The sequence below is a fragment of the Lathyrus oleraceus genome, chromosome 1 (genome assembly GCF_024323335.1).
Source record: "Lathyrus oleraceus cultivar Zhongwan6 chromosome 1, CAAS_Psat_ZW6_1.0, whole genome shotgun sequence".
NCBI classification, from domain to species: Eukaryota; Viridiplantae; Streptophyta; class Magnoliopsida; order Fabales; family Fabaceae; genus Lathyrus; species Lathyrus oleraceus.
The window spans coordinates 435,790,857-435,862,945 of NC_066579.1; the positions used below are offsets into that span (position 1 = coordinate 435,790,857).

At 38.5% G+C, this 72,089-nt stretch overlaps 2 long non-coding RNA genes and 1 other non-coding gene across 4 annotated transcripts; 2 read left to right on the top strand and 1 right to left on the bottom strand.

Moving 5' to 3' along the window:
* The first annotated feature begins 4,181 nt into the window (after positions 1-4,181).
* On the top strand, positions 4,182-16,732 carry LOC127080634 (uncharacterized). The gene is made up of 2 exons (XR_007788033.1): positions 4,182-4,330; positions 16,414-16,732. It is a non-coding gene; the product is annotated as an uncharacterized LOC127080634 (long non-coding RNA).
* On the top strand, positions 4,465-6,618 carry LOC127080641 (uncharacterized). Of its 2 annotated transcripts, none has more exons than XR_007788035.1 (2): positions 4,465-6,019; positions 6,080-6,618. It is a non-coding gene; the product is annotated as an uncharacterized LOC127080641 (long non-coding RNA). The 2 variants fall into 2 exon arrangements; XR_007788034.1 differs by having other exon boundaries at positions 6,092-6,552.
* A 38,515-nt stretch (positions 16,733-55,247) lies between the features above and the next one.
* On the bottom strand, positions 55,248-55,354 carry LOC127116231 (small nucleolar RNA R71). The gene has a single exon (XR_007801201.1). It is a non-coding gene; the product is annotated as a small nucleolar RNA R71 (small nucleolar RNA).
* Between the last annotated feature and the right edge of the window lie 16,735 nt (positions 55,355-72,089).

The following is a 72,089-nucleotide window of genomic DNA, read 5'->3' on the forward strand; positions in this document are numbered from 1 at the left end:
AGATTTTAGGATTGAAGACCTTGTTTGTAGCAGAAAGTTTCTGCTGACTTTGTAACAGCAAAGAACAAGTTGCTGCGATTTTCTGAAGGCCCAAATCCAGTTGGGTGATTAGGTTATAAATAGCACTTTGTAACCTAGTATTTGTAAGCCTCTTAGAATGAATTTTTAGGGGTGTGTGTAAGGTAAACCTCCCAATCTGTGGGAAGGTTACCATATGTTTCTCAGTGTTCAAAGCTGAGAGTATTTGTAACTCAAAGCCTGTAGGCAAGAGTGATTATGGTCTTGAATGAAGATGTGAAGCAAGTTCAAGTCGTTTACCATTACATTGTGATTGTAGTGATAGGAATGGAAACTGGAGGTTTCTATCTAGGAGTTCCTAGGTATAGATTGCATTGGGTAGGGATTAAGTGAAGAGTTGTAAACGGGTGAGTTTAGCTTTGAATTAATACTACTGATAGTGGATCTTCTTCCTGGCTTGGTAGCCCCCAGACGTAGGTGATGTTGCACCGAACTGGGTTAACAATTACTTGTGTTTTTACCTTCTGCACGTTATAACTCTGTCGGTTATAAAATAAGGTCAAACTGTAATGCTGTAACAGCTGATGTTCAAATCAATATTGAGACATCATGCTGATAACTATGCAGGCTCAACAGAAGTAAGTGCTATGTTTGATCTCTGCTGTGCCTTTGTACCAGATGGACAGAACTGGGTGTTCTTCCACTCTATGGTGATATAGTAGCAGATGTCGGGACATCTGTGAATGTGTGCATATCAGTACTAGATTTTAATTTGTATAACCGTCTTGCTATATTAGTAACAATGTTAGATCAGATGTCATTACTTGGAGTAGAACATCTAAACTCTGACTACACCAGAATTTCAAATGGTTCGTTGAGACTTGGAGTTGGAAATAATAAATGAGGAAATATCAAGTTTATATGATAGGTTATTTGGTAATCGGATAGCAGAAGTGGGAGAATCTTGGATGATAGAGTCCTTTGGTCCTAAAACACCATATAAATGATTGACTCTATCAGATATGGGTTACTTGATAGTGAATCAATATAATGTCGTACTTGTATGTTTAGGAAATTTGTGCATGACTTTATTTTCCTATGACAAGTTCACATTCACCAAATGTCTCCACTTATTACATTTGTTTTGTAAACCAAAATAATTGAGTTCATGTACTTAGTTTACTTTATTTAATATACGACTTGCTTTACTTTTTTAAATATATAATTTAATATTTGAATTATTTTTCTAATCAAATAAACATGAAAGAGGGGTTTCGTTGCCACCAGTCACCTTAGATTGGAAGAAGTTTCGTTCTCCAGCAGCAACATCTTGGATGTTAGGAATTGCATGACGTCTACAATATTGACAACTACTTACGTCTATATTACCATCTTAGTGTACTATGTCATTGTGTATTTAAATATGTAATCAGAACACGAATATTAATTTATGTCATTGAGTTTTAATTTCATATGTCTCAAAATCACATAACTGATGACAAATTAAACATGAGTCTAAAAGTTAATACATGTGAAAAGTATAAATATAAATCAATGTGAACGAGAAATACGCAAAGCTTCAAATAAATCAACAAACTATGGGTCATCCTCGTCAACATCAATTTGTCGGAGATAACAATTAATCAAAGTAGAAACACGAGCCCAACTAGGATCATATGGTCCTACTTTGTAAACAAGAACTAACACCTCTCTTGGCGCATCACAAAGAGGCGGTACCAAACGAGGATGTGAAACATGATAATACCACTCCATGTATCCAACATTTGCATCAGATGGAATGGTGACCAATATTGTCGGGAGAATCATATTAACGACACTCCGATGGTAACCAATCCATTTAACATCAATATCATCTTCCATCATATAATCAAGAGGTGGAGGTGGAATATACTGCCTGTATCCAAATTGACATATACATCTGTCAAGCAATTATTGAACAACTATGTCACTCAACTTTAGACACCCATATACAAACATAACTAATCAAATTTGCACCATACTATATGATCCTCGAATGTGCGTCATATGACGTCGGTAGGTGTCAGCTCGTCCAAAATATGTCACAACTCATCCACCTTCAGGACTCTTTGCTTGTAGGACCATCTCATTGCTCAAGGAAGACCATAATTATCAACTGGTTTCCAATTCTCTCCTCTTTTTCCAAGTGTTAGAAAATACTCACGAATCCAGCATTGTTACAAAATTAATACTATTAATAAACTAAATAAAGTAAATTAATAAACTAAATAAAATTAATTAAAACATAATAAACTAAATTAAATAAATACTTGTAGGAGAGTAGGATATCCACTGAGCTGCTTGCAACTGAACATGAAAGCATCTCTGAAATATCTATAAAGGGTAACTAACGCAGTTGCTCCCCAACTATATCTCAAACATCTCTCCAAGTCTGTAAATAGTAAGAGATATCATGTCTCGACAAACGTAGAGGTCATGTTGGCAAAAACTGTGGAACCCACCAACATCAGCATATACGTTCTAGTCGCACAATCCCATATAGAAGTAACTATATGATCTTTGAATAAATCGTATAACCACTTTAACTTATAAAAAGAACCCATGCAGCTACTGAGATATCCTAGTGCCTCACTCTGTGACACTCCTAAGTAATCAACAACAATTTCAACAACAACCTCTTCAGTGACATCTTGAGACTCCAAAACACTCTTCTTACGGGTAAGTGAAACAAACAAGAGACGTCGCCCAAAGCAATACTCATCTCACCAAACGACATGTGAAATGTGAATACCATGTTCGTGTCTATCTTCGTCAAACTGGTTCTCTGAAGTGAAAATATACCATACATATAAATTTAACTCTCCATTTGTGGTGGAAGAGCTTGTGGAATCCTCGCTGTAAGCTTCAGCCCATGTCCAGCAACCTTCAACTCTTTCTTTGGACCTCTCTCCTGAAAATAATTTAAAATACACATATTATAAAACAAAACATTAAAAATTCAAATATTATTCAATATAAAATAAATGTTATTTACTTACGTCACCGGACCATAAATCTCGAACAACATGATGCTCGTACTTTACCAAAAGATATGTATCGTACGAACCTCTTGGAAAGCCAACCGATTGTGATGCGGATGCAGATGCACCAATATGCTCTTCCTCACATGTCAACATCGATGGAGTGCCTCGTCCTAAATCGCAGTATGAAGTCTTACCGTCATTGCCTCGTGTTCGTGCCACGGTCAAAATAACAAAAAAAAATACAATTCGGAACACCTTTTAAAAGAATTTCGGTTAAAAACTATCCAAAAAAAGAACACATTTTGAAAGACTTTCAATGAAAATTCGGTCAAATCGAAAGACAACTCAAATGAATTTCGATGTATAGCCTAAAAACCTGATGACTTTTGCATAGAGTTCTGGTGAACATGTAAAATCAAAATACTTACTAGATTTACTAGATTTGTGCCAGTTTGTAAAATGTGAATCAAAATAGTTTAAAAATATGTTTAAGCTTGTATAGCGTTATTTCCGATTATTGAAGACTTGGGACAAGACTAAAGTGAAAGTGAAATTTTTTAAAATATAATTTATGATGATATTTTGGTTCAAAAATTATAACGTAGAAATAGATGGATAATTGATGAGATATGGAATAAAATTTTTAAAAATGTTCCATGAATCTAAATGTCTTGGGCCGACCTGATGAAGAGAAATAAAATTGAATGAATCATTTAACAAACTCAAATAAATATGATGGACCTGGATGCTCTTAACGTGGCACAACTACCAATCATACTAGTTAAATTAAAATTAACTTCCAATAATATCATGCCATGCCATCTTCATCACATGAGTGTCTATTTCTCTTTATATTGAAATGAAAGTGATATAGGAGTAAAAGTAATCCGCAAAACGATGAATATATAAATAAATAAAGTTATGGAAGAGGATAAGATCGGGAACCACAATAACTAAAGAGCACAGCACACCGAAAACCTAATACCGGAAACCGGTTCCTCACTTTCCAATATCGGTGGCGCCGCTGTTGAAATATTCGAAACTAAACCGCCAAATATTACCAGCTACACAGGTCACCCACTACCATTCCCCTTAACTTATTAGTACTCTTCATAAATAAATATTCAAAACCCAAACGTAGTATTAATAACCCATCCGAATTCATATTCAACCCGACCCGACTCAATTTCAGTGTGAGCGAAGAGAAATCGAGAAAGATGATACTGGTGGCGATCGTGGCGGAGGTGCTGGAGGAGTACACGGCGTTATTAGCAAGGGCGGTGGAGCAGGTGTTCCGTACTGCCCCTGTTCCTCGACGGGTTCGTTTTCTGATCCTCCATAATCTTCCATTTGTTTCATCTCATCAACACAGGAGGATTCAAATTCAATCACATTAGCTTCCATTTTTCTTCATTTTCTTCAAAGAATTGTGTTTTTGTTTTGTGTGACATTCTGGCCTACCCTACCTGTAAATTTTGAGGGCTCTTTTTCTATAATAGCAGTTTTGACTTAGCATCTGACGAATTTTACATTTTTTTTTTCATTTTTAGTGGGAATTTGAGGTTTCTTCTGCAATGTAAATAATTATCTTAGTACTTCACGGTGATTGTTCGTGAATTTCCGTTTGCGTGTAAAGAACGATGAGTTGTGTCCTGAAACTTCTTGATAATGATTTTCACTCTAGTCTGTAGCTGCACGAACAATTGTGTAGAAACTTCTAAATCGGATTCCCTTTATTAAATTCTCCCGTTATTTAATTTTCTACCATCAAACATAAAAGGTGAATTTTTTTTTTAAAATTTAAAAACAAGAGAGTGGTTTTGATGATTGAGATGCCTTTATTCGTATGATTTTTTAATTATTATTAGTTTCATGTAATCCAACAACAATGAGCACGATGAGTGATGATAATAACCTTTTCGCGAGGTTCAATACATTATTTCTTAAAGTAATTTAGTTTTCAATAAAAAATAGTTTTAATTGTTGGATCCTATTCATATCTATTTTTTTACAAAGTGAAAAAACCCCTTAAATCTACACCGTTAAAAAATTTACAAGAGGAAGTTTACTACAACCACTTGGACTTATGCATCAAGACCAAACTCTAACGTGCAAGTTGAATAAAGCACTTTATAGACTCGGATAAGCCTTATGCGTATAGTATGAGAAATTTTGAACCAATAGTATGAGAAAGTTGTATATTTCACATGAGACTTTGGATGTGTAATTCGAATCACAGATATCCATGAGTCAAATCAACCAAGGTAGAGAGGAATATAAATTTGTTGGAGGTTGTGAGTCGAATTATAATCTGTTCTTGAGTTGAATCACAAATCTTTCTCTAGTCATTTTTTCAACCATGGTCAAGTTTGACTCGAATCATGAGCATGCCCTAACTTGAATCATGGTCTGTTTGAGTTGAATCATGAATTAGTCTTGAGTCGAATCATAGAAAAATGAGTCTCTCTTTGAGTGTTGATTTTTTTCCACATTATTTTGTCATCCAACTCAAATCACCAATTGCTCTTGATTCAAATCAAACATGATTTATTCAATTCTTTTTGTGCTTCATCTCTAGCATATATAAATCATTTTTATCTCTCAATATTTCATAATGTTATAAACCACTTGTTGATTCATTTTCACCAATTTCATTATTGATGATTTGAAAATTCACAAACCACTTGTTTTTACATTTTCAAAAGGATTTTGAATCTTTTTTAACACTTGCAAATGATTTCTTTCATCTTCTATCTCATTCTTTTTTCATTGTTGCTTGCATGAATTCGAATCTTATCTTGATAGGTTTGTGATAGATTTAGGATATTTGTTTTTGGATTTAACGTTTCTTTGAAGATTTGCTTAAAATTTTAGAGGTTTGCAAGATCGTGTGGTGTTGTGACAATTTCAGTGGAAAAGATAAAGATTCTTCTATCAAGATTGATCTTGGTAGTGTTGCGTGGAAGCATATGAACATGGTAAGAGATCTTTTGATCTTCGGGCATACCAACACTCAAGATACTGACAAAATTGTGTAGAAACTGTTGCAGACGAAGACTTAAGAGCAAGTTGTTGGGACTGAAAGATTCAAGAAGCGATCTCGAGTAAAGGTTTCACATAGAGTTCAGTTTGTGGAGTTGTGTACAAGTCAAGATCCAAAATAAAAGAAATTTTATTTTCAACATTTTATTTGTGGACTAGTGATTGCACAAACTATAGTAATTTGTTGCAAATCATAGTGGAAGACCACCGATTTTTTTATGGACAACCATTGGATAGTGGATTAAGCATAAATCAAAGACGAACATCTCAAACCATTATAAATTTTGGTGTTCATCTCTATCTCTCTCTCATTTAATTTTTTAGTTGATCACATGATTAGGTTCTTATTGCTTTCTAGAATCGCATGTTGATAGATTTATCCGCTAGTAGAATTTGAAACTCAACCTTGTCTGATTGTGGATTAAGTCAGAAAACATTGATAATGAAATCTTATTTGTATTGAAAGTTATCCAATACCACATCTTGTGAAATTGAGTGACTGTGTAATACAACTAGTTTGCAAATTTTGGTATAACTTAATAGTTCAACTTGATTATTGTGGATTAAGTCTCTAATTGATAAGCATATTCACTTTTTGCGCAAACTTTGCTTCCGTAACGCAAAACATATTAGTTTCAACACTGATAAAAATATTTTTCAAACGAAAGATTTATTTTGGATGGTCTATTTACCCTCTAAACTGTTATTAGTCTTATTCTCACCCAAAAATTGGTCTCAGAGCTGGTCTTTTGATCACGTCTAAGTCATTCAAAAGTTTCAGAATATGGGTGACGACGATCAGAATGGAGCGTACACTAGAGCACCACTTTCAAAGGAGAAATGATGCTTATTGGAAGGATAACATGTATGTATACTTAATGTCAGTTGACAAGAATCTATGGGTAGCAATCATCAGCGAGCCTTTTATCCCTAAAAATGAAGTCGATGATTCTAATAAAACCCTAAAAGATTGGATTGATGATGAAACCAAAAAGGTTTCATATGATTTGAAGGCGAGGAATATATTTTTATCCATATTAAACGCTAAAGTATATTACTCTATCTCATATCATAAAAGTGCACAAACTATGTGAAACGCTCTTCAAACCCTTTACAAAGGTACTGAAGACGTCAAAAATTCTAAAATTAATATGGGATAGAGGAGTATAAACTTTTTCGTAAGGAACTCGGAGAGTCTGTGGAATCCATGCAATTTCATTTTGTTCATTTAATCAACAAACTAGACAATCCGGGAAATAAGATTTCTAACAAAGGTTATGCTAATAAGATTATGAGATCTATGTGTATGGAATGACAATCAAAAGTAACCGCCATCAAAAAGTCAAATGATCATAGTTCTTTGGATATCACAAAAGTGTATGGAAAGCTCATCGAACATGAGAATGAACTGAAATGACTTATAGAAAACGAAGTAAACTCGAAGAAGAAAGAGAAGGTAAAAGAAAAAGAGATGAGTTTATTTGTCAAACACTACAATCAATATATAAGGAAGCATAAGCTCAAGCATTCTAACAAAAAATTAATTAACTTCAAAAAGTCTCATCCGCACAAGAAGGAACATAAGAGAAAATAAAAAGATGTCACATGCTTCGAATGTGGAAAATTGGGTCACTATACAACCACGTGTCCAAGTCTCACAAACATCATAAGAAAAATGATAAGGAATTCGACAAGATGAAGGGCAATCATGCTAAAGGTTATAGAGCCTACATTGCTTTGAAAGAAGAGGATGAGAGTTTATCTTCATATTCCTATTCAAGTTCTTATGAGGAATGTGTTAACCTATACATGATGCAACAAAAAAAGAGAAGACTCTGAGGTATACACTTTTAATCCTGAATTTTTTTTGTGAAATACATGCAGATACTCTAGATGCTTTTAAGAAAATTTATCTCCAACGAAAACTTATTTTAAAACTTGAAAAGAAGATAAATAATCTTAATATTGCTTTGGATTCCTTGAAAGAAGAGTATACATATCTCGTAGATGAGTGTTTTAATACTTATAATACTTTAGTTGAAAAGAGAGTAAAGATAAATTGCGTTACTTGTCCAATTTTAAAACTTGAAAATGAAAATCTCAAAGAACAGTTGGCACAATCTATTTCTCTATCTACTACTAGTTCTATATCTTCAAGTGAAAGAGAGACAAATTTTGAGAAAACCCTCAATTTGCTAGAAGAAATAGAAAGAGTATTTCATCTACATCTATATGTCATTATTGTGGTAATAATGGTCACATTAGGGCTCTTTGCCATGTTAGGAATGTTAAAGTTCCTAAAGGTACCATGGCTTGGATACCTTAGTTTTCTTTAACTAACCCTAAAGGATCCAACTAAAATTGGGTACTTAGTTCTATCTATTGATATTTTTGGAGAAGTGTCTAGGAATCTTAATGGATTCTCAAGACAAGTGAAGGAAGATATATTGAATCATATTTTTTATCATATTATGAACTTGTTGTATTAATTTTGTTATTTTCTAACTTTTCTTATGTAGCAACTTAAGTCCTAGATCATTGTAAATGGCATGATTGTTCTTTTCTTCTCTATCTCTTGTAGTTGCACTTAATTTATCTTATTTGTTTTATTTGCATCGTGGTCATTCATCTATTTTTCATTTGCATTAAAATTATTTTTCACATGCATCAAACTAATGTTTTAGTTGCATTAAAATATTTTTTTGCATTACACAATTTTTTCGCACTAATTTGTTTTTTGCATAAGAAGTTGTGTATTCATATTTGTTCAGATTTACATTAATGATATCACATTTGCAACCACTGATGAATCTCTTTGCAAGATTTTTGCTAGTATATTGCATGGGTGAATTTGAGATGTCTCTAATGGGAGAGCTTACATATTTTCTTGGATTGCAAATTAAGCAAGCAAAAGTTGGAACTTTCATAAGCCAAAACAAAGTACTCCATTGTTTGGAGCTTCTCAAAAAGTTTGATATGCAAAATTCGAAGAGAATTTCAACCCTCATGGCATCAAATATGCTGATAGACAAATATGAAAGTGGAATAGAGATTGATATTACCAAATATCAAGGTATAATATGATCCTTACTCTATTTAACGGCGAGCAGACCATATATTATGTTTAGTGTATGTATGTGTACTAGATCTCAGGCGTGTCCTAGGGAATCTCAACGTAAGACCGTAAAAATAATTTTGAGGTATCTGGAACCTCGCATCATGGTCTTTGGTTTTCCAAAGGAAGCAAATGTATATTAGTAGGTTTTCCTGACTCTGATTTTTTCAATTGTAAATCGGACAGGAAAAGCACTAGTGTGACTTATAATTATTTGGAAATTATTTAGTTTCTTGGAACAGTAAGAAGTAACATAGGGTTGCTCTGTTTGACACAAATGCTGAATAGGTAGCCGCTGGTAATTTTTATGCACAAGTATCATGGCTAAAGCAATAATTATTGTATTATGATTTAAAACTAGGTTACATTTAAATAAAATGCTATAACACTAGTTTAATAAGCCTAACTAAGAATCATGTACTTTATTCACGTACTAAACATATAAATCAAGAACCATTTTATTAGGTATCATGTTGAAAAGGGATATGTTATTTTTAAATGTGTGGGTACAAAAAATTGACTTGTTGTTATCTTTACAAAACCGTTATCCTCCTAAACTTTTCACAAGATACATAAGGAATTAGGAATCCTAGATTCATCGTGCTTTAAATAGAATTGGTTTCCTATTTCATTTCATTTACTATATATTTATATTGTACAATAACATTTCCTTATTGTAATTTATTCTAACTAAAGCTATTGATATATTTCTTTAACTCTTACATTCTTTATATCATTGTTTGCATTTTGTTCTCATATGTTCATTTACTTACTTCTTACTTTTATTATTTCATTGATTCATTCATAATTTTTTGTTTTGATTGTTCACATGTTGCATTTTAATATCTTTTTAAATGTGTGTTGTTAATTATGTACATTTGAGTATTATTATGTTTTTTCGTGCATTATTTAAATCTTCCACTCACTTAAGTTTTGATATGTTATTGTGTTGTTGTATAGTTGCATGTCTATTTGCTTATTTGTTTCATTTAGTATGTCAATCTTCATATTCTATATTTGATCTTTGTTATATATTCTTCTTCTTAACTATGTTTAGCTCATTTGTTTTTTCTGGAATATCGTATGCGTTGTTGGTTTTGTTTATGTTTAGACTTATTAAACATCTATCTCTTTTTGATCTTGTCAAAGGGGAAAAAGTTGTAATGTGAGTCTAGATTTGTTTTATGTGTTTTATGTTGTTGTGTAATGTGCAATGTTTCATAGGGGGAACACAAACAGTTGAAGGAAATCATATATCACACTTTTCTTTTGCTTAAAGTCGACTCAATTCCAATTGAAAACTTGTTAAGCGTCAAAAAGGGGAAGACTTGAGTTATGTATCTCATACATTAAGGGGGAGAAACCCATGTGGTTTTGTTGCTTGTTTTTTAAGCTTTACTTTGAATTTAGTTTATATTTGAGTTTCCTCTTTAATTGCATATATTTTAGGATCGAGTTTTGGATTTGTTTTTTAGCATGCATCATTCAAAGTGTTTGTGTTCGAGTTTGAACATTATGCTTTAAGTCAATTAGTCGAGTTTTTGGAACAAGAAGCATAATTGAGATTGATTAAAGACATGTCAAAGGTAGAATCTCAAAACATAGTTGAAAACTTGGATTTTTGAGATTTTGGATGTGTGATTTGAATCACACACATCCATGAGTCGAATCAAACAAGGAAGAGAGGAATACGATTTTGTTGGAGCTTGTGAGTCTAACCACAACTAGCTCTTGATTCGAATTATGCAGTTGTGAGTTGAATCATTATGTGTGCTTTAGTCAAATCGTAGATCCTTCTCCAGCCACTGTCAAGTTTGAGCCAAATTATGACCATGCCCTAACTTGAATCATGACTTGTGTGAGTCAAATCATGCCTTAGTATTGAGTCGAATCACAAAAAATGGGTCTCTCTTTAAGTGTTGATCTTGTTCCACATTACTTTACTACTTAACTCAAATCACCAAATGCTCTTGACTTAAATCAAACATGATTTTTTCACTTCTTTTTGTGCTTCTTCTCCAACACCTATAAATCATTTTCATCTTTCAACCTTTCGTAATGTTAGAAAACACATTCTTTCATTGTTGATTTGAAAAATCACAAACCACTTGTTCTTGTATTTTCAAAAGGATTTTGAATCTTTCTTGAACACATGCAAACAATTTCTTTCATATTCTATCTCATTATTTTTCCATTGCAGCATGGATCCAAATCTTATCTTGATAGATTTGTGATTTTTTTAGCATATTTATTTTTGGATTTAACGTTTCTTTGAAGATTTGTTTAAAATTTCTTAGGCTTGCAAGATTGTGTGGTGTTGTGACTGGTTGTGACAATTCTATTGGAAAGGAATAAAATTCTTCTCTCCAGCTTGACCTTGTTAGTGTTGTGTGAAACCCTACTGATAGAGTATGATTTCTTTTGATCTTCGGACAAACCAACACTCAAGTTACTGACGGAATTGTATGGAAATTTATGTAGACATAGAATTAGGAGTAGCTTGTTGGGATTGGAAGATTCAATAAGCGATCTCGGTGGAACTATGTACAAGGTAAGATCCAGAATAGAGGAAACTTTATTTTTCATCATTTTATTTTTGGATTAGAGATTGTACGAACTCTTGTAATCTGTTGCAAATCATAGTGAAAGACAAATGAATTTTCAATAGGCAGCCATTGGAGAATGGATTAAGCACAATGCGAGGACAAACATGTCAAACCACTATAAATCGTGGTGTACATTTCTCTCTCTCTCTCTCTCTCTCTCTCTCTCACACACACACACTCACTCACACACACACACACACACACACACACACACACACACACACCATACACACACACACACACACTTAATTTCATAGTTGATCGCATGATCAGGTTGGTGTTATTGCCTTATAGAATCACATGTTGATAGGCTTATCCGTTGGTAGTGATTTGTTGTACAAGTTGTAGGTTTTGGTAGGATTGGAAAGTCAACCTTGTCTGATTGTGGAAAAAGTCTGAAAACATTGATAATGGAATCTTACTTGTATTGAAAGGTATTCAGTATCACATTTTGTGAAATTGAGTGATTATGTAATACAATTAGTTTGCAGTTTTTGGTGTAATTCAATAGTTCATTCTACGCAAACTTTGCTTCATCCATGCAAAACAATTGTTTTTGAAAACATTGATAAAAATCTTTTTCAAACGAAAGTTTTAGTTTGGGAGGTCTATTCAACCCATCTAAATCGTTATTATTCCATACTCTTACCCAATAAAGCATACATGATTCCAACTCTTTCTTTGATCCTCAATTGTATATGTCCATGGTTGGTGTTAGGGATTACAATAGGTAGAGTTTGGATATGGTACTATAATACTCGTCCTCGTACTCGCAGTTTGAAAAATACCCATGTAACTAAGCTCATATCCACGTGGTCACCAACTTTTATACTCGTACTTGTACCATATAAATACCCAAGTATCCATATTTGTGCCTGTTGTCCGCAGTTCTAGTAAAAATAAATCGATAAATTAAAAAATATCATATTATTTTATATTTTTAACAATCGAACATTTGTATCAAAATATGTAATAGTATAATAGTGATGTATTTTTTAAAAGTGATATATATATATATATATATATATATATATATATATATATATATATATATATATATATATATATATATATATATATATATATATATATATATATATATATATATATATATATATATATTATGCGGGTATGGTGGGTACTAAGGTATCTGTACCCGCATCCATATCTGCTTATTTTAGTGGGTAATTACATGTCCTCATGTCCGTATCCATTTTGTAGGGACACATGTGAAACACGATGTTCTAACATGTATGTTGCAACATCTGATCTCTGACAATAGACAAATGAAATTGCAGTTTTTGTTTGGAATTATTCTATCCAAGATGTACTCTACAAAAAAAGATATACAAGTTATAAAGAAGAGTTAATTTTGATGTACAGGTGTAACATATGAAACACAATATTTAAAAAAAAAATAATATTCTTTTTGAAAGATAATTTTTAATTATAAATAAAGTTAAATATTCCAAAATTTTATCTTCAAATAATAAATCTCATATCAATGTTAATAAAGTATCAAATAATTCTTTCAAATTTAACATATAATTTTCAAATAGATATCTCAAATTGTTTCTAAAATATTATTTTGAATTACAAACCGCAGATACATATTATAAAGTTAAATGGTAAATTTTTAACATTCATTTATAATTCATTACATGAAAATGTCCAATAATGTATTGTTAAATTGTAAATAGTTAAAATTAATGTGCTAATTCAATTGAATTAGATCTATGATAATTATTGCAAATGAATCATATTCAACATTCATCCTCACTTCTTTTCTAGACTACAAATTCAATATAAAATAGAGTTTTATCTAGGATTTTAATGTTACCTTCATGAATGTTTACATAGAGTGTAAGTAATTTAAAATTAAATTGTGATGTCTTATTTGCATATCTCTGATTCAAATATATTTTTTTCACTTAAACTTTTACTCCACCATTTTATCACATTTATCTCGTCTCGATTACAATTTTTTCCATTATTCTTATAATCAAAATCTATATTTTATAATATTATTTAAAAAATTCATCTCATCCTCGCGCATCGCGGCTGTCTCTATCTAATAATATATTAAATCTAAACCACAATTTATTTTATTAACAAATCATCATTTAACTTCCCAAATCAATTTAAGTCTGATGTGACTTTCTTTATAATATGATCATCTAAATTTTTTAATATTCATTTCACTATAATATGTATGTTTCATTCATAAAATTTTAAAAAAATAACATTTTTATATTTCACTAAAATTTTAAATAAAATATTTTTATTGAAAGAATAATAAAATAGAATTTTATCTAGGATTTTAATGTTGGCCTTCATGAATGTTTACATAGAGTGTAAGTAGTTTGAATGTGGAATATTTTTCATCTACAAAATAATAAAAATATATATTCTTAGAGATATTGAAAAAAAGGAAATGAAATACTAAAAGAATTATTGAAACCCTTTACACTTATTATACGTTTTAAAATTAAATTATGATGTTTTATTTGCATATCTATGATTCAAACATATTTCTTTTTACTTAAACTTTTACTCTATCATTTTATCACATTTATCTTATCGTCTCAATTACAATTTTTTCATTATACTTAAAATCAAAATTTATATTTTATAATACAACTTGAAAAATTCATCTCAATTTTAAGCATCGCCCGAATCTCTATTTAGTTATATATAAATACTAGAACAATCATGTCACATAAATAGACTGACATGATAAATTTAATAGATTTTTTTATAAGCCTTAACTCAATCGATTTAAATTAACAGACTTTCTAAAATAATTGAGTTTTTGGCCTTTTTTTTTATCAAACGAGTTAGACCGAACGAGGTTTAAGTAGGCCAGGGCAGAGGCCATGACGAGCGCTTTGTCCTATTCTCACTCTAAATATAGAACAAGACAAAATTTTAAACCAACATCATTTAATATATTTCTCTTTCACTCACGGGCCACCTCTGCCTCGCCCTCATTATTTTGTAAAATGGTTTTAAAAATCTGTGTCATTCACAATATTTGTCTCATTCTATTTTTTACGAGTTTTTGCAGGTTCAGTTTGTCATTCTTAATTATATGTTATTTTTAAAAAAATTGTACTAAACTATAACTCTTTTTAGAAAACTAATAAATTATTATTTTCCAATTCTTTTAATTTATTTTTCTTATATTATTAATGAAGGATAGTCTTTTTCATTTTTATACAGTAAATTTTTTTCTCTAAAAATAAAATGGTAATAAGTTAATAACCACTAAAAATTAAAGTTTTAATAATTGGGTTCAACTATCACTACCAAATTTACTAATTGCGCTAAGATTTGTGGACAAAAACTGAATTACAAATTATTATCAAAAGAAATTGTAACAAATTATGGTTGATCTTATAATTCTATAGTGATATTACACGTCTTTCTTCTAATTTTCTTTTCTTTTCTTCTATGTTATTAATAAAAGCCGGTATTACAGGATCATCAAAACTTCTATTTCTCATATAAAATCAATTATTTTATTAATTTTAAAATTATCAAAGCCACTAAGAAATACTTATTATTTGAATTAAAAATTAAAAATTAAGGATGTTTAATCCTAATCAAACTGAAATTCATATCAAACTATAATTATAATGTTTGGGTTGAATATTTTTTTAAAGAACGAAATTAATAAAATTTAAAATTTAATTGATTAAAATAATAGATTTTTAAAATTTTATCTACTATCCGAACTAATTTATTAATTTATATAATTTATATCATCATCATTACGAAAATTAATATAAAACATTTAATTTCAAAAAATAAAAAAAATAAAACTGAATTTGTTACATTCACAATCTTTATGAAAAAAAGTAAAAAAACAAAAAAAATATTATTATGGAAAATTAATTGGTGGTGTAACTTAGATCCTTTTAAAAATATTTTGCATAATTATTTATTCGATCAATCCAACTAAAATTAACATGATTTTTTATTCTTTTATTTGATTCGATTTATGATTTATAAAAAAAATCTAAAATCTAATCCTATATCAATTCAAATAATTTATAGTCAAATCATATTCTTTTAAAATCGAACTGCAAACACCTCTGTTAAGAATAATTTTTAATCAAATCAGATTCTTTCAAAATAGAACAAACAGCTCTATTAAGAGTAATTATCTAAAAGATATGAAAATTGCATTAAAGAAAACAAATAATGAAAAAATAAAGTTTTGGATGAGGATAAGATGGGGGAACCAGAATAGTAAAATAAAACAAGTACACAGAATGAAAGCCTAATACTGGAAACCGGTTCGTTACTTTCCAATAACGGTGGCGCCGCTGTTAAAATATTCAAACTAAATTGCTAAATACTACCGGCTACACAGGTCACTCACTCCCACTCTCCTTATAAATCAATATTCAACACCCAAACATAGTCATAATAACCCATTCGTTCCATTAACTCTTAACTAAACCGTTTTAATTTCCAATCGGATTCAAATTCAACCCGACCCGATTCAATTTCAGTGTGACCGAAGAGAAAGATGATACTGGTGGCGATCGTGGCGGAGGTGCTGGAGGAGTACACGGCGTTGTTAGCAAGGGTGGTGGAGCAGGTGTTCCGTACTGCCCCTGTCCCTCGACGGTTTCGTTTTCTGATCCTCCATAATCTTCCATTTGTTTCATCTCATCAACACAGGAGGATTCAAATTCAATCACATTAGCTTCCATTTTTCTTCATTTTCTTCAAAGAATTATGTTTTTGTTTTGTGTGCCATTCTGCCCTACCCTACCTGTAATAGCAGATTTGACTTAGCCTCTGACGAATTTTACAATTTTTTTTCTTCATGTTAATGTGAATTTGAAGTTTCTGCAAATTAAATAATTAGTGAAGTAATTCACGGTGATTGTTCGTGATTTACTGGTTGCGTGTAACGAACGACGAGTTGTGTCCAGAATCTTCTTGACGGTGTAGTCTTAGCTGCGCGAACAAGTGTCTAGAAACTTCATAAATGGATTCCGTTTATTGAAATTCTCTGGATATTTCTCTCAAATTTCCACAATAAATTAGGTAGAAAACACATTATCGAACTAACTTTTAAAATAATTTTATATTGTAAATCAATAATAAATGTGTATTTTGTTAAATCACATTTTTATATACAAAACACTGACAGATAAATGTAAGAATTTTATTTGATTATTGATAGTGCTCAGTTTTTAAGGACCGAGCAAACCTCCTCAAGCAGGTATAAAGAGAGAGAAGAGACGTAACAGAATTTCATTCATGATCTGTTCCAAGAGTAATTACAGCATATAAGGAAATGCAATAGAGAATCTAGTGAGAGATCTTACAGCTAAGCAAATCCTAACAAACTTGGCTGAGTCACAGCCTTCTAGAAGCATACTAGGAATAAGGGAATAAAATGCAACTAGAAAAATATAGTATTCATTAATAAAGCAAGTGGTCATTGTACTTAGAAGGAATCCTCTTAGTACGAGTGAGCCTAACTTGTTGCAGTGTTGGGCTGCTCATTACTAATTCCACCACTAGGAGTTGTATCTGTATCAATACCCATCCCTTCAAATTCAACCTTGTCCTCAAGGTTGTAAACTTCTTGCATCGTCTGCCAAGCTTCCCATGATGCCTCCTCTGGTGCTAAACCAGTCCATTGCACCAGAACTTGTTGTTGAGGGCTGCCATCAACTATAACGATCCGCTTATCCAATATAACCAGAGGAGTGAGTATAGGATTATTCCCCAAAGAATCAGCAGGAAGTTGTCCACTCTCAGCAGGTGGTGGACCAACATGAGGTTTCAAAAGCGAACAATGGAAAACATCGTGAATCTTTGAATATGAAGGGAGCTCTAATTTATAAGCTACGGGTCCAATGCGAGCGAACACACGAAAGGGACCATAATACCTCTTATGCAGCTTATTGTATTTGATACCTGAAAGAGAGACATGTCGATATGGCTGCAGTTTGACATGTACCCAGGAATCAACCTCATAAGCAACATCTCTACGTTTACCATCAGCAATGGACTTCATGGTAGACTGAGCTTTAGTCAAATTCTTCTTAAGAAGGTCTAGGATAGCGTCACGTGAGCTCAACAACTCGTCAGAAGCAGCCAAATCAGACGTGCCAGCCACGTAAGAGGGAATAGAGGGGGGTGGCTTACCATAAACCACCTCATATGGTGTCAGACCAGCAGCGGAATGGAAGGAGGTGTTATAGTGCAGTTCTGCCCAAGGAAGGAATCTATGCCAAAGAGGGGGTTTGTGGTGAACAAATGCCCTCAAATATTGCTCAATTGTGTGATTAGTAACCTCCGTTTGTGGATGGTAAGACAAACTCATGCGAAGGAGAGTGCCACTGAACTTAAACACCTCAGTCCAAAATTTGCTAATAAACACCGGATATCTATCCGAAACAATGCTCCTAGGCAACCCATGTAATTTGCAAACAATATTGACAAATAAATCAGCCACCTTATATGCAGTGAAATTAGAAGGCAATGCTCCTAAGTGCACATACTTGGAGAAACGATCCACCATAACAAGCAGAACTGTAAACCCATTAGAAGCAGGTAACCCGGTGACAAAGTCAAGGGAAATGTCTTCCCAAATACGTATCGGAATGGGCAGTGGCTGGAGTAGCCCCCCTAGTTTACTTGTCACATATTTAGTCTGTTGACAAGTGGCACATTCACGCACAAACTGTTTGATGTCTTGGCACATTGCAGGCCAACAAAAATTAGCGGAAAGGCGCTTGAGAGTCTTGACAACCCCTGCATGGCCTCCAATAGGAGTTTCATGGAATTCCTTAAGCAGCGGGGCCTTGAAACGAGATGTAGAAGGGATCCAAATGCGCCCTTTGTGCAACAATAACCCATTAGAAACAGTGTAATCTGGAGCAAGAGAGGGATCAACAACAACTTGCTGACACTTAGTCTGATAGTCAACATCCGAACTTAATTCTTTTCGCAAATCATCGATGAATAAGAACTGAGGGGTGGAGAGCACATTCAACTCAGCAACATGGGGTTCTTGACAGCGAGACAGGGCATCCGCAACAGTATTCGTCTTCCCGGGCTTGTACTGAATGTCATAATGGTACCCCAACAATTTAGATAAATAAAACTGTTGTTCTAGGGTTTGTATCACTTGAGTAAGCAACTCCTTCAAGCTACGGTGATCAGTTTGGATTATAAAGTAATGACCAAGCAAGTATTGACGCCATCTTTTCACGGCACAAGTAATGGCATGAAGCTCTCGGATATAAGTTGAAGCTTTAGAGAGACGAGGACAAAACAACTTACTAAAATAGGCGATAGGGTGTTCATTTTGTAACAAAACAGCCCCCATAGCATACCCAGAAGCATCAGTTTGCACTGTAAAAGGCAATGAGAAATCCGGCAACACAAGAACCGGTGTTGTGGCCAAAGCAACCTTCAACTTATCAAAAGCCTGCTGAGCAAGATCAGACCACTCAAAGGAATTCTTCTTAAGTAATGAAGTTAGAGGGTGAGCCAAAGTAGCATACCCCTGCACAAACTTCCGATAGAAACCAGACAAGCCAAGAAATCCACGCAAACTCTTCACTGATTTAGGAGTTGGCCAATTTACCACTCCGTGTATCTTAAGTGGGTCAGGTGCCACCGTGCCCTCAGAAACAATATGGCCCAAGTAAGCAATATGACTTTGACAAAATGAACATTTTGTGGGTTTCAGGTGAAATTTGTGATTAGCCAAGATAGTAAAGACCTGCGTCAAATGATCCAAATGTGTATCAAGTGAAGAGCTGAAGACCAGGATGTCATCAAAGAAGACGATGACAAATTTACGCAGCAACTCACGAAATATGTCGTTCATCGTAGCCTGGAAGGTTACCGGAGCGTTACACAAGCCAAACGGCATAACACGATACTCATAATGGCCGTCGTGAGTGCGGAAGGCGGTCTTAGGAACGTCACCCGGAGCCAAGCGTATTTGATGGAAACCAGAAGTAAGATCTAACTTGGAAAATATCGTGGCCCCACCCAATTCATCCAATAACTCGTCGATGGTTGGCAAGGGAAAGCGATCCGGGACTGTAATTGCATTCAGGGCACGGTAATCGACGCACATACGCCAAGAACCATCTTTCTTTTTAAGCAGAAGCACTGGAGATGAGAAGGGGCTTGTGCTAGGTTGTATCCACCCTGTCTTCAAAAACTTGGCCACTTGGGATTCAATTTCTAGTTTTTGGGAATGGGGGTAACGGTAGGGTCAGACGTTTACTGGTGTGGATTGAGGTAAGAGGGGGATAGTGTGGTCAGTGGGACGATATGGGGGGAGGGTGGAGGGTTCAGTGAATAGTTGGGAGTGTTTAGAGAGGAGGGAGATGAAATTTGGGTCAAGGTGGTCTGTATCGGGTAAGGAATGTGAGTGCGTGGGTGTGGGTTGAGTAGGTGTATCATATGGACTGGTGATATGAAGGGAGAATAATTGGGCTTCTGGGTCAAGTCTCGTAAGCCTTTGGAAGTGATGTAAGCCTACAGTAGGAGTGGGTGAATCTCCTTTTAACTCGACACAAGTATTGTTGTGAAAAAAGGTCATAGTAAGGGAATTATAATTCATTAAAATTGGGCCTAACCTTTTCAACCATTGGGCTCCCAGCACCACATCAGCACCCCGCAAACCCAAAACAAATAGGTCCATGGAGAATGAGTGGCCTTGCATTACTATTGACACCCCCTGGCAAATATGAGAACACAACAACTCTTGGCCACTACCCACCAAAACCCGGAATGGATCAATTAGGCTCAACTTTAGGCCTAAAGCTGCAGCAATAGTCTCTTTAATGAAATTATGGGTACTACCCCCATCAACAAGAACATCCACTGGTTCCAAAGAGATCCGACCCGAACGTCGAAAAGTGTCAGCAGCTTGGTCGCCAGAAAGAGCGTGCAAGCTCAATTGAGCGGCGTGAATCGAGGTGTCCTCCAGCGTGATGCCGTCGTCAACCAATTCAGCCGCCGCAGCTTCTAAATCACCTGTCACAGAAGAAAAATCATCATCATTAGCTACCATCAAAAAAATACGGGCACCACATTTGTGCTGCTTAGACCAAGGTTGGTCACAATTGAAACATAACCCTCTGCTACGTCTATCATCCAATTCCGCCCCAGAAAGATGCCTAAATCGAGGCTTAGCAGGTGGGGTAGGGAGTAAGGCTTGCGAAGACGTCGCCGTGGAGGGAGGGTCGGAATTAGGTTTTGGTGAAGGACGAGAACCAAACGTAGAATGCCACGGTGGTGGTGATGGCCGTGGACGAGAAGAACGAGCAATGTCCTGCAATTTATCCTCCTGTAATCGTGCGAGACCGGCGGCCTGAGAAATAGTCGTTGGTTGTGTTAGGGACCAATTAGTACTATTTTTATACCATTTTATTGGTCCCTTTTACCAAGTTTTGATTTAATTACACACTTTTATCTTCACTAATTTGTATAAATGCAATTAGGTTTAATTTATTTTGTTTTGAATAGTTATTTCACATTTTTTGTTAGTTGTGTAGAATTATGGATAAGCAAGACCTTGGTTTCAACATGGCATTTTGGAGGAAGCTTGCCAAACAAGGAAGCTGGGGAAGCAACAGTTCGCGCCGCGAACTTCCTTCGCACCGCGAAGGCTGCGAATCCAGCAAGCTGACCAAGGGTCAAAAGTGCTGTTGTGCAGAAAAAGTAATTGCCATTTTGATGTCTGCCTGCGAAGTGCTTTTCTGCTGCAGATGACAATGTCCAATTAGGGAAATGTCAACCTTTTTGGTAGAGACAAAATAGTTTAACCTAGGTATTGAAACATTATTCCATTCATTCACACATTGTGCTGTAGAGCTTTTGTAATAGAGAAAAACAGAGTTTTTCTTCTAAAAACCTTCTGCTTTGTAACAATGGTGATGAGGAGCTAAACTCCCTTTTGTCAAGATTGGAGGTAGTAGCTATTCTCATCTATCTATGTATTCACTTTGATTTATATATGAGATAGAGATTGTTGATGTATTGATTACTGTTTTTGCCTTAAGTTGAAAACCAGATTTGAGTAGTTGTCGAGAGAGATTACTCGAGTTTAGACATAAAACAGATTTTCAAGTAGTGAATAAGTTGTAGAGATAGACTTATTCATTACTATTCGTTGATATTGAACATTAAAGGTTGCTATATTGATAGTTAGGTGGAGAGATCGTCTAAGGATCAATATAGTAATTATCACGATTTCATTTAGACATAAATGACTTTGAGAGGATATTTGAACATCATCAATAATCTTGAATCTAATTATTTATCATAGGGAATCATAGATATTTGAAATAGTGAACTCCAATCTTGCCAAGCTTTTATAATTGTCCAAAACCACTTAATAGTCTTTGTTAACTTTCACTCACAAAATATTTCTCCAAACAAAACAACCCTGTTACTTTCTTAACTTATAACATTTGAATTATAGAACGGCGGTAATATTACCCAATCTCTGTGGATACGATACAAAAATATTTGCCAAAGATATACTCTTTCAACAAATTGGCGCCGTTGCCGGGGATTGGTGTCGATATTACAAGCATTGCAATAATTCATTGTTTTAAGTTTTGTTACATTTATTACTATCCCTCTTTTGTTTCACTTGGTTTGTTAGTTTTGTAGATTCTAGTGCATGCGAGGAAAAGCAACCGAGGAGCAACTTCAATTCGATCCTGAAATTGAAAGAACACTTCGGAAGCTCAATAGCAAAACACGAAGAAGAAGGAAACTAGCCGAAGAGAGGAACCGGAGAGAAGAAGCATCTACTCCCGCACTTGTTCCAATCGAAGAAGTGGTTGTAGAGGCTTGTGAAGGAAACATGGCGGAGGATAATCGTACCGAAATGTCCGCTAATAGTCCAAGAAGGAATGCTCAATTTGCCCGAGGGGGAAGAAATACGGAGATGAAGACCGGAATCCTCCAACTTCTCTATGCAACTCCATTCACCGGAATGGATCACGAAGATCCGTATACCCATCTCATCAAATTCTATGAGATTGCGGGTTCTACGGGAATAGACGAAGCGGGTGAAGAAACGTTATTCAAGAGGATGTTCCCACACTCCTTAGTGGGAAAGGCAAAAGAGTGGTACCTTGATCAAGAATCAAGAGTGATGACGGATTGGAATTTGTTAGAAGAAAAGTTCTTAGAAAGATACTTCCCTCAATCCCGATTCATGGAAGCCAAAACGGCTATAGCGGTATTCACTCAAGGAGGCAACGAATCTCTAAATGAAGCTTGGGAGAGATTCAAATCAATGTTGAGGAAGTGTAAGGGACATGGTTTTGATGAGCTTACTCAAATCCATATTTTTTTGAATGGTCTCCAATCAACTCATAAGACACTTCTGGACGCCACCGCGGGTGGATCGCTTATATCAAAAACTGCGGAAGAAGCTAAAGTCATTATTGAACGGATGGCCCGTAATGATCATCAAGGTCAACATGATCGTAGCCCTTCACAACGTAAGCCTGGAGTTCTAGAGTTGAATACAAATGATGCCGTCCTTGCTCAAAACAAGCTACTCTCTCAACAAGTGGAGCTTCTTACTCAACAAATGGCCAAGCTTCCACAGCAAATAAAAGAGATTCAAGGGTTTCAAGTTCAGCATCAAGTAGCATGTTGCGAGTTGTGTCAAGGGGATCATCCTACTGGTTTTTGTCCTCCACCCCAAGAAGAGGTGAGTTATGTGAACAACCAAAATCAGGGATATCAAAGACAACAGCCTAACAATCAAGGCTATCAACCAAGAAACAATCAAGGCTACCAACCGTCAAGGTTCAACAATCTGAATTATCAACAGCAAAGCCCTTACCAACAATCAAACTCTCAAGGCCAACAGTCGCAAGGAGGAAATTCCAAGCTAGAAGACACTCTTCAACAATTCATGCAAGCTTCCATGGCAAATCAGAAGAGTAACGAGGCGGCAATTAAAAATCTGGAAAATCAAGTAGGCCAACTCGCGAAGCAACTGTCGGAACAAAATGCAGGGCCTTCCTTCTCTGCTAACACTCAACCAAATCCAAAGGAGCATTGCAAAGCAGTCGTCACAAGGAGCGGTAAAGCGTTGGTAAGTGAAAAAGGTGAAGAAATTGTAGAAGAGAACACCACTGATGGGATACCAGAAGAAACAGATATAGTTGGTGAAAGGGAAAATGCTTCTGGAAATGCTCAGTTCGCGCCGCGAACCACCTTCGCGCCGCGAAAAGAGCAGGTTTTGCCCACTGTTGTGCAGACTGATTTAGAAAGGAAAAAAGATGCTGAATCAAAGAAGAAGAAGAAATCTGAGAAGGGAGTGAATGTCATTCCAACACAACATCTACCCTATCCACATGCTCCATCTAGGAAAGACAATGCTAGGCACTATGCACGGTTCATGGACATCTTCAAGCAACTCCAAATCAACATTCCATTTGCTGATGCATTAGAACAAATGCCACGGTATGCTAAATTTATGAAGGACATTCTTACCAAGAAAAGGCGACACGTGGAAGATGAGACCATAATTCTTGATGCACGGTGTAGCGCAATCATCCAGAAGACTTTACCTAGGAAGGAGTCCGACCCGGGCCGGGTTGTTCTACCGGTAACCATTGGAAGCACATACGTTGGGAATGGTTTGATAGATTTGGGCTCTAGTATAAATTTAATTCCCCTTTCTATTGTCAAACGATTGGGAAATGTGGAGATTAAATCAACAAGAATGACCTTACAACTAGCAGACAAGTCTACAACCTCACCATACGGAATTGCCCAAGACATGCTCGTAAAAGTGGACAAATTTTTGTTTCCGGTGGATTTTGTAATAGTAGAGATGGATGAGGACCGCGATGTACCCCTAATCCTTGGAAGACCTTTTATGAAGACCGCTCGGATGATGATCGACATAGATGATGGGCTAATGAAGGTTAGAGTGCAAGATGAAGAGGTGACTTTTAACCTTTTCGAAGCAATGAAACATCCAACTGACAAGAACGATTCTTTTCGAATTGATGCAAGTGAAGAGGAAGTAGTGGAGGTCGTGAATCAAATCCATATTTCTAATCCTTTGGAAAGATCCCTTATCGGAGCATACAATGTGTTAACCGACAATGAGGAACGAGAGATCGAAGCGATGTTGCACGAGCTAGAATCTTGTGGTGAGCTGGCCTATCAAGAAGAATTAGTGGAAGATTTGGATGCAAAGAAGGAAACTGAAGAGCAAAAGTTAGAATTGAAGATGCTTCCGTCACATTTGAAGTATGTGTTTCTTGGAGATGAGTGTACCAAACCAGTGATTATAAGCAACACATTGTCCATGCAAGAGGAAGATAAGTTGATTCAAGTATTGAAAAAGAACCAAGGTGCGATAGGGTGGGTTTTATCCGATTTGAAGGGTATTAGTCCAGCATATTGCATGCACAAGATAATGATGGAGGAAAACTTCAAACCGGTTGCGCAACCTCAGAGGCGTTTGAATCCATCAATGAAAGAGGTGGTTCGGAAAGAAGTTGTCAAACTTTTAGAAGCCGGAATGATTTATCCCATATCTGATAGTGCATGGGTGAGTCCGGTACAAGTGGTCCCCAAGAAAGGCGGAATGACGGTGATTAAAAACGATAAAAATGAGTTGATTCCGACGAGAACAGTGACAGGGTGGAGGATGTGCATCGACTATAGAAGGTTGAACCAAGCCACAAGGAAAGATCATTTCCCACTACCTTTCATGGACCAAATGTTGGAGCGGCTCGCCGGCAAAAATTTCTACTGTTTCTTGGACGGATATTCGGGGTATAATCAAATTTCAGTAAATCCGGCAGACCATGAGAAAACAGCTTTTACATGTCCTTTTGGCATCTTTGCTTACCGAAGAATGCCTTTTGGATTATGTAACGCACCGGCCACATTTCAACGGTGTATGCAAGCTATCTTTTCAGACTTGATAGAAGAATGCATTGAGGTGTTCATGGACGATTTTTCTGTTTATGGATCATCTTTTGAAATGTGCTTAAAGCACCTTGATGTAGTTCTGGAGAGATGCGTGGAGACCAACCTAGTGCTCAACTGGGAAAAATGCAATTTTATGGTCACTGAGGGTATAGTGCTTGGTCACAAGATTTCTTCTGAAGGGCTAGAGGTGGACAAGGCCAAGGTGGAGGTTATTGAAAAACTGCCACCTCCAACTAACATCAAAGGAATAAGAAGCTTTCTAGGACATGTCGGTTTCTACCGGAGATTCATACAAGACTTCTCAAAGATCGCAAAGCCATTGAGTAATTTACTCAACAAAGGTACGCCTTTTCTCTTTGATGAGTCATGTCTTAAAGCCTTCTTAGAGTTGAAAAAAAAGTTGATCACCGCACCAATAATCGTAGCACCAAACTGGAACCTTGATTTTGAACTCATGTGTGATGCTAGCGATTATGCAGTGGGTGCGGTGTTAGGACAAAGAAGCGATAAAGTTTTCCATGCCATACACTATGCTAGTAAGGTGTTGAATGACGCGCAAGTTAATTACGCAACAACTGAAAAAGAATTGCTAGCCATAGTATATGCACTGGAAAAATTTAGAGCTTATTTGATTGGTTCAAGAGTTGTAATCTACACTGACCATTCTGCAATAAAATATCTGCTTACCAAGCCGGATTCAAAACAAAGGCTTATTCGTTGGATCCTTTTATTACAAGAGTTTGATCTAGAGATTCGGGATAAAAAAGGTTCCGAGAACTTGGTAGCAGATCATTTGTCTCGATTGGTCAATGTAGAAATTACAAACAAAGAAGAAGAGGTGAGAGAAGAATTTCCAGATGAAAAACTCTATGCGATTCAAGTGAGGCCTTGGTTTGCTGATTTTGCTAACTACAAAGCAACTGGTTTAACCCCGGAAGACCTCACTTGCAATCAAAGAAGGAAATTCTTAGCTGATGCAAAATATTATGTCTGGGATGACCCTTACCTTTTTAAAGTAGGGGCAGACAATATTTTGAGAAGGTGTGTAACAATGGAAGAATCAAGAGACATTCTGTGGCACTGTCACAACTCTCCGTATGGAGGTCACTATAGTGGTTTGAGAACAGCCACTAAAGTACTCCAATCGGGTTTTTATTGGCCATCTTTATTCAAAGATGCGCACGAACATGCAAAGAGTTGTGATGCATGCCAACGGAGTGGTGGAATAGGAAAACGGGATGAAATGCCTCTAACCAACATGCTAGAAGTAGAAGTTTTTGATTGTTGGGGTATTGATTTCGTTGGCCCATTCCCCTCTTCTTTCTCTAATGAGTACATCTTAGTAGCTGTCGATTATGTTTCGAAGTGGGTGGAAGCAATTGCCTCACCCAAGGCCGATGCCAAAACTGTGATCAAATTTTTAAAGAAGAACATATTCTCACGTTTTGGTGTGCCTCGAGTGTTGGTGAGTGATGGAGGCTCACACTTCTGCAATACACCCTTAGAAAAAGTTCTGCAACATTATGGTGTAAAGCATAAAGTGACCACTCCCTACCACCCACAAGCGAACGGTCAAACTGAGGTTTCAAACCGGGAAATTAAACGGATCCTTGAGAAAACAGTTTCGAACTCAAGAAAGGACTGGTCCTTAAAACTAGATGAGGCTTTGTGGGCGTATCGCACTGCTTACAAAGCACCTATTGGGCTGACTCCGTTTCAACTGGTGTATGGGAAGACTTGTCATCTTCCAGTCGAAATGGAGCATAGAGCATTATGGGCTCTTAAGTTCTTGAACTTCGATTCCACTCTAGCTGGAGAGAGAAGGAAAGGTCAACTCCATGAGTTAGAGGAACTAAGGAACGATGCTTACCATTCTAATAAGCTGTACAAGGAGAAGACAAAAGCATACCATGATGGGAAGGTCCGCCATAAAGAGTTTCATGTTGGACAGATGGTATTGCTTTTTAACTCAAGGTTGAAGTTGTTTCCGGGTAAATTGAAGTCTAAATGGTCAGGACCATTTGTTGTCAAGGAAGTACGGAATTATGGAGCCATTGTGATAGAGGATCCAAAGTCGCAAGAAAGCTGGACTGTCAATGGTCAAAGACTGAAAGTCTATCATAGCGGTGACATAAATCGTGATGTGTGTGTCCTTTCCTTATCTGGATCAAGCTAATTGAGGTACCGTCGAGCTCTTAACGACGTTAAACAAAGCGCTGGTTGGGAGGCAACCCAACGTTGTTAGTGTGCATTTTAAATTTCTCTGTTTTGTGATTTTTAGCTCTGTTGAAGTTTTAAAATTTTGAAGTTCTGTTTTTGGCAGTTCGCGCCGCGACCTCCTGTTCGTGCCGCGAACTGAATGAATAAATTTAAGTGGGTTCTGTTTTTTGCAGTTCGCGCCGCGACCTCTTGTTCGCGCCGCGACCTCTTGTTCGCGCCGCGAACTGAATGAAAATTTTTTAATTGGTTCTGTTTTATGCAGTTCGCGCCGCGACCCCATGTTCGCGCCGCGAACTTTGCGTGACAGAAATCATTTAAATACTATTTAGGTCAATTCCTTTTCATTTCAAACCTTCTTCATTTCAAATCCCTTTGCCGCGCTTTCACCCCAATCTCAAAATCCCACCATTTCTCAACATTTTTCAGTTTTCCACTCTTCCAATCTTCTTCTTTTAGCAAGTGTAGAGATTCAAAAGGTATGTAATCTTCATTTTCTCTTCTCCAATCCCTTTTTGGGTTTTTCAAGTTAGGGTTGGTCAGAAATCGAATTTCTCTGTGAATACTGTTTGGAATCGCTATGCATGTGTGGATTAGAATAGGATTAGGTTAGGATTGAGCATTTTGGCTGGTTGGGTGTGTTTAATCCCTCAATGGTGAAACCCTAGGAAGCTTTGGGGATTTCCTGAATTCGCAGGGTTCGCGCCGCGAACTACCCTTCGCGCCGCGAACTGTGAATTCCAGCAGCCATTTTCTTTTTGTTAATTGTTGACTAATGCTGTCATATGTGTTCTGTGGTTGTGCTGGTTTTGATTGCAGATGTCTAAGAGAACTAAGACCATGGCACCTCCTCAGGCCCGTGCTATCCGAAGGTTCATCAGTGAGGAACACGAAGCCCGATTTGAAAGCCTTGTCAAGAGAACCATTCTACCTGAAAGGTTTATTCGCCTGGCTCCAACTGGGGTGTATCACAGAGTGGTTGAGGCTTTTGAGCAAAGAAAATGGATGAAGTTATGCGAGCCGGAAGCCGCAATCAACTACGACCTTGTCCGAGAATTCTATGCGAATGCGATGCATCGCGAGGAGGGTACAACCTTCATTTACCGGTCCAGGGTAAGGGGAAAGATTGTGTCATTTGGAAGGGATGACATTAATTCTTATCTAGGTCATCCCTTAACTCTTGGAGAGGGTGAGAGTTGTGAGTACAGTGTCATGGAGGTAGCCAACAGGTGGAATCTGGAAGCGGTCAATGCCTGCCTTTGTCTCAGAGGAAAATCTTTTGAAGTGAATGACCAAGGGCATCCAAAATTGTGGAAGAGGGAAAATTTCAATTTGGAAGCTAGGGCTTTTTTGGTGCTACTGTTAACCAATATCAGACCAAGAAGCCACACCACCACAATTCCTATGGATGTCGGGTGTCTTTTGTACTGCATCATGATCGGGAAGACAGTGGATGTTGCAGCCCTCATTTCAGGAGAATTGAGGAAGATAGTGTTAAGCGGAACCAATTTCGGGGGCAAAGCTGGTGTGCTAGCCTATCCAGGACTCATCATGGGACTGTGCCGTAGGGCCAATGTTCACATCCCTGAGGAAGTACACTTCTCGATCACTAGTGTGATCAGTGACGCTTATTTGAACAGGTTTCTGCAAAACCCGAATGAAAAGACCGATGCATCTGGTACTTCTTCCTCTCGAGCCCGATCTAGATCCCGATCTCAACCTCAACCTCAAAGTACCCCAGGTTTTGATCAGATGGCTTTTGCCAACTACTGCTGTGAGAACTTTGAGGCCTCCAGGAGGTCTCAATCATTTCTTTTTGATGCCATGCAGCAGCAGTTCCAGAACACGTTTCTGGCACCAGAGGCCCGAACTTTTCCATCGCAAGCTGATTATGCAGCTTATGCTAATTGGCCTGTGGGCAGGCCAAATTTTATGGGGGGTGCAGGAGGTAGTGCTGATCCAAATGAGGAGATGGAGGATGTTCTCGGAAGTGTAGGTGGTGATGAAGAGGAGGAGGATTGAATTTGTGGAGTTTTGAGAGTATTGTTTGTTTGAGTTTCTTTTTAGAGTATTGTTTGTTTGAGTTTCTTTTTGCTAATTCTGTTTTTATTTTTGGGAATTTTGTAATGTACTTTTTGGTGGCTCTAGTTCACCATGACTTTATTTTAGCACTTTAATTTTTCTTTAGTATTTTTATAATTGCATGAGTACTTTTTGAAATTTAAGTGTGTTTTTAATCAAATTGGTTTACCAACAGTTCTATTTAATTGTTCTTACGCTTAAGTCAAGCCTAAAGCAACCAAGAATTGTTCGCAAAGAAAGAAGCATAAGATACTTCGAGTGGTGATGATAAGAATTAGTGTCGGCATTTCAAGGTACACTTTATCGCTTTCTAGACTTAACATGAGTAGTTTAATGGTGTGTGCAAAATTTCAGTTCATAATTCCATTGAAGTATTATCATTGTGAATCAAAATAGGACTTAACCATTTGTGAGGAAGCTTTCCATTGTACACTAAAAAAGCGGGAAACCGAGCATTATTTTGACTCATTCTTATCATGCTAAATCATGCATCAATCTAATGTTGTGTGAAATTTTTGAATATGATAGAGGCATTGTTTGTGAGAAAAACCACTTGACCAAAAAGCTTAAATCAACTAACCTTGTGAGGAGTAATCCTTAGTTAACCCCCTTTGAGCTTATTTTAGGATTCATTTGATTGATCATTGTAAAATCAATTGAAAATTGTGGAATAAATGAATCCTAAATTCTTTCGTATCAGTTGAAACCTCAAACCGAGTTGTTGCAAAAATTTTGCCTTTTGCTTATGTTTAAGTAGGGAGCATTATTGAATAAATTTGGTTTTGGAATCTAAAGTTGGGGAGAGTAAAGTGAAAAGTTGATTAGAAACTTGGAAAAGTGAGTTTCTATGAAAGGGTAAGAATTTGGAAAGAAACAAGAAAAAGAAATCACCCTTGAAACCATAGAGCATAAAAAAAAAAAAAAAAAAAGAAGTAAATGCTCATGGTTGTGTGGTTTTGAAAAGAAAAAGATAGGGACCAAGGAAAAGGAAATTGTGTAGAGTTGAATCTTTGGAAATGCTCCCTTAGGATAGGCAATTTGGTTGAATTCCTTTAATCTTATCCTTTCTTGTAACCTAAGCCACATTACAACCCTTGAAAGACCTCTTGATTCTCATTTTTCACATAACTTGGTAGTTGTTGTGATAACCGCATGATTTGAGTTGTTGTTGATTTAACTGCTTGGATGAGTGAAAGTAACCCTTCATGTTATTCATCAATATTGATGTGTGTGTAAGTTTGATTCAATTTTGACATGTATGACTTTGAAATCCTTGAAATGATGTTTGCACTTTACCATTTCCCTTATTTATGTTTTGTCTAGAGTTGAGATAAGTGAATTGAGAAAACGCCAAACGCTTTTGAACCATTTGAATGTCCTTGATGAATTCTCGTTTAAATCTTTTGTGTCATGACTTTGGTTGTAAAGGTGGAAACTTTTGTTTAGGGACAAACAAAATGCCAAGTTGGGGAGAGTTGTTAGGGACCAATTAGTACTATTTTTATACCATTTTATTGGTCCCTTTTACCAAGTTTTGATTTAATTACACACTTTTATCTTCACTAATTTGTATAAATGCAATTAGGTTTAATTTATTTTGTTTTGAATAGTTATTTCACATTTTTTGTTAGTTGTGTAGAATTATGGATAAGCAAGACCTTGGTTTCAACATGGCATTTTGGAGGAAGCTTGCCAAACAAGGAAGCTGGGGAAGCAACAGTTCGCGCCGCGAACTTCCTTCGCGCCGCGAAGGCTGCGAATCCAGCAAGCTGACCAAGGGTCAAAAGTGCTGTTGTGCAGAAAAAGTAATTGCCATTTTGATGTCTGCCTGCGAAGTGTTTTTCTGCTGCAGATGACAATGTCCAATTAGGGAAATGTCAACCTTTTTGGTAGAGACAAAATAGTTTAACCTAGGTATTGAAACATTATTCCATTCATTCACACATTGTGCTGTAGAGCTTTTGTAATAGAGAAAAACAGAGTTTTTCTTCTAAAAACCTTCTGCTTTGTAACAATGGTGATGAGGAGCTAAACTCCCTTTTGTCAAGATTGGAGGTAGTAGCTATTCTCATCTATCTATGTATTCACTTTGATTTATATATGAGATAGAGATTGTTGATGTATTGATTACTGTTTTTGCCTTAAGTTGAAAACCAGATTTGAGTAGTTGTCGAGAGAGATTACTCGAGTTTAGACATAAAACAGATTTTCAAGTAGTGAATAAGTTGTAGAGATAGACTTATTCATTACTATTCGTTGATATTGAACATTAAAGGTTGCTATATTGATAGTTAGGTGGAGAGATCGTCTAAGGATCAATATAGTAATTATCACGATTTCATTTAGACATAAATGACTTTGAGAGGATATTTGAACATCATCAATAATCTTGAATCTAATTATTTATCATAGGGAATCATAGATATTTGAAATAGTGAACTCCAATCTTGCCAAGCTTTTATAATTGTCCAAAACCACTTAATAGTCTTTGTTAACTTTCACTCACAAAATATTTCTCCAAACAAAACAACCCTGTTACTTTCTTAACTTATAACATTTGAATTATAGAACGGCGGTAATATTACCCAATCTCTGTGGATACGATACAAAAATATTTGCCAAAGATATACTCTTTCAACAGGTTGTTGAGCCAACACTTCACGGCGAACCTCAATCTTCAACCCAGAAATGAAACAACTGAGTAAATCAGCCTCAGATAAACCCTCAAAACGGTTAGCAAGAGCTTCGAACTCGGTGAGATACGCCGTCACTGACGACGATTGGGTGAGCTTGAACAGTTTGCCACGAGGATCATCAAATGCCGTTGGAGCGAAACGAATCTCCAATTTCTTCAGAAATTGATCCCACGACGCGATCTGGCGATTCCGGTACATCCACTGGTACCACGCCAACGCCGGACCATCAAGGTAAAAGGATGCAATGATGAGGCGTTCCTCATCTGGAGTTTGATGGTAGGTGAAAAACTGAGAAATCTTAAAAATCCAGCCATGTGTATCAGTACCATCAAAGCGAGGGACATCGAGTTTGAGACGAGGACGGTGTTGCGAATCGGCGCTGGAACGAGAACCACCGGAAGGAGCGGTGTCGTCGAAGCGTTTACGCATAGCATCAAGCTGAGTGGTGAGTGTGGCAACTTGACGAGTGAGATCAGCGACGGGATCTGGTGGTGGAGTCATGGAAGAAGGATGAATTCAACACAATGAGAGTACCAAATGATAATGCTCAGTTTTTAAGGACTGAGCAAACCTCCTCAAGCAGGTATAAAGAGAGAGAAGAGAGTTTTCTTAACACAATTTCATTCATGATCTGCTCCAAGAGCAATTACAGCATATAAGGAAATGCAATAGAGAATCTAGTGAGAGATCTTACAGCTAAGCAAATCCTAACAAACTTGGCTGAGTCACAGCCTTCTAGAAGCATACTAGGAATAAGGGAATAAAATGAAACTAGGAAAATATAGTATTCATTAATAAAGCAAGTGGTCATTGTACTTAGAAGGAATTCTCTTAGTACGAGTGGGCCTAACTTCAGCAGTGTTGGGCTGCAAAACAGTGGGCTGCTCATTACTAATTCCACCACTAGGAGTTGTATCTGTATCAATTATTATCTTTAAACTTTTAATGTAATAGCTAAAAGGTAAACTGTAATATAATTATTCCTATGATTTTTCTATTATTAATCTGGTTCATGAACCAAAAATTATGACTACTAATAATAACCTAATTACTTGGTCCAACGCAATAACCTAATTAAAAATATAAGGTTTCTATAAGGCATATTCATATTTTTTTTTTATGGAACTCTCTAATCTTCTCCATCTCTTGAATTTGAAAATTATTATTTTGAGTTCTAGAATTTAAAATGTGTTTTGTATGTTAGGATTTTAAAATTTGAACGTCATTTATAAGCAGCATGTCTAGAATTAGATATCTATATGATCAAATCTAGGTATATTGAAAGTACACCAAGTAATATTATAGAATCTAAGTATATTAAAAGTACAACAATTAAGAATATCAAATATAGATTTTTTTTTTAAATAATCATGTTTTTCAAATATATTTTTTATTTTTCAAATATATTTTCAAAATAACCATTATTTTAAATTATTTATTAATATAATTACTTTTCAATTATCCCATTAAAGCATGCGTCATTCCAGTGACGCATGCATGTTGCTATTGAATCAAAATGACAATTGAAATGACGCATAGATGTAGATCAAGTCAATGCTATTGACGCATGCTTTATAACATGAAGAGCATGTGTCATTACAAGTGTTTTGTGAAACTGATGACGACAAACAAGCTGAAGTCGATGCTATTGACGAGGAAAAAGAAGAAGACGAGTTATTGATTGATGAAATGGTGAATGATGAAACTGTCGACCACCAAAAAGAGTCATTATCAACTAGTCATGTATATTGTCCACCTTAACACATGACAAACTTGAATTTGGATGCAGATGAACCTTCGTCGGATATATTTCATAATCCTTATGTGCAAATTCAAGGATTATTGAAAGAAGGAGACAAATTTCACACTAAAGAAGACTGTGCCAGAGTCATTAAAAAGTATCACATGAAATTATCATATGAGTATAGGGTAGATCAAACTAATGCAATGTGGTATAAGATTTATTGTCGTAATGAGTTATACCTGTTTCGGTTGTCAACATCTTATCGGAAGAGGATTTATTCTTGGGAGATAGGTTTTATGGGTCCAATTCACACTTGCTTAATCACGAACCCGATGCAAAACCATCGCAAACTCAACTCTCAGTCAATATCTGGTAAAATTTTGTCTATCATTAGCGATAAACCGTCGTTAAAGGTGAGTATAATAATCTCGCATATCGTTACACAATACAATTATACTCCATCATACAAGAAGGCATGTATAGCTAGGACTAAGACAATTGAAAAAGTGTTCGGCAATTGGGAGGAGTCATACAAAGAACTTCCAAAATACTTGGTGGTACTTAAGCATTATGTTTCAGGGACTATTGTCAATTTGTAAACGATGTCGGCATATACCCCAGATGGGACTTGTGTTAGTGGTAATGTCATATTTCACCAACTCGTTTGGGCATATCAACCATGCATCAAAGGTTTTACTTTTTATAAACCTATTATACAAATTAATGGTACATGGTTGTACGGGAAATATAAAGGAACGTCACTCATGGCAGTGACATAAGATGGAAACAACAACAATTTTCTAATCGTCTTTGCACTAGTTGAAGGGGAGACTATTGGGGGATGGAATTTTTTCCTAAAAAATCTCCGATTGCACGTTGCTCTCCAGCGTAACTTATGTTTGATCTCAGACAGACACCCATCAATTCTGAGTGCCTATAAAAGCATTGATAATGGCTGATAGGATCCTTCTTCGACGCATGTCTACCGCATTATACATATCACTCAAAATTTCATGCGGGAGATCAAAGATAAAATGTTGCGGAAGAAGGTTGTCAATGCAGGGTATGTAGTAAGGTCGATCGACAATATTCCGTTGGAGAAGTGGACTAAGGCATACAAAAACGGTCAATGATGGGGCCACATGACAACAAATCTCGTAGAATCAATGAATTATGTCTTCAAAGACATATGAAACCTATCAATATCCGCTTTAGTGCAAGCAACCTATTTTAGGATAGGGGCGTTGTTTGAGAACAGACATTCCAAATGGAGTTCAATGTTACAATCTGGGTAGTTATTCAGTGATGCTTCAATGAAATTCATTAAAGAGGAATCTGCCAAAGCTAACACACATGTGGTCACAATGTTTGACTGTACTAAAGGTTGGTACAATGTTGTTGAGTCAATGGATCATAATGAAGGCATACTGAGGGGACACTATCGAGTGGAACTAGATAGAGGTTGGTGCGACTGCGGAAAGTTTCAAGCCTTTCATATGCCCTGCTCCCATGTCATAGCGGCATGTTCAATGGTTCGACAGGATCCTTCCAACTTGCTATCTTTCGTTTACAAAGTCATAAACCTATGCAATGTTAACACAAATTAGTTTTTGGATGGTAGCAAACGAGGATTATTGGTCTGCATATCAAGGATACATACTCTGGCACAATGAAATAATACGAAAAAAGAAAAATGTTCGCCCAAACTGCACCCTATTCAAATCGAAATGGACACGACGAACAAAATGGTGAGATTATGTAGTCCATATCGTCAGCCTGATCATAATCGTACAAACTGTCCCAGCTTTGGACCAAACACAACAACATAATTTTAATTGTAACCCTTTTGCTTTATATTGAAAAGAACATTCGTTTCATAAATATCATAAGATTCAGATACAATAACTTCAAAACAACAATTAAACAATAATTTAAACAACAATTAAACAACAACACAAACAACTACAACAATCAAATAACATCACAAACAAATACAATAAATAAATAACATAATTATGCGATTACAACCATCAAAACAATTTTATGAGAAGTATACATCATCATGTGAACGTCTTTGTCAATTTTAACATTCACTCAAAAACGAACTTCTCCATTTTGGTTGAACGTGGTATCAAGCCATTGAATTCTCCTAATTTTTTCATCCTCTGCAATTTCTCCATCTAACCAACGGTTCGAGGTCCTGTTAAGATGTTCAAACGTATCTACATTCCAAAGTCGGATATTCATCAGAGGCTGCATTGCTAAAAAAAAAATCGACATTTCTCTTGTGAATATGAGGACACATATATGAATACATTTTAAAGAAAAATGGAAGGAGATAGTAAGAAGATCTGTGAAAAATTATGGGAGGGTGATGTTATATTTATAAAAGGAGTGCATATGAGCAGTAGCCACATGCATTGGCGCCTCCACTTAGTGGATTTTGCCATGTTGTGAGATGATATTGATATGGGATGCCCCAATATTTAAGTCTCGAAAGGTCTGCCCCTGATTATTAGGGTCTGAAGGAATGTCTTAAGAAGGAACTTAAATATCGTCGTGTTGTGATATGACCTTGATAAGGACTGCCTCAATATATGAATCTTGAAAGGTCTGCCTCTAATTGATTAACTTTTGGAGTGATTAGATTCACCATGTAGTTGAGGTGTCCTGCCCTAGTATGAGATTCTTGAGTGGTTTTACCCTTGTCATGGAGGTGATTCAACATCGATGGGTCAAATCTTGGGATGTTTTTCCCCCTAGTCAGTAGGATCTTCATATGGTGTTCCCTTGATTATAAGGATCTGACCATGATCAGTAGGATCCTCAGGTGACTTTCCCCTAGTCATAAATGTCTTAAAGTGGTATGCCCCTGATCAGACCATTCTTAATATTTCCTTGATGCTAAGTATTAATTTGCAAGCAAAATTGTTTCCTTTTTTGAAAGGTAATTCTAACGCGATGCACATGCAAGTTTTTGAAATCGAAAATCATAATGGAAAACATATGTGGTATGTAGGTGGATGATATTTGGCCACGAGGTTGACACGAATGGAAGTGTGAAAAAAATGATTTAACAAACATTTAGAGTCAGTTTAACATAAATTTAACTGAGTATGCTTTCGTAGTGAACCTTGCTTCAATTAGGACTTTTAAGGGTTGTAACGTAGCTTGGTTCACGGTTTAAGAAACAAAGGATACAAGGCTCAAAGTTTGAAATTTAACCTACCCCATTGTCCTTGATGTTCTTCATTCCTAAATTCAATTAACTTAACATATGCATTCAGTCAGCAAGAGAGCTTTGGTCGTCATGATGATGAAAGAAGTACAATGGTTTAAGACTTTGATGGGTGTTTTTGAGGTGGAAGTCACCTACTCCCACTTACAAGCTTGTTTCCATTTTTTCTCTTTCTCGTTTTCAATTCATTTTTTGTATGGACCGGTTCTTGAATTTGTAGTCCATCGGGATGGCCTAATTTTTGCCTAAGTGATAACATGAAATTATATCACATTTTAGGACTTAATTCAATTAAATTATATTATTATTTACTTTAATTTATTTCATTTTATCAGATATTACGCGGTATTTCCTTTCTATTTATCTCAAGTAGTCTATTTGAAGCAAAAGCAAAAAAAAGGAAGAAAAGGAGGTGCAAAAAGAAGTTTTTGGAAACAAATAGCAAAAGCCAAGCCTAACCCAAAGAAGGCACAGGCGTTGTGCCTGTGACGAGCGTCACAGAGGCTGTGACGAGCGTCACGCTGTATACACTCCTGTGACGAGCGTCACACATGGTGTGACGGACGTCACACCATTCCCCTACATTTTTGCCTTCAGAGAAGTTGAGTCCTATTTGCACGCTGAATCCTATTTCCACGCCTATACCTTCGATACGTGAAGACCCTTTGACGCGGACTACTTCTGAAGACCGTTACGGAAAGTGCCAATATAAATACCAGCTTTGCAAACCCTTCCTCGGGTCCACGCTCCCAGACAGTTTTCCAGTTTTAGTTTTTCTTTGCATTTTTCTTTTTCCAGCAGCTTAAGCATATTCCTTATAGTACTTCTTTTATAATTGTTATATTGTTTCTTTAGCAATTCTATTTTCTTTTCTAGCACTTAATTAATTTTTCGCACAATAGTTTCTACACCGGGAACTATTGTGTACCTTTTACCGGATCTAACCTTACGTTAGAATCTAGTTTTTTTTATTCCTTCGTTTTATTTTTCTGCCTGATTGAAGAACTCAAGAACAAATCCAACCGGTCTGTGGTGGAGTGTTCAAGACTGCTATTTAATTATTCAGGTTCTATATTTATTTGTTGAATTTATATATGCTTGTTTTTACTATTAATTTATACTGCTTGCCTGCGATGAATCTGTTTATGCATGCTGAATATTTGGATCTGTTGAGTATGTCTGGCTAATTTATTTAGGTATCGGTATGTAAAGTAAGCAGAATGAAGGAATCAAAACTAAGTTGGTTTAGTTAAGTTTAAAATTAAAATCACTCTTTTTACGGTCTCAATTTACAGGTTTAATAACAAAGTTTTTGTACGAAAGTAAAAGACATAAAGAAGTTAAAATCAATAGAGCGAGAGTTTGAGGTTTTGACTGGACAGTGTAAATTGGACATTAATTCTAAATCAGGGCGAGAGCAATTTTTAGAGTTAATTAAATTCTAACCTTTTTCAAAAAGTATTTTTAAAGATTGAATGTGAGGACGAGAGTTAACCATTTGAATTTAATTATATAACCTAAGTCAACAGAGCGAGAGTTTGAGATAAGGGTGTTTAAACGATTAGTGTTTTCTTAAAAAGAGTTTCTACGGATTCTATTGTTTTCAAAAAGTGGTTTTTGACTTAACTATAAGTGACAGCTACGTTAATATAAAATCATAGTTTATTCAACAGAGCGAGAGTTTGAGATAAAACTTTTAACCAATAGTGTCATACCCCAAAATTTGCCCATTAATATTACAAGGCATTTCTTAGGCACTCCAACTTATTTTTCAAGGCATTGATCCCAAAAGAACAAAGGCCCAGCTCACAGATGGCCAAATCCAGAAAATGGCCCAAACTGGCATGCTCGCTAGGCGAGCAATTCCTTCGCCTAGCGAACCCTTCGCTATACAGCTCGCCTAGCGAAGCTTGCGAATACCAGAAAATTCTGGGCTTCATTCTGAGCCCATTAGGTCACGAAAAAGCATTATAAATACTAAGGACTTCATTCAGAAGGAGGACGAAAACGGGGGGAACGAAAACGAGGAGAACGAAAACGGAGAGAGGAGAACCCTAACAAGCAAACCCTAACACTCACGGGAGGCAAAACCCTGAAGGAACTCGGCGGCATCCAGGTTTACCTCTTCAATCCGATTGCCGATTCAAAGTCACAATTCAATTGCAAACAGGTTTACATTGCTATTACTGCCTTGTGTTCTTAATTTGCATATGGCATTATGATTAAATTTATGAAGATATCTTAAGTTTGGCATGTGAATTTTAATGTGTACTTGAATACCTTGAATGATTAACCATATAATTGCTGTAATGAAAGCCATAAGGCATAAAATTGGTTGAAATTGTACTGATATCAAAACCAGAATCCGCAGCCGCTCGCTAGCACATCGCTAAGCGAGCATGCAGCGAGTATTCGCTAAGCCTTCGCTAGGCGAGGCAGGAGCGAACGTGACAGTAGCTGACTTTTCTGTTCTGATTTTTCACTCATGTTTTATCATAACCATGCATCATTTATCCGACCCTATTTACTGTTGTGATCTTTTTTTTTTGTGGTGTAATCCTCGATTGCACCCTGATTTGGTGTTCTGACATGTTTTGTTGAGTTTTGTAAAGGTTCACATATCCCAGGAAAGGATTGCTTGTTAGGTATTCCACTCTATTTGTGGGATACCCTTGTGGAGATTCACCCTGAAGTACTCAATTGATTTTAATGTATTAATTTTATGGCAAAGATCCACCCTAAATTGCTTAATTGATCTTAATGTATTAATTTTAATGTGGGGATTCCTCCCAATCACCTAATTGATTGTAAAATACGGCCTTTGGATATGTGATCTTGGACCTCTCTTTGTTGCTTTACGGTATTACGGTATTATGGTCATGTCCCGCGAATGTGGGGATACACTTAGCAAAGACCCTTCGATTAAATCATCATGTCCCTATAAAATGAATCATAGTCCCTCGGATGTTGCCTTCGAATATATGATTTTGTCCCTCGATGACCCTTCGGTGTAGCTTACGGTTAAATGATGATCGTCCCTCCGCATGCTAAGGTATCCTTACAAATGTTGCCTTCAATGACCAATCGATGACCCTACGATGACCCTTTTACATCCAAAGGATAAAACTACTTACTTCTCAATAGTAAGGACAATTTTACCCTCCTAAGGACAGGAAATACCCATAACGACCTTGGGTAGGTATAACTCTTAATTGCTGACTCACATTCTAAAACATGTTTCACACTTCACACTTTTCAAAACCTATAATAGAAAATCACCACTTCGTATACATTCATACTAGAATCATTGCCAAGTTATATTTTTCTAAACCACTTTCAAATTTAAACGAGATAAATACTTTGTATACATTTGCACAAGAATCATTACAAAGTTAAACTCTCTTTTCAAAAACATTTTTAAACAATCCACCAACACCTTTTCAGACAAAAACATAAGTGATCCAGCAATTAAGAGCCCATGGATAACCATGGATACAAAGGGTGCTAACACCTTCCCTTTGTATAATGTACCTCCCGAACCCAAAATCTAAATTAAGGTCTTTCCTGTTCTTTTCCACCTTTCCTTATTGGATAAAAGAAAAGTCGGTGGCGACTCTTGCTATCCGCGACATTGCGATTAAAAGCAAAACACACAAAGTCAGTTCACCGTATGACAGAACTGGCGACTCTGCTGGTGATACTTAAAAAGAGAGGTTACCTTAAAAACAAGATCACTTATTCAAATTGTCTGATTTAATTTTAAGGGATTGCTTGGGTATTTTTGAGCGAAAGATCCTACACCCGGATCTAGTGTACCTTAGGCAAGTAGCAATAGATCATCGCGACTATCCGGCGTATACTGGAATGGTTAAAATGATGGCTACGATTAATGTGGCACTTTGGATGTCCTGATGTTCCTCATGTTTACTTGAGGAAAAATTTGGCATTCGCGTGGTGTCATCAAAACATTAACCGGATCTTTAGAACCCTAATTGACTCATCCTAGCCATTAGAAAGTAGTGAGATAACCAACTTCGGTTCCGACTGGGGTTGGTTGAGACTCGATACTACACTCTTTGAGATTGGACTTTAGGGAAGCTTCGGTCAACCACTTGGTGTTGCACTGAAGTGGACTTAAAGGAAGGTCGATGATTTGAGATCCTTCTAGAACCCGGTTACTATTCTAGGACAGGTTGAACCAACCAAACTTCAGTGGGGAGGGTACTTACCTATGGAACTCATGCAAGCCTTAAAACCTAGGAATGTTTGTGATTTATATAACATCATAACATCATAACATCATAACATCATAACATCATAACATCATAACATCATGACATTGTGCTAACCATTTCAAGGACTTAGGGATTTAGCTTTGCTCCGTTAAACAGGTTATGGCTTCCAGGAAGACTATCCGGGTCAATTTTGTAGCAGTCTCTCCTCAACTCAGGGATTTAGTGTCAGAACTTCCCGATCATGCTCAGTTCACCAAGAAACATGGATCTCTCCTCAATTTGGTTACCACTGGTTTCAAAGAAGATATGATGAGAGTCTTATTCCAGTTCTTCGACCCTAAACATCATTGCTTCACCTTCCCGGATTATCAGTTGGTACCCACATTAGAAGAATTCTCCAGGCTGCTTGGGATACCTATCCTTGATCAAATACCTTTCAGTGGTTTAGAAAAGATTCCAAAGTCTGAAGAAGTTGCCGCAGCTTTACACATGACAAAGTCCGACATTGAAACTAATTGGGTAACAAGAAGTGGAGTTAAAGGTTTACTTGCCAAATTTCTGATAAATAAGGCCCGAGAATTCCTAAAAGTTATGGATGTCCATGCTTTCAAGGATGTCCTAGCATTACTAATCTATGGTTTGGTGTTATTCCCTAATCCAGACAAATTCATAGACATGAATGCTATTAAGATATTTCTCACTCATAACCCTGTGCCTACCTTGCTTGGAGATATTTTGCATTCCCTTCACACTCGTACTATGAAAAGGCAAGGGACTCTCATGTGCTGCGTACCTTTGTTGTCTAGGTGGTTTATTTCGCACCTTCCGCAATCAGTCTTGAAGAATGATCAAAATCTGAAATGGTCTCAAAGGATAATGGCACTCTCCCATTCAGACATCCGTTGGTGTTCTAATCTCAGAGAAAATGTTATCCTCATCGACTGTTGTGGAGGATTCCCTAATGTACCACTCATGGGGATAAGGGGAGGTATTACTTATAATCCTGCCTTAGCCTTACGTCAGTTTGGTTGTGCTCGAAGAGATGGTCCACATGAAGTAATCCTTCAAAGCACTGTGTTTGACTATGACAACGACTCTCAAGGTCTCCGTCAAAGGTTTGTACGAGCTTGGGGCATGGTGAAAAGAAGTACTTTAGGACAGAAAAACTCCATTCCTATGGAACCTTATCTCAGATGGGTACGCACCAGAGCTCGTGAACTTGTCATGCCATATCTTGCGGTCGGACCATTGATCGTTGAACCAGAAGTTGAAGGAGGTACTCCTCAGATCATTCCATATCCAGATATGCCTACCGATGTTGAAGAATTGAAGAGATCCTGGACCCAGTTGAGAGAGGAAAGGGATACTTTTGAAGCCCAGTTCTGTGCTGAAAGGAAGAAAGTGCTAGAACTTACCAGCCAGCTTAATGAGGAACGAAGACTCAATGCATATCTTCGCCCAAAAAGAAGCCGTCCCTGGGAGACTTGAGTTTTCATTGTATTTTTATTATTATTTTTGTAATGAACATTGATTAAGAAATTAGTAATAAAAGTTCCCCTCTTTTTGGTAGTTTACGCAAAGTTAAATTCCAAAAGTCCTTGAAAACATTTCATACATTGCATTGCATAACATAACATTGCATAACAGGTACTTTAAAGGACCATATTCTCACGGTCTTCCTCTTAAACAGAAACATGGCCCTCGAACAAACTGTCAAGGATCTCCAGGCTCAGAACGCTCAATTCCAGGAGATGATCTTGAGCTTATCCAAGGGGCAAGAGGAACTGAAGGCTCTCTTGCTCGAGCAGAAGAAAGACAAGAAAGTTGTGAGTTACATTAACACGGGAAGAAGGCTTAAAAGACAGGCCGCGGGAGTCAAGTTTGGAATTCCGAATGGTCCAGAAGAGGAGACGGAGAATGATTCAGAGGAGGAGAATGTTGATTTCTCCAACCCTGAGGATGACGATGAAGATTATGAAAATGAACAGTACTCTCCAAGAGATGATAAGTACAAGTTGCTGGAAGAACGTATGCTAGCTATGGAGGGTCAGAAGGCGCCCGGTCTGGATTTCGAAAGTTTGGGTCTGGTCTCCGATGTGACCATTCCTCGCAAATTCAAGATCCCCACTTTCACTAAGTACGATGGTGCGTCTTGTCCTCAGATGCATCTGAGAGCTTATGTGAGAAAGATTCAGCCGCATACCACTGATAGGAAGCTATGGATCCATTTCTTCCAAGAGAGTCTATCTGGCACACAGTTGGAATGGTATTATCAGCTCGAGAGCTCTGACATCCGCACCTGGACTGATTTAGCAACAGCTTTCTATAAACAGTACCAGTATAACTCTGAACTAGCACCTACTCGGCTACAGTTGCAGAATATGACTATGGGATCCAAAGAAAGCTTCAAAGAATATGCTCAGAAATGGGGAGATTTGGCGGGCAGAGTCAAACCCCCCATGACTGACCGAGAATTAGTGGACATGTTCATGGGCACACTGACTGGCCCATTCTACAGCCATCTACTGGGAAGTTCTTCATCAGGTTTCACTGAACTTATATTGACAGGTGAACGTGTTGAAAGCGGCATCCGAAGTGGAAAGATACAGGCGGCTACCTCTGCAAGCACCAAAAGGTCCTATCAGGGGAGGAATGAATCGAATGTTGTGTACGGTCAAAAGGGTCGTAACAAGAAGAATCGTGACCATACCATTGGAGCGGTTACGATTGCAGCACCGCCATCTCAAAACTTCCAGCCCAAACAAGACAAGCCAAGAAGGGCGTTTACCAGGATCAATATGACCTTGGCACAGGCACTGCAGGGAATGCTAAAGGCAAATTTGATCACCCTCAGAGATCCTCCTACGAAACCCAACACTACTTCTTCTCGTTATAATCCCAATGCCAGGTGTGCATATCACTCCGATAGCCCCGGGCATGATACAAACGATTGCTGGTCATTGAAGAATAAGGTTCAGGATATGATCGAAGCTGGAGAAATTGAATTTGAGCCTCCGGAGACTCCTAACGTCATCACTGCACCTATGCCTAATCATGACAAAACTGTTAATGCTGTGGATGACTATTCTCACATTTCTAATGTAGCTGACTTAGCATCTCCTCTCCTGATCATCAAGAAGAATTTAGTGCAAGCTGGTTTATTTCCAGGTTGTGCTGAAAATTGCGATCTCTGCATACTCCGACCCAATGATTGTTTGGAGTTGAAGAAGGGCATTCAACAGCTGATGGATGATCGTACAATTCTCTTTGAAAAGGTTCCTAAGGCGGAGAACCCTATTGAAGAAATATTTGTGATTGCCAGGTCCAAAGTTCCAGGGAAGATTACCGCTACTAGGGCGCCTGTGAAGATTACTGCTGAGCCCAGGGTAGCTCCCCTAATCATTACTGCACCTGGCCCAGTACCGTATTCCTCAAACAAAGCCATTCCATGGAATTATGGGGGTGATGTTTACGTCCATGGCGTGAAGCAAGTGGATAATGCTGCTAATCCTAGTGGCATTGTTGGGACTAGTAAAATTACTCGAAGTGGAAGGATCTTCTCTCCAGAAATCTCACCTCCTGTCCTTGAAACTCGAGGGAAGGAACCAGTCCACCCTTCTCAGTCAGAGACCCCGGTCGAAGTTACTACCGAAGATGTTGCCAAACAAGAAATGGAAGAAGTGCTGAAAATCATCCGCAAGAGTGATTTTGATGTGGTAGAACAGTTGGGGCATACTCCGCCTAAGATCTCGATGTTATCCTTGCTGTTATCTTCTAAATCTCATGCCAATGCATTGATAAAATTCTTGAAGACCGCCCATGTACCTCAGGAGACATTTGTCGACCAGTTCGAAAATTATGTCGCTAACTTGGCTGTTGACAATGGCCTAGGCTTTTCCGATGCTGACCTGACACCATCAGGAAAGAATCACAATAAAGCTCTGCATATCTCCATTGAGTGTAAGGGGATCACTTTGTCTCATGTGCTGATCGATAACAGCTCTTCTTTGAATGTGCTACCGAAAGCCGTGCTCGATAAACTTGACTGCAAGAGCATTGAATTGAAGCCTAGTGACATTGTGGTGCGTGCTTACGATGGTGCGAAGAGTGTTGTCTGTGGCGAAGTAGTGCTCCCTATCAAAATAGGACCTCAAGTCTTTAACACTACCTTTCACGTAATGAACATTCGTCCTGCCTATTCCTGCTTGCTGGGACGCCCTTGGATTCATGGGGCAAGTGCTGTAGCTTCGTCCCTCCATCAAAAGCTGAGGTATCCCATAGAAGGCAAGATTGTCACCGTGTGTGGAGAAGAAGAATACATTGTCAGTAGTGTGCATGCCTTCAGATACGTCGAGATGGATGGTGAATTCTTTGAGACTCCTTCTCAATCATTTGAAGTAGTTCCTCCGACTAGTCCTGTCCTTAAGCCAACTTCCTGTGTGCCCAAGGTTATTCGTGCTCCTCCTGCTATGATTTCTCTGAAGGACGCTCAAGCCGTGGTTGAAGATGGTAGTCGTACTGGCTGGGGCCAACTGATCAACGTGCCATACAAGTCTGATAAATTTGGCCTGGGGTTTAACTCTGAGAAAATAGTCAAAGATCAGGTTAATGCTATAGAAGATGCTGACAGCGATTGCGACCTGGATAACTGGGTCTACCCAACAATTGGTGACGGGCTCAATAATTGGAAGGCTGAAGACACTATCCCGATTTCTTTTAGTCAGGAGTAATTGTTATTGTCTATTTTAGTGTTGCAATTTTTAATTTTTACAATTGAACTTCTTAAAGCATTGTGCCTATGCCCGGGGCACAGTAGCTAATTTGTTAACGGTTTTGTCATGTTCATAAGCATATTCACATTCAATAAATCAATGGACTTTTTGCATTCAAATGTTGCGCTCTTTATCTTTCCTGTCATCTTCCAAACAAGCTATGTTTTCTTACACACACTCACGTAACGAATTGCATATCCATACCCACTCTGGATCCTGTTGATAATAGTTCTACTACTGTTCATTATGACTTTGAAAATCCGATCTACCAAGCCGAGGATGGAAGTGAGGAAGATTGTGAAGTACCTGGAGAACTTGCCAGACTGCTACTACAAGAAGAAAGAACTATACAGCCGCATGAAGAGTCAATCGAAATTGTAAACCTGGGTACTGAAGTGGACAAGAAAGAAGTCAAAATAGGAGCAGGCTTGGAAAACAGTGTCAAAGGAAGATTGATTCAGATGTTACATGACTATATAGAGATTTTTGCTTGGTCCTACGAAGACATGCCAGGACTGGATACTGACATAGTAGTGCATCGTTTGCCGACGAAGGAAGATTGTCGTCCCGTCAAGCAAAAGGTTCGGCGCATGCGTCCTGAAATGTCTGAGAAAATCAAAGCCGAGGTTATGAAACAATTTAATGCAGGTTTTCTGGCTGTTACTTCTTATCCGCAATGGGTTGCTAATGTGGTACCAGTGCCAAAGAAGGATGGTAAGGTGCGAATGTGTGTAGATTACAGAGATCTGAATAAAGCTAGTCCCAAAGACGACTTTCCACTCCCGCACATTGATGTTCTGGTAGACAACACCGCTCAACACAAAGTATTCTCCTTCATGGATGGATTCTCGGGTTATAACCAGATTAAGATGGCACCTGAAGACATGGAGAAAACTACGTTTGTGACGCAATGGGGCACTTTCTGTTATAAAGTAATGCCCTTCGGTTTAAAAAACGCTGGGGCAACGTACCAGCGTGCTATGGTGGTTTTGTTCCATGATATGATTCATCATGAAATAGAGGTATATGTGGATGACATGATAGCCAGATCTCATACTGAAGAAGAACATCTCGATCATTTATACAAACTGTTTGAGAGGTTGAAGAAATACAAGTTGAGATTGAACCCGAACAAATGCACCTTTGGAGTAAGATCCGGTAAACTCTTGGGATTTATAGTCAGTGGCAGAGGAATCGAGGTTGACCCGGCTAAGGTGAGAGCTATCCAAGAAATGCCAGTTCCTCGCACAGATAAAGAAGTCAGAGGTTTCTTGGGACGTTTGAATTACATTGCCTAGTTTATTTCCCATTTGGCCGCTACCTGCAAACCCATCTTCAAGTTACTGAGAAAAAGTCAAGAGATGATATGGAATGATGAATGTCAAGAAGCTTTTGACAAAATCAAGAAGTACCTCCAAGAACCTCCGATTCTGATGCCACCAGTTGAAGGAAGACCTCTAATTATGTATTTAACCGTGTTAGAAAATTCAATGGGGTGTGTGTTGGGGCAACATGACGAGTCTGGTTGAAAATAGCATGCCATATACTACCTTAGCAAAAAGTTTACCGACTGTGAAACAAGATACTCACTGCTCGAGAAAACTTGCTGTGCTTTGGCCTGGGCTGCTCGTCGACTAAGACAGTATATGTTGAATCACACCACTTTATTGATTTCTAAGATGGATCCTATCAAATACATATTTGAGAAACCCGCCCTCCCCGGAAGAATAGCAAGATGGCAGATGATTTTAACAGAGTATGATATCCAATACACTACTCAGAAAGCAATCAAAGGAAGCGTGCTAGCTGATCATTTGGCGCATCAAGCGGTGGACGACTACCAATCTATGAATTTTGAGTTCCCAGATGAGGATGTCATGCTTGTCACTGATTATGAAGAACCTGGACCGGATGAAGGACCCGAACCGGGATCCCGATGGACTATGGTTTTCGATGGATCTTCTAATGCATTGGGCAATGGTGTTGGTGTTGTAATCATTTCCCCCAAGGGTTGCCATACGCCTTTCACTGCTAGACTATGTTTTGATTGTACCAATAATATGGCTGAGTATGAAGCATGCATTTTGGGACTCAGAGCTGCTATAGACCTAAGAATCAAGCTTTTGAGTGTATACGGAGACTCAGCGTTAGTGATCAGTCAGATCAAAGGAGAATGGGACACTAGACATCCGAATCTCATCCCTTATCGAGAGCAGGTGTTAACATTAATCCCGTACTTTGAAGAGATTACATTCGAACATATTCCACGAGAAGAGAATCAGTTGGCAGATGCATTGGCTACCATGTCCTCTATGTTCAGAGTCAGATGGGACAATGAAGCTCCCATGATCACCATTGAACGATTAGATGAACCAGCATATTGTTATGAACTTAATACCGAGGGGGAAGAGAAGAAACCTTGGTTCCACGAAGTAAAAAGATATTTAGAAACTCGGGAATACCCTGAAGGGGCATCCGTCAATGACAGAAAATTTCTGAGGAAGTTCTCCGCTAAATTCTTTTTGAGTAATGGAGTATTATACAAACGTAATCATGATTCGACTCTGCTTCGCTGTATGGATAAAAAGGAAGCAGAAAAGATCATGGAAGACATGCATGACGGTATTTTTGGGACTCATTCTAGTGGACATACGATGGCCAAGAAGATTCTGAGATCAGGGTATTATTGGTCTACCATGGAAGCTGATTGCCACCATCACTCCAGAACCTGTCACAAGTGCCAGATCTATGCGGACAAAGTACATGTGCCTCCTGCTCCATTAAACGTGTTGACAGCTCCTTGGCCCTTTGCAATGTGGGGCATTGATATGATTGGAGAGATTAAACCTACTGCTTCTAATGGACATCGTTTCATTCTTGTTGCTATTGATTACTTTACAAAGTGGGTAGAGGCAACCTCATTTGCTTCCGTCACCAAGAATGTGGTGGCACGATTCATCAAGAATAGTCTCATTTGTCGGTATGGCATCCCTGAAAGAATTATCACTGACAATGGTACTAATTTGAACAACAAGATGATTACTGAACTCTGCACGCAGTTTAACATAAAACACCATAACTCTTCTCCGTACCGGCCAAAGATGAATGGCGCCATAGAAGCGGCTAATAAGAATATTAAGAAGATTATACAAAAGATGACAGTAACATACAAAGATTGGCATGAGATGTTACCGTTTGCTCTTCACGGTTATCGCACTTCAGTGCGCACTTCGACAGGGGGAACTCTGTTCTCTTTGGTCTACGGAATGGAAGCCGTCTTACCAGTGGAAGTTCAGGTTCCCTCTCTAAGAATCATGAAAGAGGCAGGATTAGATGAAGACGAATGGATTCAAACTCGACTCGATCAGATAAATTTGATTGATGAGAAGAGACTTGCGGCTGTTTGTCATGGGCAGATATATCAGAAGCGCATGACCCAGGCATTTAACAAAAAGGTCAAGAGACAGGTGTATCAAATTGGCGACTTGGTGATCAAGCGTATCATTCTATCACAAGGTGATCCCAGAGGCAAATGGACTCCCACATACGAAGGGCCATTTGTAGTTAAGAAGGTATTCTCTGGTGGAGCCATGATACTTGCTACAATGGATGGCGAAGACTTCCCGCATCCCGTGAACGCAGACATAGTCAAAAAATACTACGCATAAAAGAGACCCGCTAGGTCGATGTACCTAGGCAAAAGTAAGGGCATCCCGGCGAACCAAAAGGGTTCGGGCAAAAATTAGGGATAAACATATAAAAATGTAGACCTGGCAAGTCGAAAACCTGAAAAGGCGGATTGGGCAAAAAAAGGGTATCCTGGTGGACTGAAAACCTGAAAAGGCGGTCCAGGCAAAAATTAGGGATTAAAAGCGTATGACTATGTCCCGTTCTCAGACAGCTTCATCCAAGTTCAAGGGACTGAACAAGCCAATCACTTCTATCCGACAGTAGGAGATGAGATACTTGAAGACATAATGACAGTGGCAGAATTAAAATCAATAGGACTTTTTCTTCATAGCTTTCCTTTGTTTTCTTGACGATTTCCTCTTACTAGGATTTCTGTCTCCTTGTACACAAATTGCCTGTTTATAGGCCCTCTTTCAAAATCAATACAATGTTATGTCAAAAGATGCTTTTGTTTTACTTTTTTCTGTTTTGTGTCCATAAACGTCCATTGATTTAATTCGAATTAATATGTGCATTTGAATATGATCAATGTTTACCAAGAATGTGCGCATAAAATAGAAATAACGATTACTACGAGGATTCAGGATCGAGGAAAAGGTCTAACCATGCGTTCCAATGAATCCGGGTGCTAATTCTATTCCTCAACCAAACCAGTTACTCCCCAGAAGAAATTGGTATCACTAGACAGACTGGTCATCTCTTCCATCCCCAGCCAGGCTCTGTCGAATATTTCTACCATCAGACAAGAATCAAGTATCCCCAGCTAAGAAAGGATCACCGATACCAGTATCTCCGACCAGAAGACTGAGATTTATTTCCCCAGTAGAGTCCTCGGGAAGAACTTTTCAGATGCATAATTCATTCATTGCATCATTTCACAGCATACGCATGCATATATTGTTCGCATTTATTGTCAAAAGTATAAAACATCTCATGCATCATGACATGGCATGAAGCTAACTTTATTTTTCAGGTTAATTATCCTCCTAAGGATGGTATCTTTAAGCCCATCCCGGCCATTTATTGCAAATACAGCATCTACAAATACGATCAGATACAGTCTAACGTACGGTTCATTATAATTCAGCTCAACATATGACTCCTTCCACTCAGATACGATCTAACGGACGATCCATTCTGACCTTCAACTACTCCAATACGGTCTAATTTACGACCCAGTTGGACCTTTCATTTCTCAGGGACTACCTAGCGTACGGTACATTCTGACGTGTAGCCTAGCATACGACTACCCCTCTCAGATACTGCCTAATGGACGGCCCATTCTGCAGCTCGGATACAGTCTAGCGTACGATCCAGTCTGGTATTTCATCCCCAGTGGAGTCACCGGCCTGATGGACGGCTCATTCTGCAACTCGGATACGATCTAGCGTACGATCCATTCTGATATTTCATCCTCAATAAAGTCACCCGCCTAATGGACAACTCATTCTGCTACTCAGATACGATCTAGCGTACGACCCATTCTGACATTTATCTCTCCAGATACAGCCTAAGGGACGGTTCACGCTGCTATCCAGATACGATCTAGCGTATGATCCATTCTGATCCCCAGCAGTGTATGACACATTCGGACTCCCCAGCAAAGTCGACAGCCGAATGGATGACTCATCATACGGTCTAGCGTACGACCCGATATGACACCCATGTCTTCAGATATCGTCTAATGTACGACGCACTCTGAAGCTCTCATCATCAAACTACCTGGATGGCATCTTTAAGCCCATCTCCATTAACAGGTGCAAAATTTTGGGCGTTCTAATGTTCAATAATCTTCCACCTCCAGACCACGAATGGCGCACTTACCATTCTAACTCTCTCGGTTCAAGAATCTTGAACAGGGGCAGCTGTCATACCCCAAAATTTGCCCATTAATATTACAAGGCATTTCTTAGGCACTCCAACTTATTTTTCAAGGCATTGATCCCAAAAGAACAAAGGCCCAGCTCACAGATGGCCAAATCTAGAAAATGGCCCAAACTGGCATGCTCGCTAGGCGAGCAATTCCTTCGCCTAGCGAACCCTTCGCTATACAGCTCGCCTAGCGAAGCTTGCGAATACCAGAAAATTTTGGGCTTCATTCTGAGCCCATTAGGTCACGAAAAAGCATTATAAATACTAAGGACTTCATTCAGAAGGAGGACGAAAACGGGGGGAACGAAAACGAGGAGAACGAAAACGGAGAGAGGAGAACCCTAGCAAGCAAACCCTAACACTCACGGGAGGCAAAACCCTGAAGGAACTCGGCGGCATCCAGGTTTACCTCTTCAATCCGATTGCCGATTCAAAGTCACAATTCAATTGCAAACAGGTTTACATTGCTATTACTGCCTTGTGTTCTTAATTTGCATATGGCATTATGATTAAATTTATGAAGATATCTTAAGTTTGGCATGTGAATTTTAATGTGTACTTGAATACCTTGAATGATTAACCATATAATTGCTGTAATGAAAGCCATAAGGCATAAAATTGGTTGAAATTATACTGATATCAAAACCAGAATCCGCAGCCGCTCGCTAGCACATCGCTAAGCGAGCATGCAGCGAGTATTCGCTAAGCCTTCGCTAGGCGAGGCAGGAGCGAACGTGACAGTAGCTGACTTTTCTGTTCTGATTTTTCACTCATGTTTTATCATAACCATGCATCATTTATCCGACCCTATTTACTGTTGTGATCTTTTTTTTTTGTGGTGTAATCCTCGATTGCACCCTGATTTGGTGTTCTGACATGTTTTTTTGAGTTTTGTAAAGGTTCACATATCCCAGGAAAGGATTGCTTGTTAGGTATTCCACTCTATTTGTGGGATACCCTTGTGGAGATTCACCCTGAAGTACTCAATTGATTTTAATGTATTAATTTTATGGCAAAGATCCACCCTAAATTGCTTAATTGATCTTAATGTATTAATTTTAATGTGGGGATTCCTCCCAATCACCTAATTGATTGTAAAATACGGCCTTTGGATATGTGATCTTGGACCTCTCTTTGTTGCTTTACGGTATTACGGTATTATGGTCATGTCCCGCGAATGTGGGGATACACTTAGCAAAGACCCTTCGATTAAATCATCATGTCCCTATAAAATGAATCATAGTCCCTCGGATGTTGCCTTCGAATATATGATTTTGTCCCTCGATGACCCTTCGGTGTAGCTTACGGTTAAATGATGATCGTCCCTCCGCATGCTAAGGTATCCTTACAAATGTTGCCTTCAATGACCAATCGATGACCCTACGATGACCCTTTTACATCCAAAGGATAAAACTACTTACTTCTCAATAGTAAGGACAGTTTTACCCTCCTAAGGACAGGAAATACCCATAACGACCTTGGGTAGGTATAACTCTTAATTGCTGACTCACATTCTAAAACATGTTTCACACTTCACACTTTTCAAAACCTATAATAGAAAATCACCACTTCGTATACATTCATACTAGAATCATTGCCAAGTTATATTTTTCTAAACCACTTTCAAATTTAAACGAGATAAATACTTTGTATACATTTGCACAAGAATCATTACAAAGTTAAACTCTCTTTTCAAAAACATTTTTAAACAATCCACCAACACCTTTTCAGACAAAAACATAAGTGATCCAGCAATTAAGAGCCCATGGATAACCATGGATACAAAGGGTGCTAACACCTTCCCTTTGTATAATGTACCTCCCGAACCCAAAATCTAAATTAAGGTCTTTCCTGTTCTTTTCCACCTTTCCTTAGTGGATAAAAGAAAAGTCGGTGGCGACTCTTGCTATCCGCGACATTGCGATTAAAAGCAAAACACACAAAGTCAGTTCACCGTATGACAAATAGTGTCAACTGAAAAGATTTATTTTTAAAACCAAGAAACCAATAAAGAATTGATTCCCTAATTACGACGAATTACATACCGATATCCGCTTTATTGATATTTAATCTAGATTTTATTTTAGTTTTAACTTTTGCCCCCAAAAAATCAAAGTATTACCTGCCTTAGCTTTACGAAGTAACCTTAGATAACGGTATATTGATTCATAAGTCCCTGTGGGATCGATATCTTTTAAAACTACGCGATAGAACTGTGCACTTGCAGTTTGTACCCCAATTCGACTCATAAAGTCGAGCGATCAAGTTTTTGGCGCTGTTGCCGGGGACTTTTATTTAGTCGATATCGTAATTCTTCTGTTACGCTGTAGAGACTAAGGCTTTTCTTTCTCTTTTCTTTCTTTCGTTGATTTGTATGCCACGCACTCGCTCACAAGGCGAGCCGTTCTACTTACGAATCAACGATATCGAACTATATCTCCGAGTCTTACAACGAATTCGGGAATATCGTGCTGCAAACAATCTCCCTCCTGTAGAACTTCCTGATTTCAAAAATATTTTCCCTTCGATACCCGAGATGGCAGAACCAGCTCGTGCTCTTAGAGATTACGCCGCTCCATCGCAAGATGAACCGCATTCAAGTATTGCTCCACCCGCAATCGAAGCAAACAACTTTGAACTCAAACCTTCATTGTTGCAGGCAGTGCAACAGAACCAATTCTCTGGAAATCCTACCGAGGATCCTAACCTTCATTTATCCGTATTTGTCCAATACGTTGATACTGTTAAAGCTAATGGTGTCACTTCAGAGGCAATTCGACTTCGTCTTTTTCCTTTCTCACTAAGAGATAGCGCTAGAAGATGGCTTCAATCTCTTCCTTCCAACTCAGTCACCACATGGAACGAGTTGAAGAAAGTTTTTCTTGCTCGATATTTTCCGCCAAGCAAAACAGCTATGTTAAGAGCCCAAATAAATGGATTTAAACAGAAAGATAACGAGTCTCTTTTCAAAGCATGGGAAAGATACAAAGACATGATGAGACTTTGTCCACATCATGGTTTAGAAGACTAGTTAGTAATTCATACATTCTATAATGGTCTCCTGTACAACACGAGGTTAACAATAGATGCCGCCGCAGGTGGTGCACTAATGAACAAACCTTATGCTGACGCTTACCAACTTATCGAAAGCATGGCTCAAAACCACTATCAGTGGGGAACCGAACGAACAATGATGGAAAAACCTCAAACGAAAACTGGCAAGTACGAGATAAGTAACCTTGATCATGTTAATGCAAAAGTGGATGCTCTGGTCCAGAAAATTGAAAGTTTAAATGTATCACCTCCAGCCACTGTAGTTGCCATAACTCAAAATTGCGAAGTCTGTGGAATCCAAGGTCACACCCCTGCAGATTGTCAACTCCTAACAGGAATCCAAGCGGAGCAAGTAAACTATGCTCAAGGAAGCCCCTATTCGCACACCTATAACTCAAATTGGAAGAATCATCCAAATTTTTCATATAAAAGTAATAATGCTCTATACGCACCTAGACAATCTCCAAATCAAGCCCCAGCTATACCTCCGGGATATCAGAAGCCGACCCCATCTACATCTAACAATAACGCCCCTAGGAAATCCAACTTGGAAATCATGATGGAAAACTTTATAGCTTCTCAACAGCAAACCAATAAAGATTTCTTAAACCAGAATGTACACACTGGCGAACAAATTAAACAACTAGCAAGTAAAGTAGATGCCCTGGCTACTCATAACAAAATGCTGGAAACGCAAATATCACAAGTAGCTCAACAACAAGCGCCTACTGCTGCCCCAACTGGTACATTTCCTGGCCAACCCCAACCTAACCCAAGAAGCCACGCTCATGCAATTATACTGAGAAGTGGAACGGAAGTGGAAGGACCGTCTGACCCAAGGATAGAAAACCAAAACTCTAAAAGGTCAACTGAGGAAGTAAGTGAACCTAAGGAAAAGGCAGAGAGTAATAAGGAAATCGTAGAAAAGAAGGAACCTTATGTACCTCCACCACCTTATAAACCACCTATCCCTTACCCTCAAAGGCTTATTAAAACCAAAGATGCGGGCCAATTTAAAAAATTTGTCGACCTACTAAAACAATTAAACGTCACAATTCCGTTTACAGAAGCTATTACGCAGATGCCCTCATATGCCAAGTTTTTAAAAGAAATTATTTCTAATAAAAGGAAACTTGAAGATAGCGAAACCGTTACACTTACTGCTGAATGTAGCGCTATAATACAGAATATGCCTCCTAAACTTAAAGACCCAGGTAGTTTCTCTATACCCTGTCACATAGAAAAATTTGTCATTGACAAAGCCTTATGCGATTTAGGAGCCGGTATTAGTGTTATGCCTTTATCCATATGCAAGAGACTTGAAATGGGAGAATTAAGACCAACTAAAATGTCTGTGCAACTAGCAGATCGTTCCGTAAAATATCCTGTAGGAATTCTTGAAAACGTTCCAGTGCGCATAGGTCAATTCTACATTCCAACTGATTTTATAATTATGGATATTAGAGAAGATGAAGTTACACCCATTATACTGGGAAGACCGTTCTTAGCAACTGCCGATGCAATCATAGACGTAAAACGAGGACGACTCACTTTCGAAGTAGGAGAAGAGAAAATTGAGTTCATTCTTTCCCAATTTTTGAAAGCACCTGCAATAGAAGATACATGTTACTTCATGGATATCCTCGATGAATGCATAAAAGAAACGGAGTTAGAAAAAGACAAATCATCTGACTATCTTGTAGAAGATAAACTTAACCAATGTTTAGCAATAACACCGGACCCTACGCAATGCCTTAAGAAACCAACCTTAGACCTGAAAACACTTCCCAAGAATCTGAGATATGAATTCCTAGACTTAGAGCTTGAACGACCAGTGATAGTTAATGCTGACCTAGGAAGGCTCGAAACAGAAAAACTCCTGCATATCTTAAGAAAATATCCAACCGCACTAGGTTACAACATCACCGATCTTAAAGGAATAAGTCCTTCTATTTGTATGCACCACATCATGCTAGAAGAAGACTGTAAAACTTCTAGGGAACACCAGAGGAGACTAAACCCGATCCTGAGTGAGGTAGTGAAGAAGGAAATAACCAAGTTATTAGAGGCAGGTATCATATATCCTATATCTGATAGCAAATGGGTTAGTCCTGTACACGTAGTACCAAAGAAAGGAGGTATAACAGTCATTGAAAATGAAAAAGGAGAAACTATAACCAAACGAATCGAATCGGGATGGAGAATATGCATTGACTATAGGAAACTAAACAAAGCAACCCGAAAAGATCATTTCCCTTTACCATTCATTGACCAGATGTTAGAACGATTAGCAAAACATTCACATTTCTGCTATCTAGACGGTTACTCAGGTTTCTTTCAAATACCAATTCACCCTGATGACCAAGAAAAGACAACGTTCACGTGCCCTTTTGGTACCTTCGCTTATAGACGAATGTCGTTTGGCTTGTGTAATGCTCCTGCAACTTTCCAAAGATGCATGATGGCAATATTCGCCGATTTTATAGAAAACATCATGGAAGTATTTATGGATGACTTTTCCGTATGCGGACAAAGCTTTGAAGAATGTCTTGAAAACCTAGAGAAAGTTCTAGAGCGATGTGTAAAAGTAAACCTAGTACTTAATTGGGAAAAATGCAACTTTATGGTACAAGAAGGAATTGTTTTAGGATACATCATCTCAAATAGAGGAATTGAAGTAGACAAGGCCAAAATAGAGGTAATTGAAAACCTTCAACCTCCGAAGACTGTGAGAGAAGTACGAAGCTTCTTAGGACATGCCGGTTTTTACCAACGATTCATTAAAGACTTCTCTAAAATAACTAAACCGTTGACCGGATTATTGATGAAAGATGCTGAATTCATATTCGACAATAAATGTTTAGAAGCATTTCAAACGCTTAAACAAGCACTGATCTCCGCACCCATAATGCAGACACCAGATTGGAATGAACCATTTGAAATAATGTGTGATGCCAGCGATTACGCTGTAGGTGCTGTTTTAGGACAACGAAAAGATAAAAAGTGTCATACCCCAAAATTTGTCCACTAATCTTACAAAACATTTCTCGAAGCATTCCGACTTATTCTGCAAGGCACTGACCTTAAAGGAACAAAAGGTCAGCTCACAACGAACCCACTCCAGAAAAAGGCCCAAACTAGCTTACTCGCTAGGCGAGCAATTCCTTCGCCTAGCGAACCCTTCGTTATGCCACTCGCCCAGCGAAGCACCCGATCCAGAAAAAAGCCCAAACTAGCTTGCTCGCTAGGAGAGCAACTCCTTCGCCTAGCGAAGCTTGCGATATATCAGAATTTTCGGGCTTCATTCTGAGCCCATTAGGTCATCACAATCACTATAAATAGCCAAGTTTCAGTCACGAGGGGGAACGAAAAACGGAGAAAGGAGAGCCCTAGCAAGCAAACCCTAACACTCACGGGAGGCAAACCCTGAAGGAACTCGGCGGCACCAAGGCCTACCTCTTCCCAGTTTAATCCGATTTGCCGATTCGAAGTCGCAATTCAGTTGCAAACAGGTTTACATTGCTATTACTGCCTTATGCTCTTAATTTGCATATGGCATTATGATTAAATTTATGAAAATATCTTAAGTTTGGCATGTGAACTTTAGTATGTACCTGAATACCCTAAATGATTAACCATATAATTGCGGTAATGAAAGCCATAAGGCATAAAGTTGGTTGAAATTGTACTGATATCAAAACCAGAATCCGCAGCCGCTCGCTAGCACATCGCTAAGCGAGCATGCAGCGAATATTCGCTAAGCCTTCGCTAGGCGAGGCAGGAGCGAACGTGACAGTAGCTGACTTTTCTGTTCTGATTTTTCACTCATGTTTTATCATAGCCATGCATCATTTATCCGACCCTATTTACTGTTGTGATCTTTTTCCTTGTGGTGTAATCCTCGATTGCACCCTGATTTGGTGTTCTGACATGTTTTGTTGAGTTTTGTAAAGGTTCACATACCCCAGGAAAGGATTGCTTGTTAGGTATCCCACTTTATTTGTGGGGTACCCTTATGGAGATTCACCCTGAATTACTCAATTGATTTTAATGTATTAATTTTATGGCGAAGATCCACCCTAATGGCTTAATTGATCTTAATGTATTAATTTAATGTGGACCTAATTACCTAATTGATTACGGTTACCTAATTAATTGTAAAACTTTGCCTTTAAATAAGTGATCTCGGACCTCTCTTTGTTACCCCACGATTACGGTATTATGGTCATGTCCCGCGAATGTGGGGATGCACTTAGCAAAGACCCTTCGGTTAAATCATCATAGTCCCTCGAATGTTGCCTTTGTCCCTCGATGACCCTTCGGTGTAGCCTACGGTTAAATGATGATAGTCCCTTCGAATGCTAAGGTATCCTCCCAACTGTTGCCTTCAATGACCAATCGATGACCCTACGATGACCCTTTTGCATCCAAAGGACAAAACTACTTACTTCTCAATAGTAAGACAGTTTTACCCTCATAAGGATAGGAAATACCCGTAAAGACCTCGGATAGGTATAACTCTTAATTGCTTATTCATAACCTAAAATATTTTTCGCACCTCACACATTTCAAAACATCCTTTTTAGAAAATCACCACTTGGCATACATCCGTACTAGGATCATTGCCGAGTTATATTTTTCTAAACGACTTTCAAAATTAAATGAGATAACCACTTTGTATACATTCATGCAAGAATCATTACAAAGTTAAATTCTCCTTTTCAAAACATTTCCTACACATTTCTCAAACACTTTTTCAAGCTAGAAAAAAAAACATAAATGATTGAGCAATTAAGAGCCCATGGATAACCATGGATACAAAGGGTGCTAACACCTTCCCTTTGTATAATGTACCTCCCGAACCTAAGAATCTAAATTAAGGTCTTTCCTGTTCTTTTCCACCTTTCCTTATTGGATAAAAGAAAAGTCGATGGCGACTCTTGCTAACCGCGACATTGCGATTAAAAAACACATTAAAGTCAGTTCACCGTATGACAGAACTGGCGACTCTGCTGGGGACATACAAAGAGAGGTCACCTTAAAAAATAATTTATGTTTTCAAATTGTTCCTTCTTTTAAGGGAATTTTTGAGTGAAAGATCCTACACCCGGATCTAGTGTACCTTAGGTAAGTAGCAATAGATCATCGCGACTATCCGGCGTATACTGGAATGGTTAAAATGATGGCTACGGTTAATGTGATACTTTGGATGTCCTGATGTTCCTCATGTTGACTTGAGGAAAAATTTGGCATTCGCGTGGTGTCATCAAAGCATTAACCAGACCTTTAGAACCCTAATTGACTCATCCTAGCCATTAGAAAGTAGTGAGATAACTGACTTCGGTTCCGAGTGGGGTTGGTTGATACTCGATACTACACTCTTTGAGATTGGACTTTAGGGAAGCTTTGGTCAACCATTTGGTGTTGCACTGAAGTGGACTTGAGGAAAGGTCGATGATTTGAGATCCTTCTAGAACCCGGTTACTATTCTAGGACAGGTTGAACCAACCAAACTTCAGTGGGGAGGGTACTTACCTATGGAACTCATGCAAGCCTTAAAACTTAGGAATGATTGTTGTGTGACTTGCTTGTGCTTGCTATTTACATAACATCATAACATCATAACATCATAACATCATGACATTGTACTAAACATTTCAAGGACTTAGGGATTTAGCTTTGCTCTGTTAAACAGGTTATGGCTTCCAGGAAGACTATCCGGATCAATCTTGTAACGATCCCTCCTCAACTCAAGGATTTAGTGTCAGAACTTCCCGATCATGCTCAGTTCATCAAGAAACATGGTTCTATCCTCAATTTGGTTACCACTGGTTTCAAGGAAGATATGATGAGAGTTCTATTCCAGTTCTTCGATCCTAAACATCATTGCTTCACCTTCCCAGATTATTAGTTGGTACCCACATTAGAAGAATTCTCCAAGTTGCTGGGGATACCTATTCTTGACCAAACACCTTTCAGTGGTTTAGAAAAGGTTCCGAAGTCTGAAGAAGTTGCCGCAGCTTTACACATGACAAAGTCCGACATTGAAATTAATTGGGTAACAAGAAGTGGAGTTAAGGGTTTACTTGCCAAATTTCTGATAAGTAAGGCCCGAGAATTCCTAAAAGTTATGAATGTCCATGCTTTCGAAGATGTCCTAGCATTACTAATCTATGGTTTGGTGTTATTCCCTAATCCAGACCAATTCATAGACGTGAATGCTATTAAGATATTCCTCACTCATAACCCTGTGCCTACCTTGCTCGGAGATATTTTGCATTCCCTTCACACCCGTACTATGAAGAGACAAGGGACTCTCATGTGCTGCATACCTTTATTGTCTAAGTGGTTTATTTCGCACCTTCCTCAGTCAGTCTTGAAGAATGATCAAAATCTGAAATGGTCTCAAAGGATAATGGCACTCTCCCATTCAGACATCAGTTGGTGTTCTAATCTCAGAGAAAATGTTATCCTCATCGACCGTTGTGGAGAATTCCCTAATGTACCACTCATGGGGATAAGAGGAGGCATTACTTATAATCCTGCCTTGGCCTTACGTCAGTTTGGTTGTGCTCGAAGAGATGGTCCACATGAAATGATTATTCAAGGTACAGTGTTCGACTATGACAATGACTCTCAAGGTCTCTGTCAAAGGTTCGCACGAGCTTGGGGCATGGTGAAAAGAAGCACCTTAGGACAGAAAAACTCTATTCCTATGGAACCTTATCTCAGATGGGTACGCGCAAGAGCTCGTGAACTTGTCATGCCATATCTCGCAGTCAGGCCATTGATTGTTGAACCAGGAGTTGAAGGAGGTACTTCTCAGATCATTCCTTATCCAGATATGCCTACCGATGTTGAGGAATTGAAGAGATCATGGACCCAGTTGAGAGAAGAAAGGGATACTTTCGAAGCTCAGTTCAATGCAGAAAAGAAGAAAGTACTAGAGCTCACCAGCCAGCTTAATGAGGAACGAAGACTCAATGTGTATCTTCGCCCAAAAAGAAGCCGCCCCTGGGAGACTTAAGCTTTCATTGTATTTTTATTATTATTTTTGTAATGAACATTGATTAAAAAAAATTAGTAATAAAAGTTCCTCTCTTTTTGGTAGTTTACGCAAAGTTAAATTCCAAAAGTCCTTGAAAACATTTCATACATTGCATTGCATAACATTGCATAACAGGTATTCCAAAAGACCATATTCTCACGGTCTTCCTCTTAAACAGAAAAATGGCTCTCGAACAAACTGTCAAAGATCTCCAGGCTCAGAATGCTCAATTCCAGGAGATGATGCTGAGCTTATCCAAGGGGCAGGAAGAACTGAAGGCTCTCTTGCTCGAGCAGAAGAAAGACCCGAAACTTGTGAGTTACATTAACCCGGGAAGGAGGCGTAAAGAACAGCCTGCAGGAGTCAAGATTAGGCTTCCGAAAGATCAAGAAGAGGAAACAGAGAATGATTCAGAAGAGGAGGATGTTGATCTCTTCAACTCTGAGGACGATGATGAAGATTATGAGAAGGAACAGTACTCTCCAAGAGATGGCAAGTACAAGTTGCTGGAAGAACGTATGCTAGCTATGGAGGGTCAGAAGGCGCCCGGTCTGGATTTCGAAAGCTTGGGACTGGTCTCTGATGTGGTCATTCCCCGCAAATTCAAGATCCCCACTTTCACCAAGTACGACGGTGCGTCTTGTCCTCAGATGCATCTGAGAGCTTATGTGAGAAAGATTCAGCCGTATACCACTGATAGGAAGCTTTGGATCCATTTCTTCCAAGAGAGTCTGTCCGGCACACAGTTAGAGTGGTATTATCAGCTCGAAAGCTCTAACATCCGCACCTGGACTGATTTAGCAACAGCTTTCTACAAGCAGTACCAGTATAATTCTGAACTAGCGCCTACTCGGCTACAGTTGCAGAGTATGACTATGGGATCTAAAGAAAGCTTTAAAGAATATGCCCAAAAATGGAGAGATTTGGCTGGCAGAGTCAAACCCCCTATGACTGATCGGGAATTAGTAGACATGTTCATGGGTACACTGACTGGCCCATTCTACAGCCATCTACTGGGAAGTTCTTCATCGGGTTTCACTGAACTTATATTGACAGGTGAACGGGTGGAGAGCGGCATTCGAAGTGGAAAGATACAGGCGACTACCTCTGCAAGCACCAAAAGGTCCTATCAGGGGAGGAACGAATCAAATGCTGTGTACGGTCAAAGGGGTCGTAACAAGAAAACTAGTGACCATACCATTGGAGCAGTTACGATTGCAGCACCGCCACCTCAAAACTTCCAGCACAGACAAGACAGGCCGAGAAGGCAGTTTACCAAGATCAATATGACTTTAGCACAGGCACTGCAGGGTATGCTAAAAGCAAATTTGATCATCCTCAAAGATCCTCCTACGAATCCCAACACTACTTCTCCTCGTTATAATCCCAATGCCAGGTGTGCGTATCACTCCGATAGCCCCGGGCATGATACAAACGATTGTTGGTCGTTGAAGAATAAAATCCAGGATATGATCGACGCTGGGGAAATTGAATTTGAGCCTCCGGAGACTCCCAATGTCATCACTGCACCTATGCCTAATCATGACAAGGCTGTTAATGCTATAGATGACAACTCTCACATTTCTGAGGTAGCTGACTTAGCATCTCCTCTCCTGGCAGTCAAGAAGAAGTTGTTGCAGGCTGGTTTATTTCCAGGTTGTGCTGAAAATTGCGATCTCTGTATACTCCGACCCAATGATTGCCTGAAATTGAGGAATGGTATTCGACGGCTGATAGATGATCGTACAATTCTCTTTGAAAGGATTCCTAAGGTGGGAAACATTGTTGAAGAAATATCTGTGATTGCAAGGTCCAAGGTTCCAGTGAAGATTACTGCTCCCAGGGTACCTGTGAAGATTACTGCTGAGCCCAAGGTAGCTCCCCTAATCATTACTTCACCTGGCCCAGTACCGTATTCTTCAAGCAAAGCCATTCCGTGGAATTATGGAGGTGATGTTTACATCCATGGCGTAAAGCAAGTTGATAATTCTGCTAATCCTAATGACATTGTTGGGACTAGCAAAGTTACTCGAAGCGGAAGGATCTTCTCTCCAGAAATCTCACCTCCCGCCCCTGAAACTCGAGGGAAGGAACCAGTCAACCCTTCTCAGTCAGAGACATCGGTCAAAGTTGCTACTGAAGATGTTGCCAAACAGGAAATGGAAGAAGTGTTGAGAATCATCCGCAAGAGTGATTTTGATGTGGTAGAACAGTTGGGGCACACCCCGTCTAAGATCTCGATGTTATCCTTGTTGTTATCTTCTGAATCTCATGCCAATGCCTTGATAAAATTCTTGAAGACTGCCCATGTACCTCAGAAGACCTCCGTCGATCAGTTCGAAAACTATGTTGCTAACCTGGCTGTTGACAATGGCCTAGGTTTTTCCAATGCTGACCTGACACCAGCAGGAAAAAATCACAATAAAGCTCTGTATATCTCCATTGAGTGTAAGGGGATCACCTTGTCTCATGTGTTGATTGATAATGGCTCTTCTTTGAATGTGCTACCGAAAGCCGTGCTCGATAAACTTGACTGCAAGAGCATTGAACTGAAGCCTAGTGACATTGTGGTGCGTGCTTACGATGGTGAGAAGAGTGTTGTCCATGGTGAAGTGGTTCTCCCTATCAAGATAGGGCCTCAAGTCTTCAACACTACCTTTCATGTAATGAACATTCGTCCTGCCTATTCCTGCTTGCTGGGACGCCCTTGGATTCATGGGGCAAGTGTTGTAGCTTCGTCTCTCCATCAAAAGCTGAGGTATCCAATAGAGGGTAAGATCGTCACTGTGTGTGGGGAAGAAGAGTATATTGTCAGTAGTGTGCATACCTTCAGATACGTCGAGATGGATGGTGAATTCTTTGAGACTCCGTCTCAGTCATTTGAAGTAGTTCCTCCGACTAATCCTGTCCTTAAGCCGACTTCCCGTGTGCCCAAGGTTATTCGTGCTCCTCCTGCTATGATCTCCCTGAAGGACGCTCAAGCCGTGGTTGAAGATAGTGGGCGTACTGGCTGGGGTCAACTGATCGATGTACCGTACAAGTCTGATAGATTTGGCCTGGGGTTTAACTCTAAAAAGACAGTCAAAGACCAGATTAATGCTGTAGAGGATGCTGACAGCGATTGCGACCTGGATAGCTGGATTTACCCAACAATTGGTGACGGACTCAATAATTGGAAGGCTGAAGACACTATCCCGATTTCCTTTAGTCAGGAGTAATTGTTATTGTCTATTTTAGTGTTGCAATTTTTTTAATGTTTACAATTGAACTTCTTAAAGCATTGTGTCTATGCCCGGGGCACAATAGCTAATTTGTTAAGGGTTTGTCATTTCATAAGCATATTCATATTCAATAAATCAATGGACCTTTTTGCATTCAAATATTGCGCTCTTTATCTTTCCTGTCATCTTTTAAACAAGCTATGCCCTCTTACACACACTCACGTAATAAATTGCAGATCCATACCCACTCTGGATCCTGTTGATAATAGTTCCACTACTGTTCACTATGACTTTGAAAATCCGATCTACCAAGCCGAGGAGGGAAGTGAGGAAGAGTGTGAAGTCCCTGGTGAACTTGCCAGACTGTTACTGCAAGAGGAAAAGACCATACAGCCGCATGAAGAATCCATTGAAATTGTAAATCTGGGTACTGAAGTAGACAGGAAAGAAGTCAAAATAGGAGCAGGCTTGGAAAACAGTGTCAAAGAAAGATTGATCCAGATGTTAGATGACTATGTAGAAATTTTTTCTTGGTCTTATGAAGACATGCCAGGATTGGATACGGATATAGTAGTACATCGGCTGCCGATGAAGGAAGATTGTCGTCCTGTTAAGCAGAGGGTTCGTCGCATGCGTCCTGAAATGTCTGAGAAAATCAAAGCCGAAGTTATGAAACAATTCAACGCCGGTTTCCTAGCCGTTACTTCTTATCCTCAATGGGTTGCTAATGTGGTACCAGTGCCGAAGAAGGATGGTAAGGTGCGAATGTGTGTAGATTACAGAGATTTGAATAAGGCGAGTCCCAAGGATGACTTTCCACTTCCGCACATCGATGTTCTGGTAGATAACACCGCTAAACACAAAGTATTCTCCTTCATGGATGGATTCTCGGGTTATAACCAGATTAAAATGGCACCTGAGGACATGGAGAAAACTACGTTTGTGACACAATGGGGCACTTTCTGTTACAAGGTAATGCCATTCGGTTTGAAGAATGCAGGAGCAACATACCAGCGTGCTATGGTAGTTTTGTTCCACGATATGATCCATCATGAGATAGAAGTATATGTGGATGACATGATAGCCAGATCTCATACTGAAGAAGAACATCTCGATCATTTATACAAGCTGTTTGAGAGGTTGAAGAAATACAAGTTGAGATTGAACCCGAACAAATGCACCTTTGGAGTAAGATCCGGTAAACTCTTGGGCTTTATTGTCAGCGATAAAGGAATTGAGATTGACCCGGCTAAGGTGAGAGCTATTCAAGAAATGCCCGTTCCCCGTACGGATAAAGAAGTCCGAGGTTTCTTGGGACGGTTGAACTACATTGCCCGATTTATCTCCCATTTGACCGCTACCTGCAAACCCATCTTCAAATTACTGAGGAAAAATCAAGAGATGATATGGAATGATGAATGTCAAGAAGCTTTTGACAAAATCAAGAAATATCTCCAGGAACCACCAATTCTGGTACCACTCGTTGAAGGAAGACCTCTAATCATGTATTTGACCGTGTTAGAAAATTCGATGGGGTGTGTATTGGGGCAACATGACGAGTCTGGTCGAAAAGAGCATGCCATATACTACCTTAGCAAAAAGTTTACCAACTGTGAAACAAGATACTCACTGCTCGAGAAAACTTGCTGTGCTTTGGCCTGGGCTGCTCGCCGATTAAGACAGTATATGTTGAATCATACCACTTTATTGATTTCTAAGATGGATCCTATCAAATATATATTTGAGAAACCTGCTCTCTCCGGAAGAATAGCAAGATGGCAGATGACTTTAACGGAATATGATATCCAGTATACTACCCAGAAAGCAATCAAAGGAAGCGTGCTAGCTGATCATTTGGCTCATCAAGCGGTGGACGATTACCAATCTATGAATTTTGAGTTCCAGATGAGGATGTCATGCTTGTTACTGATTATGAAAAACCTGGACCGGATGAAGGACCCGAACTGGGATCCCGATGGACTATGGTGTTTGATGGATCTTCTAATGCATTGGGCCATGGTGTTGGGGTTGTAATTATTTCTCCCGGGGGTTACCATACACCTTTCACTGCTAGACTATGTTTTCATTGTACCAATAATATGGCTGAGTATGAAGCATGTATTTTGGGACTCAAGGCTGCTATAGACCTGCGAATCAAGTTTTTGAGTGTGTACGGAGACTCAGCATTAGTAATCAGTCAGATCAAAGGAGAATGGGATACTAAACATCCGAATCTCATCCCTTATCGAGAGCGGGTATTGACGTTAATCCCATACTTTGAAGAGATTACATTTGAACATATTCCACGGGAAGAGAATCAGTTGGCGGACGCATTGGCTACCATGTCATCTATGTTCAGAGTCAGATGGGACAGTGAAGCTCCCAGGATCGCTATTGAACGATTAGATGAACCAGCATATTGTTATGAGCTTAATACTGAGGGAGTAGAGGAGAAACCTTGGTTCCACGAAGTAAAAAGATATTTAGAAACTCAGGAATACCCTGAAGGGGCATCCATCAATGACAGAAAATTCCTGAGGAAATTCTCCGCTAAATTCTTTCTGAGTAATGGAGCATTATACAAACGTAATCATGATTCGACTTTGCTTCGCTGTGTGGATAAAAAGGAAGCAGAAAAGATTATGGAAGACATGCACGACGGTATTTTTGGGACTCATTCTAGTGGACATACGATGGCCAAGAAGATTCTGAGATCAGGTTATTATTGGTCTACTATGGAAGCTGATTGCCACCATTACTCCAGAACCTGTCACAAGTGCCAGATCTATGCGGATAAGGTACATGTGCCTCCTGCTCCTTTAAACGTGTTGACAGCCCCTTGGCCCTTTGCAATGTGGGGCATCGATATGATTGGAGAGATTAAACCTACTGCTTCCAATGGACATCGTTTCATCCTCGTCGCTGTTGATTACTTTACAAAGTGGGTAGAGGCAACCTCATTTGCTTCTGTTACCAAGAATGTGGTGGCACGATTCATCAAGAATAGTCTTATTTGTCGATACGGCATCCCTGAAAGAATTATCACTGACAATGGTACTAATTTGAACAACAAGCTGATTACCGAACTCTGCACGCAGTTCAAAATAAAACACCATAACTCTTCCCCGTACCGGCCAAAGATGAACGGCGCCGTGGAGGCTGCTAATAAGAATATCAAGAAGATCATACAAAAGATGACAGTAACGTACAAAGACTAGCACGAGATGTTATCATTTGCTCTCCATGGTTATCGCACTTCAGTGCGCACTTCGACAGGGGCAACTCCGTTCTCTTTAGTCTACGGAATGGAAGCCGTTTTACCAGTGGAAGTTCAGATTCCCTCTCTAAGAATCATGAAAGAGGCGGGCTTAGATGAAGACGAATGGATTCAAACTCGACTCGATCAAATAAATTTGATTGATGAAAAGAGACTTGCGGTTGTTTGTCATGGGCAGATATATCAGAAGCGCATGACCCAAGCATTTAACAAAAGAGTCAAGAGACGGGTGTATCAAATTGGCGACTTGGTGATCAAGCGTATCATTCTACCACAAGGTGATCCCAGAGGCAAATGGACTCCCACATACGAAGGGCCATTTGTGGTTAAGAAGGTATTCTCTGGTGGAGCCATGGTACTTGCTACAATGGATGGCGAAGACTTCCCGCATCCTGTGAACGCGGACATAGTTAAAAGATACTACGCGTAAAAGAGACCCGCTAGGTCGACGTACCTAGGAAAAAGTAAGGGCATCCCGGCGAACCAAAAGGGTTCGGGCAAAAATTAGGGATGAACATATAAAGACGTACACCCGGCAAGTCGAAAACCTGAAAAGGAGGCTTGGGCAAAAAAGGGTATCCTGGTGGACTGAAAACCTGAAAAGGCGGTCCAGGCAAAAATTAGGGATTAAAGCGTATGGCTATGACCCGTTCTCAGTCCCCTTCAACCAAGTTCAAAGGACCGAACAAGCTAATCACTTCCATCCGACAGCAAGGGAGGAGATTACTTGAAGACATAATGACAGTAGTGGAATTAGAATCGATATGACTTTTTTTGCATAGCTTTCTCTTTGTTTGCCTGACAATTTCCTCTTACTAGGATTTCTGTCTCCCTGTACACGAATTGCCTGTTTACAGGCCCTCTTTCAAAATCAATACAATTTTAGTTCCAAATAAATGATTTCGTTTTTACTTTTCTGTTTTGTTTGCGTAAACGTCCATTGATTTAACTTGAATTGATATGCATTTGAATATGATCAATGTTTACCAAAAATACATGCCTAAAATAGCAATGGCAGTTACTAAAAGACTTCAGGATCGAGGATAAGGTCTAACCAGGCTTTCCAACAAGTCTGGTTACAAATCCATTCCCCAGCAAAAGCCAGTTATTTCCCAGGAGAAATTGGCATCACTAGACAAATTGGTCATCTCTTCTACCCCCGGCCAAGCTCTGCCATCAGATAAAAATCAAATACCCCCAGCTGAGACAGGGTCATCAATACAAATATCTCCGACCAGAAGACTGAGATTTATGTCCCCAGTAGAGTCCCCTGGAAGAACGCTTCAGACGCATAGTGCATTCATTACATTATTCCATATCATATACATGCGTACAATGTTCGCGTTTATTTCAGACGCATAATTCAGTCATTACATCATTTCACAGCATACGCATGCATACATTGCTCGCAATTATTTTCAGAAACATAAAACGTCTCATGCATCATGACATAGCATGAAGCTAACTTTATTTAACAGGTTAATCATCCTCCTGATACAGTCAAAGTAAAGATCTAGTCAAACGGATACTCCTATTGGTTACATTCCAGACATTTGCTGCAAACACAACAAATATTATCGGATACAGCCTAACGTACGGTTCATTCTGATTCAGCCCAACATATGATTCCTTCAATTATTTCAAGACGGTCTAGCGTACGACCCATTCGGATGTTCATCTCCTCCGATGCTACCTAGTGTATGGTACATTCCGACGTGTAGTCTAGCGTACGACTACTGAAGGTGAGAAAAACAAGAAAGGGGGGGTTTGAATTGTTTGGAAAATAAGCGCTTTTTCAAAATGAAAAACACACAAGGATTTTATACTGGTTCGCTTATAACACAAAGCTACTCCAGTCCACCCGGCCAAGGTGATTTCGCCTTCAACAAGGACTTAATCCACTAATCTTGAAAGATTGATTACAAACAACGTCTAAGGGAAAGATCTCTTAGTCCTCTCAAGTATACAGACTACACAGAGTCACTTGAGGAAATAAACAAACAATAGATAAAAGATTTATGTAATCTAAAGTGCTTCTAAGAAAGCAAATATTACAATAGTAAGAACAAAGTGATTCACGTTATAAGCAACAGCTTCGTGAAGATTTAGAGAGCAAGAGTGTTTTCTTGAGTGTTTGACGTTTCAGTATATTTTTCCTTGTATGTGTTGTATGCTGAATGTTGATTTTCAGTCCTTTATATAGATCAGTGAGGTAGTAGTTGAAACTGATGAGTAATAAACTGAATTTACTCCATAACATAAATAGTTTCTGCCAGGATAACTTTCTCTCCTTGAAATGACTACTTACCACATATAGTACCTTCTTTATTGAAATTGGAGATTAACGTCTCTTTCTGTATTAGGAAATCCATTTGCAAAACTTTACTTGACTTTAACGTTACTCTTTCATAATTAGCAATTCCATAATCAGAGTCTTCATGTTTCTGGAGATCTTGGAATCTGCTATCTAGCTTCTGATGTTGATCTTTTGAGTTCTGATGATTTCTTCAGATAGCGCCAAGAACTTCTGAAGTTTGACATACTGTTGTTCAGAATCAGAACTTCTAGAGCGTACTTCTTGTTCAGATGCTTCTGATATTTTGCTGTTTTGCTCAGAGTTAGACTTTCTTGAACGTGTTTCAACTTCAGATGCTTCTGATCATTTGATAATTTGTATTATGTATCTGATGATTTCTTCCTTCTTTCCTTAGAACCCTGCACACTTAGAAACTTTTCGTTAGGGTGCCATTTTTGGTTTCATCCTTTGTTATCATCAAAATCATGGAATCTGTTATAGAACAATTTTTGTTCTTACAACTACCCCCTTCACAATCAGATTCAGCCTAACGGACGGCTCATTCTTCTACTCAGATGCTACCTAGCGTATGGTACATTCTGACATGGTCTAGCATACGACTGCCCTTTCATCCTCAGATACGGCCTCATGGACGGCTCATTCTGCAACTCAGATACGATCTAGCGTACGATTCATTCTGATCTTCCATCCCCAGCGAAGTCATCCGCCTAATGGACGATTCACTCCACTATTCAGATGCGGTCTAGCGTATGATCCATTCTGATCCTTTATCCCCAGCAGCGTATAACACACTCTGACTCCCCAGCGAAGTCGACAGCATAATGGATGACTCACTATAC